The following is a 72089-nucleotide window of genomic DNA, read 5'->3' as shown; positions in this document are numbered from 1 at the left end:
AGTCTTTTAGGACTCCAAATGTCGTCCCTCCGTAGATAGTCCACAGCACGTCCGGATCCGCCTTAAGATTGACCAACTAGAATCGCCCTTAAGGTACTAGAAAATTCGGCACTTTTATGAGCAAGATGTGTTTTAATTTTCTCTCAAAAAACTCACTTTTGAATACTTTGAAACTTGTATATAAATTATGACCCCTAGGCCTTTATTTATAGAGTTATGGAAAAGGAATCGTAATCCTAGTAGGATGCGAATTAATTGGAATTAGAATCCTACATGAATTCTATTTAATTAATTTATCCAATTAGGAATAGACATTTAATCATACACTGACTCTTGCAGATTCAGGAATCACGCATGAGCACAAACTCACACACACACGGCAGCCACAAGGACTGCCCATGCGTGCGAGCTGCAGCCCACGCAGCAAGGCCCACGCATCCGTGGCCTTGGCGCGCGCTGGGCTTGTGGCGTGCGTGCTTGCTGGGCGACGGCCTGGCTTCGTGCTGGGCCTTCGTCCGGCAGGCCTCGTCCGATGCTAATTCGTACGATACGCTTCCGATTAAATTTCCATTTCCGGAATCTATTTCCGATACGAACAATATTTAATATTTCCGATTCCGGAATTAATTTCCGTTTCGAACAAATATTTAATATTTCCGTTTCCGGAATTATTTTCCGATTCCGGCAATATTTCCGATTCTGACAATATTTCCGTTTCCGGCAATATTTCCGATTCTGGTAATATTTCCATTTCCAATAATATTTTCCGATACGTACCATGTTTCCGTTTCCGGCAACATCTACGACTTGGATAATATTCATATTTCCGATACGATCCATATTTCCGTTTCCGGCAATATCATCGTTTCCGGAGTATTCATTTCTTGCCTGTGACGATCTTAGCTCCCACTGAAACCAAGATCCGTCGGTTCCGAATATTCATAGATGGAGTATTTAATGCCATTAAATACTTGATCCGTTTACGTACTATTTGTGTGACCCTACGGGTTCAGTCAAGAGTAAGCTGTGGATTAATATCATTAATTCCACTTGAACTGAAGCGGCCTCTAGCTAGGCATTCAGCTCACTTGATCTCACTGAATTATTAACTTGTTAATTAATACTGAACCGCATTTATTAGACTTAACATAGAATGCATACTTGGACCAAGGGCATTATTTCCTTCAGTCTCCCACTTGTCCTTAGGGACAAGTGTGCATTTCCTAATTCCTTTGTCGCTCGATGCTTGCTCTTGAACATAAGGTAAGAGTTGTCATCCTTATTATGTCCAGAGGTGTTCCTCGGTTTCAGAGTTCAACTGATCAAATAAACAGATAATCATAGCCTATGATTCATCCGAGCACGGCCATGCATTTCACAGTTTCTAGCTCTCCGAGTGGCCTTGTACAACTTTTAAGCATCTCATCCCGATTTATGGGAGGACAATCCCAATCTTGCGATCTTGAGATTAGACTTCGTTTGATAGGTGATTACCTGAGCGTTGCCTTTATAGCCTCCTTTTACGGTGCGACGGTTGGTCAACGTCAAAGCAACCAGTTCTCAAACAAGTAATCTCAAATCACTCAGGTATTGAGGATTTAGTGTCTAATAATTTAATGAAATTTACTTATGACAGACTTTCATCTCTTACAGTAAAGTTTCATAGGTCTTGTCCGATACTAGTCTTCCCAAAGTAAGTATCTATGCAAATGATTATGACATTGCCATGTCCACATAGTTCAAGAAACAGAACTACTAGTCATCTTGCATTCTAATCGTCTAACGTTTTCTATGCGTCCAATTTTATAGAAAACTCCGATTAGGGACCATTTTCAACCTTTGACATTCAAGTTCACTTGATAGACATTTCTTAGTCACAGGACTGGTCCTGACAGTCTATCTTGAATATATCGTCAAGTTGAAGGGACTCATCATTTAATAAACCACGAATTAAATGGAAAAATGAATTCCTTTCATTTATTGTGAATGATTAACCAATAATGTTTTACAAAGATTTAAACTCTAAAACTTTAAAACATTAAACAGAGACATCAAAGCCATTCTCCAATATGCTTGATTCCCATAGCTGCAGTGTGCGAGTTGTGCTTCGCTTGCGGCAGAGGTTTAGTTAATGGATCTGATATGTTGTCATCAGTTCCAATTTTGCTTATCTCGACTTCTTTTCTTTCAACGAACTCTCGTAGAAGGTGAAATCTACGAAGTACATGCTTGACTCTCTGGTGGTGTCTAGGCTCTTTTGCCTGTGCAATAGCTCCGTTATTATCACAATACAGGGCTATTGGTCCTTTAATGGAGGGGACTACACCAAGTTCTCCTATGAACTTCCTTAGCCATATAGCTTCCTTTGCTGCTTCATGTGCAGCAATGTACTCCGCTTCAGTTGTAGAATCCGCAATGGTGCTTTGCTTAGCACTTTTCCAGCTTACTGCTCCTCCGTTGAGGCAGAAGACAAACCCAGACTGTGATCTGAAATCATCTTTGTCGGTTTGGAAACTTGCGTCCGTATAGCCTTTAACAATTAATTCATTATCTCCACCATAGACCAGGAAGTCATCTTTGTGCCTTTTCAGGTACTTCAGAATGTTCTTGGCAGCAGTCCAATGCGCCTCTCCTGGGTCTGACTGGTATCTGCTCGTAGCACTGAGTGCGTACGCAACATCCGGGCGTGTACATATCATAGCATACATTATTGAACCAATCAATGATGCATATGGAATCCCATTCATTCGTCTACGCTCATCAAGTGTTTTTGGGCACTGAGTCTTGCTTAGAGTCATTCCATGAGACATGGGTAGGTAGCCTCGCTTGGAGTCCGCCATCTTGAACCTATCAAGCACCTTATTGATATAAGTGCTTTGACTAAGTCCAATCATCCTTTTAGATCTATCTCTGTAAATCTTGATGCCCAATATGTACTGTGCTTCTCCTAGATCCTTCATCGAAAAACATTTCCCAAGCCAAATCTTGACAGAGTTCAACATAGGAATGTCATTTCCGATAAGCAATATGTCGTCGACATATAATACTAGGAAAGCAATTTTGCTCCCACTGACCTTCTTGTATACACAAGATTCGTCTGCGTTCTTGATGAAACCAAAGTCACTGACTGCTTCATCAAAACGTATATTCCAGCTCCTGGATGCCTGCTTCAATCCGTAGATTGATTTCTTTAGCTTGCATACCTTTTTAGCATTCTTTGGATCCTCAAAACCTTCAGGCTGTGTCATAAACACAGTTTCTGTTAAAACGCCGTTTAAGAAAGCAGTTTTGACATCCATCTGCCATATTTCGTAATCGTAATATGCAGCGATTGCTAACATTATTCGAATAGACTTTAGCATTGCAACTGGTGAAAAGGTTTCATCGTAATCCACACCGTGGACTTGCCTGTAACCTTTTGCAACCAATCTAGCTTTGAAAACTTCAAGTTTCCCATCCTTGTCCTTTTTCAGTTTGAAAACCCATTTGCTTCCAATGGCTTGGTAGCCATCTGGCAAATCGACCAAATCCCATACTTGGTTTTCAGACATGGAGTCTAATTCAGATTGCATGGCTTTTTGCCATTGCTTGGAGCTAGGGCTCGTCATAGCTTGCTTGTAAGTCGCAGGTTCATCACTTTCAAGTAATAGAACGTCATAGCTCTCGTTCGTCAAAATACCTAAGTACCTTTCCGGTTGAGATCTATATCTTTGCGATCTACGCGGGGTAACATTTCTAGATTGACCATGATTCTCACCAGATTCTTCTAAAGATCTCTGAGTTTCATCCTGAATGTCATCTTGAGCATTCTCTAGAGTTTGTTGTTCGACTCGAATTTCTTCGAGGTCTACTTTTCTCCCACTTGTCATTTTGGAAATGTGATCCTTCTCCAAAAAGACACCATCTCGAGCAACAAACACTTTGTTCTCAGATGTATTGTAGAAGTAATACCCCTTTGTTTCCTTTGGATAGCCCACAAGGATACATTTGTCAGATTTTGGATGAAGTTTGTCTGAACTTAATCGTTTGACGTATACTTCACATCCCCAAATCTTAAGAAAAGACACATTTGGAGGCTTTCCAAACCATAATTCGTATGGAGTCTTTTCGACAGCTTTAGACGGAGCTCTATTTATAGTGAGTGCAGCTGTATTTAGTGCATGTCCCCAAAATTCTAATGGAAGTTCGGCCTGACCCATCATTGACCTGACCATGTCTAGCAAGGTTCTGTTCCTCCGTTCTGACACACCGTTCCATTGTGGTGTTCCAGGAGGAGTCAATTCTGATAGAATTCCACATTCTTTCAGATGGTCATCAAATTCATAGCTCAGATATTCACCGCCTCTATCAGACCGCAGTGCCTTAATCTTCTTGCCTAATTGATTCTCTACTTCACTCTGAAATTCCTTGAATTTGTCAAAGGATTCAGACTTATGCTTCATTAGGTAGACATAACCATACCTACTGAAGTCATCAGTGAAAGTGATAAAGTAGCTGAAACCACCTCTAGCATTTGTACTCATTGGTCCACATACATCTGTATGGATTAAACCCAATAGTTCATTTGCTCTTTCTCCAACTTTAGAGAAAGGTTGCTTTGTCATTTTGCCAAGTAAACATGATTCGCATTTACCATAATCCTCTAAGTCAAATGGTTCTAGAATTCCTTCCCTTTGAAGTCTTTCTAAGCGTTTCAAGTTTATATGGCCTAATCGACAATGCCACAGATAGGTGAGATCTGAATCATCCTTTTTGGCCTTTTTGGTATTTATGTTATATACTTGTTTGTCGTGATCTAATAAATAAAGTCCATTGACTAATCTAGCAGATCCATAAAACATCTCTTTAAAATAAAACGAACAACTATTGTCTTTTATTATAAAGGAAAATCCCTTAGCATCTAAGCAAGAAACTGAAATGATGTTTTTAGTAAGACTTGGAACATGGAAACATTCTTCCAGTTCCAAAACTAGCCCGGAGGGCAACGACAAATAGTAAGTTCCTACAGCTAATGCAGCAATCCGTGCTCCATTTCCCACTCGTAGGTCGACTTCACCCTTGCTTAACTTTCTACTTCTTCTTAGTCCCTGTGGATTGGAACATAAGTGTGAGCCACAACCTGTATCTAATACCCAAGAAGTTGAATTAGCAAGTATACAGTCTATAACGAAAATACCTGAAGATGGAACGACTGTTCCGTTCTTCTGATCTTCCTTTAGCTTCAAGCAATCTCTCTTCCAATGCCCCTTCTTCTTGCAGTAGAAGCATTCGGATTCAGAAGTGGGTTGACTGACCTTCCTCTTTGCAGATTTGGCGCCAGTTTTCTTAGTTGGGCTGGCCTTGTTGCCACCTTTCTTAGCATTCCTCTTCTTTCCAGATTTCTTGAACTTGCCCCCACGCACCATAAGCACATCCTGCTTATCACTTTTGAGCGTCTTTTCAGCGGTCTTCAGCATACCGTGAAGCTCAGTGAGCGTTTTGTCCAGACTATTCATACTGTAGTTCAGTTTGAACTGATCATACCCGCTATGAAGAGAATGGAGGATGGTGTCTATAGCCATTTCCTGAGAAAATTGCTGATCCAGCCGACTCATATTCTCAATGAGTCCAATCATTTTGAGAACATGTGGACTTACGGGCTCGCCTTTCTTAAGCTTGGTCTCAAGAATTTGCCTATGAGTCTCGAATCTTTCGACTCGAGCCAGATCTTGGAACATGTTCTTCAACTCACTGATGATTGTGAAAGCATCTGAGTTGATGAACGTTTTCTGCAGATCCGCACTCATGGTGGCGAGCATTAGACATTTCACATCCTTGTTGGCATCAATCCAACGATTGAGGGCAGCCTGAGTGACCCCGTCGCCAGGAGCTTCGGGCATCGCCTCATCTAGGACATACTCCTTTTCTTCCTGCATAAGAACTATTTGCAAGTTCCTTTGCCAGTCAAGGAAGTTTTTCCCGTTCAATTTCTCCTTTTCGAGAATTGATCGAATGTTGAATGAATTGTTGTTTGCCATATTAAAAACTACAATTGAAAAGAATAAACAAATAAATAACCATTCACAGTTTTTCTTAATAAACTTAAATTCTAGCATACATGCATAATTCAATGTTTATTAAGCATTTTATTCAAGTTATGTGTTCCGGCAGGTGTGAATAAAATGATTCCAAGATCCTAAAATCATTGAAGAACTAAGCACAGTTTGTCGACTTAATCCTAGAACATCTTAGGTAAGCAAAAGCCTTTTGCTAATAGTCTAGAAACTATTCTTGGTTGATAGGTACGTCTAAGAACTTATTAGGTAAACCTATCGAATTTGCCACGACATAAAAGGACTCCTTACTTATATCGTTGAGTTTCACCAAAACTAACATGTACTCACAATTATTTGTGTACCTTGCCCCTTTAGGACCAATAAGTAACACCTCGCTGAGCGAAAACTATTACTAGATTGATGTAAAGGATATCCAAGCAAGTGTATATTTTGGCATGGCACCTTTTAACTCAATTTTTAAGTTTGGAACTTAAGGCTCTTACTATGTTGGTTAGATTTTAAGTGAACTAAAATCCTTAATCATGCAACATAATCAAGCTTATGATCTCATGCATTTTAAGACATATTTAAAGCAATAAATAACTTAAAACATGCATAAGATATTTGTGATCTAGTATGGCCCGACTTCATCTTGAAGCTTTGACTTCAAAGTCCGTCTTGAAAATCTCCGTGGGAGGCACCATTTTCTTCAAATAGGATAAGCTATAACTAATTACAACTATTTGATGGTACGCAGACCATATTTGAATTGAAAAATAACTTTGGTGCTTTAGACCAATTACATTCAAATTAATGGTACGCAGACCATATTTTCTATCCTATTTGGGCCATACTAGTCACTTCATAACCTGCAAAACAGTACATATACAATATATACCATTCACCCATTCATTATCATGAATGGCCCACATAGCTGGTTAGTAAAACACATTATGCATCACGTAAACATTTGCAGCAATTAATCAAGGTCACCAATAATCTACCAATTATTCAGTCCTTATTAATTCTAATCGAGTTGTTTTAACCTTAAGGATTTGTAGACCTAATCAAGAGTTTATGACTAAAAAGCGCTCCCACTCAAACCAATAAATTCATATGCTTTACTAATTTTAAACATAAAATTGTATTTCTAGTCTAACCGGAAACATACAAATTTAATTAAAATTTAAAGCTCATATAAATTTATAATTGAATCCAAAAATTTAATTTAATTTCAGTCGCATTTAAATTAATTCATGATTTTAATTTTAGTAAAATAATTAGAATAAATTCCATTTATTATAATTATAATATTCAAAATTAAAATCCAAGAAATTAATTCAAATTATTAATTTTAAAATTAATTAAAATTACGTGAACTGAAATTTTCAAATTAAACATTCAAAACGATCTAATCGAAACGCAAACACCCTACGCGTTGCACGCCCATGGGCCGTACGCACACAGCCATTGCTGGCCATGTGCGCGCAGCCCATGCGCTCGTAGCATAGCTGCTGTTGTCCCAACGCAAGCCTCCGCATAGCGCCCATCGCACGCGAGCTATCGCTCGCAGTGCGCGCGCGAGATCGCTCGCTGGGCGCGCTGGCTCGCTCGCTGGCGCGCGAGATCGCTCGCTGCGCGCGCGCGAGCCATCGCTCGCTGGGGCGCGAGATCGCTCGCTGGCGCGCGAGATCGCTCGCTGCGCGCGCGCGAGCCATCGCTCGCTGGTGCGCGAGCCATCGCTCGCTGGTGCGCGACATCGCTCGCTGGGCGAGCGACATCGCGCGCTGCGCGCGCGAGCAGTGCTGGGCGCAGCGCTCGTGGCACGCGAGCTTGCGCTCGCTGCGCGCGAGGCTGCGCGCACTTGTGCGAGGCAGCGCGCGTTGTGGCGCAGCTCGCTTGCTGCCCACACGCGACTGCCTTGGCTCGCCCTTCGCCCATGCCCATTCGTTCATTGCTCGTGGCACACGACACAAGGCAGGGCTGCTGCCTTGTGCTCGTGCACTACGCCCTTGCTCATTGCATTCGTGCCGCACGGGCGACGAGCTCCCTTGCTCGTCGTCGCATGCCCGCATTATACAACACCCCTTAAGGGTAACACGAAGCGTCCATTGCTTCGTGCGTGCAAGTTATTTGAACGAATCGCATAAAAATTTAAAATTTATATTTAAAATTAATGACAAATTAATAAATATTATTAATTTCATAATTTTAGGGCGAAAAATCGAAAATTTATTATCCAATTGATTTCCGATTGATATGGATTCAAGTCTAGGTCATAAAAATTTAAAATTTATCGTAAATTTACAATTTTTATGGTGGTTTTTAATCATAGGTTTCTAATTAAATTACAATTAATTATGAAAATCAAATTAATTCTAAATTATTCTAATTTTCAACAAATTAATCATAATTACAAATTAGATTGCATAATTAACAAGACTAGGCATTCAAACTTGTTAAACATATGCAGTAGGTCAATCAAAAATTCAAGATTTATCAACAGGAATCGCAAATATTTAATTTAACATCTTAAATTTACGAAATTTTGCATCCGAAAAACTAAAACCTTCGAAAAGTCATAGTTAGGCTTCGAATTTGAGAATTCTGGGTTCGGCAGAAAAATACTATTTTTGTCAAAATTTTAGAATGCCTTTTACATGCGGAATTGACACAAAAATCACTCAATTCGGATGAGTAATGAAGAAACTGCCGAAAAACTGCGTACATATAATTAAATAAACGCAATTTGCAATTAATTAACAATTACGAAAATTAATCACCCCTTTTAATTCTTGCAAATTTGTAATATTTAACCATGTTCATGCAATTTAGATTATGAAAATAATAAGGGGCTCGTGATACCACTGTTAGGTTATGATACATATGACATTTACATAGATCATGCGGAAACAACCATTAACCCAGGAAACATATTATTTACACATAATCATATAGCATAATTAGATGCATACTCTTTGTTGCGTGCCCTCCCTAGCTGCGCCCGAACCGAACAAGAACAAGTCTTTTAGGACTCCAAATGTCGTCCCTCCGTAGATAGTCCACAGCACGTCCGGATCCGCCTTAAGATTGACCAACTAGAATCGCCCTTAAGGTACTAGAAAATTCGGCACTTTTATGAGCAAGATGTGTTTTAATTTTCTCTCAAAAAACTCACTTTTGAATACTTTGAAACTTGTATATAAATTATGACCCCTAGGCCTTTATTTATAGAGTTATGGAAAAGGAATCGTAATCCTAGTAGGATGCGAATTAATTGGAATTAGAATCCTACATGAATTCTATTTAATTAATTTATCCAATTAGGAATAGACATTTAATCATACACTGACTCTTGCAGATTCAGGAATCACGCATGAGCACAAACTCACACACACACGGCAGCCACAAGGACTGCCCATGCGTGCGAGCTGCAGCCCACGCAGCAAGGCCCACGCATCCGTGGCCTTGGCGCGCGCTGGGCTTGTGGCGTGCGTGCTTGCTGGGCGACGGCCTGGCTTCGTGCTGGGCCTTCGTCCGGCAGGCCTCGTCCGATGCTAATTCGTACGATACGCTTCCGATTAAATTTCCATTTCCGGAATCTATTTCCGATACGAACAATATTTAATATTTCCGATTCCGGAATTAATTTCCGTTTCGAACAAATATTTAATATTTCCGTTTCCGGAATTATTTTCCGATTCCGGCAATATTTCCGATTCTGACAATATTTCCGTTTCCGGCAATATTTCCGATTCTGGTAATATTTCCATTTCCAATAATATTTTCCGATACGTACCATGTTTCCGTTTCCGGCAACATCTACGACTTGGATAATATTCATATTTCCGATACGATCCATATTTCCGTTTCCGGCAATATCATCGTTTCCGGAGTATTCATTTCTTGCCTGTGACGATCTTAGCTCCCACTGAAACCAAGATCCGTCGGTTCCGAATATTCATAGATGGAGTATTTAATGCCATTAAATACTTGATCCGTTTACGTACTATTTGTGTGACCCTACGGGTTCAGTCAAGAGTAAGCTGTGGATTAATATCATTAATTCCACTTGAACTGAAGCGGCCTCTAGCTAGGCATTCAGCTCACTTGATCTCACTGAATTATTAACTTGTTAATTAATACTGAACCGCATTTATTAGACTTAACATAGAATGCATACTTGGACCAAGGGCATTATTTCCTTCATAAGATCCTACATTGATTAAGATATAACCTAAGAACCGGATTAGTGCCGTGGTTTTTGAATCGTATAGTCGTAGAAACGTAAGATCCTAACTCGATTAAGATATAAACTAAGAACCGGATCAGTGTCGTTTTTTTTGGATCGTATAGTCGTAGACTCATAAGATCCTAAACGGGAGTTAAACAACAATGAATTAATCGAGTTTAATAGTTTGAAAACATCCAAGAAATGTGCGTTTAAGTTCCAGTGATGTAATAAAAATCTAATAAAGTTGTGTAAGTTAAAAAATATTCATGAATAGGGCGTATATATTGTGATACTATGTTCTAATTGACCTTATCACGTATATCCAATTGTTCTAAACATATCCAATTGTTCTAAAATTATAATTAGTTAACAATATCTAATCACACCCGGATTAAGTTGGTTTTTTAAATTATTAATATATCATGCAAAACATACCAACTTCATCGTGCAACTCATTCCCAAGTTGTTACTAATACAGATTATTAGTGTCTTTGATGGAATGAAAATACTAAAGATGGAAAGGAAGCAAAAAATATTAAAGAGATTAAAGTATTGCCCTGCATTTCATTGAGCCGCACATCACTGACGGTGATTAAGACATTTGTGGGAGTAGATTTGTGCAACTGTTCACATGTGTCAGTTATGATAACAAGTCCAAAAAAGTCTACGAAAAATGGTTAAAAAAGGTCACATCAAATGTAACATTGCTTATCTCTATTATATATACCGAGAAAACCGCTTATCTGTTAAAAAAAAAATCTGGTTTTGCATATTCCACTGTGCATAACAGTGGAGTTACTATATAGAATATGCAATTTTAAATTATATTTTTTTAGACCTTTGAAAGTTAAAATAGATAATTATTTTTTAGAATAAACTTTTCCTTATTATGCATATTAATTTGTATAAATGGCCTTAATATTTTCATTCGTGATAGATACAACGTTGGAATTTAAGGCTAAAACAAATATGAACAGGTATATTTTGTATACAACTTTGTATACTTAACTAGAGCGTAACCACTTTAATTGATAACAACTCGAGTTGCATGAAACAGTACTAATCGACCATAAAGTGACATTACATAATTCGTAAATGCATTATACCATATGCAATCCTAACCAAATACTTAAAAAAGACCTTATAGTGATACACTACATAATTCGTAACTAAGTAGGGAATTAGACCAACCATCCACAGGTAGATTTGTTATCCTAGACACTACCTCAACAACAAGGCTAACACGGCAAACATAATCCACGAGATCACCAACACCGTGGACAGATTTTTCTCAGAACGGGCGCAATTCATTAACTCGATTCTCGTATGACAAAGCTCGTTCTTTATCTCTTGCAACTCTTCTTCTGCACTTTCTTTCTTCATATGGAGTTTTTTTTATTTTGTCCTCCAAGTAACGGTTCTTCATCTCCAACTCGGCTATCTCAATGTCCTGCTCCAGAATCTTAACTTCAAGATCATTATACATTGGGATTTTTTTAATGCAACCTCCTTCCATTACCCACTCAAAAAATTTGCATGCACTTGGACCCTGAAATTCATCAACATCACTTAGAATTATAAACAATTTGAAATCAAGACTAATTGTCGATTATTTGGAAACTCACAGGCCAATTCGGACACCCAAAGAATTGCTTGCCAGCATTGACCCCATTTTTAGCGGTCCGAATAACGGCAACTTCCTTGCAATAGCAAACTAGATTCGTGGTTTTTCCCCCGGATCCGGTAGACGAATTTTGAGGAAGTTTCGAACCACTAGCCATTCTGTGTAAATAAAGAACCCAAGTTTATGAACTAAGTCTAGGGATATTTGGTTACAAGATTTATGTATGTAGTGTTAATATATCTGCATCATGTTCTCCAACGGTCGAAAATCTCTTCACATTTATTATTTAAAATCAAATTTGATCCGATGGATTGATGAGCAAATCACATGTCCACTTTTTGCAATCAACTTTCTGTTTTGCTTAAAAGTTGTTTCTGTTTGTTGAACCAACTGAGAAAACATTACACAATGACCAGTTTAACAATTTACAATTGGTCACCCAAATACAACTTTTGTATTCGCGTCCAAGTTAACCGTGCAGGGTTCGATAATAAAGTCTTTGTAAACCAATAAAAAAAACTAACGGTTCATATTAGGATGGCATATATCACTCAAATTACTTAGATGATTTTGGTTAGCAAATTAATTAGGCGGCAAACTTTTTCATGAAATGGGCGGGAAATTTTAATTATTTGGCGCTAAACTAAGGGACATAGGAGTATATAAACACTCGTGCAACTAAATATTTAATTGTGTTATTGTTTTCCACCCTATATTCTCAATAACCAATCTTTGACCAACCATGTCTCTATCCCATGGTAACACTTTGCCTACGTACTCCTCGTCTGACTCGTTGGACTCCAACAATCCTTTCTTTGCAATAGCATCCAAACTACTTGGAGGGGCCTCCAAACTACTTTAAGTGTGGTCAAAACTAAAAGTACACACAACTTGATTATGCTTATTAAAAAAATGGTTGGAAGTTTCTCTAAATCTTGCACTAAAGCTTGCCAGACCCATTTTTGCACCTTTATGTCAACTTCAAAAAGAGTTTTGGTACATAGCTACAACCTCATTTGGAATTCACTAAATCAACTTAGCGTTGTTTCGATTTACACCACTAATCCCCTATGAGTATACAACAATAAATTAATAACATATCCTAATTACAGTAAAAGTATAATTTAAGCTGATCATCAATAAAACAGAGTGACTTGTCACGACATATATTTACATTCACCCCGCATAATTAAAAGTTCTCTATATCTCCAAAGGGGTGTAACGCCGAAAATAATCCTAATCAATACTATAGGCAATTTTAAATAATAAAAAAAAACATAAATGCATTAATAAAACCAAGAGAAATTTAACGTTCACTTTTCCAAATTCTTATTAAGGAATTATTCATTTTGTAGGGTATGATGTTATATGAGTTGTGGCTATAGACTAAGTATTTTATGTCATTAAATTTTAAATAAGTAGGAACAAGACGAGTTACTAATACTTGGTCTATAAAATAATATTGAGACGAGTTACTAATACTTGGTCTCTATAATAATATTGAGATGAAATTGTACATAGTGTGTATAGAGACGGGTGACAAATAAAATGTGTCTGACTAATGATCAAAATAGAAAAAAATAGTCTGATTATATTTGAAACAAGTATTAAGGGGCTATAATGGTTATCTCGTACATCATCTCGTACATTTAATAAAATATGAAACACGTATTTTGGTGTGGCATCATAATATTAACTATTTTGGTTTGTCAACATAATATTAACTAATAACCTATCTATAAATATGAGTGACTTTTGGAATTGAAATTGTGAAAACGAATCCCATTATGATTGATTGTTAATCCTAATAATTACAATACAAAAATGTTAAAGATTGATTGTTAATGTTTTCAATTACAATATAAAAAGATGTGTGCAGATAATATAAAAAGCTGATTTGACATGTCATTGGCACAAATGTCAACACTGTTAAAATTTGAAAAATACAACTCATGATGGTTTATCTCCTACTTTGAGTGTACATATTGTCTAGGGAAGGGGAACAAATCTTATGTGTTTTTTTAAAATTCTGCCTCCCTTCATAATTAGCTTGTAAAACTCAACATTGGGGAAATCATACCGAAGATAATACGGGTTTAAGAATGAACTTAAACGAATTGAAATTAAACGAAATTTTGTCCATGAACAAAATATTGAAGTACGTGAACCTAAACGATAATTTTTAATAACTAATATTGTAGATTTCAAATTAAAGTTATTCTAGTATAGAATTCAAAAGTAAGGAAAAATGAATAGTATTTTTGATCGAATAAGGTATATGTGATCAATAAACTACGTAACATAAACAACATGGACATATATGGACTTAAATGAACGACCATGAAATATTAATTGACATCAGAAATGTCTATCATCCGAGTCCAAGTTTAAATGGATCATAAATTCATGGAGTAGTTTTTTATTTTTCGTGTCCAATTTTGAATAATTCTTTATTGAACTTGTCTAGGTCCAACCCAATTTCGACCTATTGCCATATACTAAAAGAGGTTTATGAGAGTATTAGACATTTTTTTATTGGTGCCATTTATACCGTCGATTATGAGAATAGAAGTATTGTAAAAATTATAAAATTTACCATTTACATAGAAATTTTATTCATTTTTAAATGATATGTTACTATTGTTGTCCTTTTGCACCATGAAAGGCTAGTTTAGGGGCAAGGTGAAAGACATTTTAAATTGCACTCAAATTCTAATTCATTCGTGTATATGCTATCTAATCATTGTTGTTAAACTCTCGATTCTACACCTGTGATATCATGCAAATCATACCAACTTGATCGTGCAACTCATTCCCATTTAGTTACTAATACAAATTATGAGTTTCATGATGGATTGGTATTACTAATAATGGAAAGGAAGCAAAACAAAATGAAAAATATTATTGTATTGGATTGCATTTCATTGTGGCGCACATTCCTGACGGTGATTAAGACATTTGTGGGAGAAGATTTGTGAAACTATTCACCAACTGTTCACAGGTGTCAGTTATAATTACAAGTCCATAAGAGTCTACAAAAATGGTAAAAAATGTCACATCAAAGGAAAGGTTGCATTATCTCTATTATCTATACCTAGAAAACCGCTTATCAGTACAAAAAATCTGGTTTTTCATATTTCACGTTGCATCAAAGTTGAGTTATTATGTAGAATATGCAAATCTTAATTTTTTTTAAGAGTTTTGAAAATGAAAATATATAATTTTAAAAAAAAAATACAAATGTAAATGCTAAATGAGCGCCTTTTAGATGTTTGACTATGACCAAATTATGAATGTTTTCTTAGGCCATTGATTTTTAGGATCTTACGATTCGGATCTGGAAAATTGTATTTAAAACTAAAGTACGTATTAGAATTTGTAAGGCCACTGATTATTGGGATCTTACGATTCTACAACTATACTTAGGAAAATAATGCGTTTATAAACTTGCCTGATTTAGGTTTTATAATTAGTTTGATATTTGTCTATGTCCTTATAACAATTTAAAAACATGCATGATAACGTAACAACATGTTTCGATTTATCTTTCCACTAAACATAAACATAACAACTCAAGTTGCCTGAAACAGTACTAATCCACCATAAAGTAACATTACAGATTTTGTGTCAAAAGTTGTGAACATCCATCACGCATAGCTTCTTAAACTTTTAATGGATAAAAGCATACAAAATAGACTTATTTTTAATGCTAGCACTCTGGATAGTGTGAAAATCAGTTAACATTTTCCCTTGATGCATAAATTGAACGTCCTTAGTGCGCGCACCCATAGCCTCAGCGTAATCCACATACACCTTCTTAAGTCTGTCTGTTACCATAGCCTCGACTGGGAAATTTATAGGCTGATTATAAACGGGACGTACAATAAACCTCTTCAAGTAGGTGTTTAAGTTCATGTCTTCCACCTGCAAATTAAGTAATGTTAGGCCAATTGATATTATGTACGACTATGACAAATAACTCTCTAAAAAACAAATATTTTTAAAGAGAACAAAGTATTAGGACGAATAATTCCATTTTTAACATACGTGGCCTACGACGATAAACACCTCCCCGTGCTCAATATTAAGTTCCTTTACGTTTTTACTGTAAATCGGAATGTGTGTATGACGCCTTTGGATAGAAATGTTGTGGACACCATAACCTATGCGATTCGCGTAATCGTTGTACACACGCAACATATTTTCATCGGGTTGGAGGATGTATTGAACACCTAGATCGTTTTGTGAGTGGCTTCTAACCATAATAGTAACCATACCTAGGGGAAGTAAAGGCGGTGAAAATGGGATGGGTGGATATTCAGGAAACGGGCCTGGTCTAGATCTAACAAGGGCCAAAATCTCAGGGTCACGTACACCACAAAGGTCCCGAAAAGTAGACGTGGAAGAGTTGAAAGAGTTTCCATTTGAGGTTGATGCGCTAAAAGGGTTCACGGAAGATGAAATTGTCATGGAGGTGTATGTAAAGGCATTGGATGATAAGATGAATGAATCGGTGGTGTCTGACGAGTCAGACGAGGAGTATGCAGGGAAAGTGTTACCATTGGATAAAGACATAGTTGGACTAAGATTGGTTATTTCTAATATAGGCTATTAAACTATTATGAATCACACAATGTCATGCTAAGTTGAACAAGTGTTTATATACTCCTAACAAGTCCCAAAGTTTAGCGCCAAATTGGAAACTCTTCCCGCCAATTTGTCCACATCGATATGACGTTGCCACTTTATGTTATTAAAAGTCATTATAGTCCATATAATCTGCTAAACCACCATAATTTTAACATTCAAGTTGCTGTGATTTTGTAATTGAGTCATTCGTGGATTGCCCAACAAACACATCTTACGATCCTACGATTCTACGATCCAAAAACACGCCACCGATCTGGAACTTAGGTAGGATATTAATGTGTGTAGGATCTTACGATCCTATCTCGATAAGAATTTGAGTGGTGGGATCTTAATACGATCCTACGATTCTAAGATCCGATCCAACGATCCGATCTAACATACAATATTTCAAGATATTCCGTAACAAATTTTTTATTACTAAATATTTCATAATCACATATCAATAGAAATATCATACTTTTATATCAATAAATTAGTTATAAAAAGGTATCTTATTAACTTAAAAGTACATAACTTCATATAATTTCAACAACATTGCGCATTTCTTATTAATTGCTCTTGTATTTATACAAGTATTAATCTTATGTGAGCAAAAATTGATATTTAAGTACATTTCATTTTAATAATATAACCATTATTTTTACTATTTAGTAGGATCTTACGATCCTACGATCCGATTCTACCGATCTGATCCTACCCCCCTTCATCGATCCAAAGTAGGATCCCGATCCTGACAACCTTGTATCTAATCATCTTCAAAGCACTAATATAATAGAGTCCCACCACGACACCACCATTAAACCCAAAATTATCCTATATTCATAATATAATACTATTTTTATAAGATATATTCATATTGAGCTATAAGATAAATATTAAAAATATGTAAAAGAAAGGATAAATACAAATATAATATGCTAATTAAATTTATCTTTTAAATAATTAGAGTTCTTGAGATAATAAGTTCCAAGATCACGCAGTATATATAAACACACGGGGTGTATTGTGAATTTTACCCACTAGCAAAACGTTTAAGTTTTTTTCTTCAGAATTTAAGAAATTATCCCAATTTCAAATAGGCAGGTGCTACAAATATGGACCAAACAACAAAGTTTAACAACAAAAATAAAAAAAAGTTCCTCCTCTTTTTCTCCAACAAAGATGGATGGAGTTTATGATGATAGGGAGACTTTGTTGCGAGGGAAGTTGTTTAAAGCGAAGGCGACGACAAAATATGTAATATGTAAACAAAAACATCAAGATACATTGTTCTTTCGAATTCGGAGTTACTAATTTACTTTTTGTTGAGATCGCGTGAATAACTCACTTGAGTTTTCCAATTATAGAATTAACCATTATGCAAGATCCGTTTTTCTATTGATTGTCTTATGCATAAGATTTTAAATGTTAAGAAAATATTTATATCCAATTTGAATAAGTTGTTTTAACTTTCATTAGAGGCATAACCTTAAAAAAAGAAGAAGAAAAAAGACAATACTTATCCTAAAAACACCTCATTTATATAGATCGATGGTGATATAATAAGATAAAGATGTACGGAAATTAACAAACCCGTGCATCGCACGGGCTTCAAACTAGTATTATAACATAATTGACCATAAATAATGATTAATGTGAATACCAATAGGGTACGTATTATAATCCGTTTTTAATAGTAATTGGGTTAATCGAGTTAGTTTGCGCGGGATTTTGAGTAAAATCACTTCATTTTGAGCACGACTCCAACCAACTCCAAGCCCAATGTCCCAATGAGGCAATGACCCTTTCGTACCCGACAAAATGACAGATTTACCCCCACAAAAGCTTAACATGGAAGCTACCTAAAAAATCCACTTTTTTCTATCTGCAAAACTAAAAGTATTATTATTTGATGCATTTATGAGCACGTGTACCCAACCCAAAAATTCCACTTTATATTCAATCCTTTCTCACTCTTGTTTCAGTACACTTCATCTTCTCTCCTTTTTTTAATCACTCCTCTACAAATTCATACCAAAAAAATGGCCGGTAGAAACGCCGCCATGATTTCCTCCTCTGTTGGTGTGATTGGCCCGCCGAACCACCCAACCCCAACACCAAGTAACCAAGCTTTCAGCCTAGGTTTAGCCTTCGACCTTAACTTACCACCAACTATGGTTGTTCCACCCACCTACAACAACCAATTCACTCACCAAAACAACATGCATGTCCCCGATCAAGGGTCTGCCACAGTACCACCGTTGTTCCAAGGCGGTCATACAGATTTACCGCCGCTTCCTGAGTCCTTGTTGCCACCCATGCCACCATCAATCCTTCCGGCCATGCAAGCCGCCCTACCATCATCCCAGGTCCCACCCTTGCCATCATACATATGCTTCCAAGGATGATCAAACTTAGGAGTGAGGAAGTGGGAGATAATGGTGTCTTCTACATGCTTTTCCCCAATGATCTTTTTGGGCTTGTCTACGTTGAGTACAGTTCTCGTTTGGGCTGTTCCCCCAAACAACATTCAAATCCTGAGACCAAATGGGGTGTTGGTTGAAGCGCACCGGACGGCGGGTGAGGTCAACATCCAAGACGGTGAGACACTAATAGTTCGAGGCCTCGTAAGTACAATTTTTTGGACTTTTAAACTTATTTTTATTAATTGTTGACCTTTTATAAATCCCAATCCATTTGGTTGTTTTGCGTTAATTAATTACTTTAAGTTCACTATTATTTGTACATTTAAGTTTAATTATTTGTTTGCATTAATTAATTGCTTTATTTATTATTTTAATTTACGTTTAATATTTGTAACAGACTAAAAGCCATGATATATTATTTGGTATTATTGGCTTTATTGTTAAACATGCAAAGGTAAAGTGATGTTAGCAACATTGGAAATTTTGAGTTTCTTCAATTTAAATGTAGGTGATTGAAGAAATGATAGAAAATTGTACTATAATTAGTCATTGGTGGTGGTAGTTGACATTTTGTTACTTTTTTGTTCAATTTTTATATATTTTAATCACGTGATCCAAAAATCAATTGGGGTTAGATTGTAGAAATGAAGTTCAAACAAAATGTAATAAGTACATTCACATTTTAGAAATATGACGTAATACGGGAAGGTTAAGCTTACCTAGTATGAGTACCGAGCTTCGTTGGGATTTTGTTCATTATGTGCTATAGACACCAACGATGTCGAGTTTCAGGCATTACGACTTCCAAAGGACGTCTCATAGCCGGTGCCTGGTCAGTTAGAATAGCAACAGGACATCTACCCCCCCATGCATATGCGCCACTGCCTAAACAACCACGTAAAACTTTCAGCATCTTCATGGGACATCAGTGCACAACCAAGCAACAATGACTGGCCATGGTGATTCACTTCGACAAAATTAGCAAAAGGGAGATCATAAGAGTTGGTTAAGTATGTAGCATCAAAGCATACTACCTCCCCAAAGTCATTAAAGGCAACACGACTCCTTGCATCAACCCACATAATGTCCTTTAGGCGACCTTCCTTGTCAAGTCTGTGGGCATGGAAGAATTTATCGTTGTCCTTTTGCAACCCCTCAAAATAGGACATCATGGCATTCGCATCCCCACCTTCCATTTTCAACCTTCTTTCAGTGTGTACTATGTGTGACATGTCTTTTTCAGTCAGTATTACGTTTTCAAGGCCACCAAAACGTTCAGCAAGATTAGCCCTTACCTGTGAGATCGGCGCACCAGAATCATAACTTGTTATTAATCCTTCCCTGAAATGGTCTGTCACATGGGTCATTCTGTACTCTTTCACTCCCTTCCACTTGATGGGAGTTGGCTGGTGGTTAACATGTTCTAATACGACTTTTCTAACTTCCCACTCACCATCCCCATTAACACTAGCTCTCAACATTGCAAGACACTCGCACTTCTTTGACTTCCTTGTCCTCTTTGACGGTGGCTCGGGTATTGCACTACTCCCCAACTCCATATTCTTTGCTCTCTTCTTCGCCTCCCTCCTCTCTCTCATATCTGGGGCACCATAGCACTCACACCTCCATGTGGCAGCAGTCAGTTGTTTGTTTTTATTCGTCGTACCTTGTGGCCTACACACACCAAATCCCTGCTGTTTACCATATCTCTTATAGTAATCCTCAACATCCACCCAAGTCCCAAAAATTAGCCCTACTGTGGGGGGGGGGGGGGGGACAAGTTCTTCGTTTGTGGTTTTACAAAGGATACCACCGCTCTTCACATGCTCAGGAGTGAAACATATTCCGTCTTCCTCTGTAATAGTCCTATTATTCCTCCTTGGAGGAGTCACGTTGGAGGATTGTATTGAAGAACCACCAATTAACGTGGTGGAACAACTCTGAGGGCTAAGACAAAATAAATTAACGTCTAGGTTGCTATTATGTGATACACGGATTGGAGTGACAAAGGATGAATTTTGGTCTAAGTTGCCATTGTGTGTACTAAGGTTTGGGGTGACAAAGGACAGATCAGAACTACCAACACAAGATCCAAGTGGAGATTGAAGACCATAACTTTCAATAACACCCTTTCCACACCGCGATCCCTGAATAACACCAATATCCTGTGAGGCTACAACAACATCACCCGATCCAAGAGGCTTTTGTTGAAGATCATGTACATGATCATTATTATTGTTCAAATACTTATCAACCTCGTTTACAACCTGAAATAAGTGAATTTGACATGTTTTAAACAATACAATATGCTTTACTACCTCTTTATTCAGGAATTATTCAATTATTCACATCAATTTCTTAATTCAATACAAAATATCTTAATTTTTTTTATTATGAATTATACGAATTTACAATCATTTGAACTACATTCTTTTATTAATTATACATAAGAATTAATCTTATTTCAAATAAAGTGATTATATAACCCTAAGTTTGACCTTTCCTTTAATTTTAACATTAACACACAATGATATTTCTTACATTAGTCCTATTTTTAAAATTTTCATCACCGTTTCAATTTATAATAAATAATCTTCTTCACCTTTAATGTTATTATTACTTTATTTTTATTTATTCATAATATATTTTTTTAATTTTTATGGATGATTCCAAATTAATAAGGGTCCCTTTACTATTCATCATCTCCTGCTCCAACCCAACCCCACACACAGCTTTACAAGGGGCTTTACATAGGATTCCAAAGTTAATAAGGGTCCCTTTACAAATGTTAATAAAAAAACCAAACAAAACAGAATCGACCTTCAAAATCCACAAAACAAGGGTACAACACAACATAACAAACAACAATCATCAAAGAAACCATGAACACCTAATTCTCGAAATATATAACAATTTTACCTCTTCTGAAACAAGATCCGCCATTTTCATACAATCGACCTTCAAAATCCACTTCTAATTAGGAGAAATAGCAAAGGGCGGCGCAAAAATATAAATTTTCAGATGGTTTTTGCTGCTACAGGGAACCCTTAATTTTTTGGGGTTCATAATTTTAGAAGTTTCCCCAATTCAATTTTGGAATGAAGGTATAAAAAGTTTGAAATTCAAATGGGACGGTAGATGAAACTCTGACAAACGAGGATGAACAACAACAAAACGGCAGTTAATTCCCTTAACTTCCGTCTATAAACGCCCGTCAAGTCACTTTTTTCCTTTGTCTTTTATTTTTCAACATTCTCCTACCTGTCTCCCTTTTCTTTCCAATTATACCCCCGGATTAACGCTGCTGGTTAATCGGGAAGATTGATTGGGGGGGCCTCGTGTGGCAGAGTAATTTTTATATAGTTTTGCGGAGAAAGACAAAGGGCTCGTTTGTGAATAGGGTTTTTTTCCATTGACTTTTGACTTTGGCTTTCTCATGCGGTCAAACAGCTAATATATTCTGTATATGTTTGGTAAATGACTTTTTTTTTTCTTTGGTAAAAAGTCGGTTTTTTCCCTAAAACTCAAAAGCTAGTAAGAGTAGAATTTTTACATTGGTTTTTAGCTTTCAAGTTTCAACATAGGGCGCTCAGTCTAGAGCTGACAAGTGTCCCTGTGTATAAAAATTAATTATTTTAAAAAAAAAACTAAATTCTTAATATATTTACATTATACGTTAGAAAATAGTTAGCAATCTATTACAGAATATTTAGAAGGTAATACAATATAGTCTACTATATAATAATAAGATCTTATGGTTCAAAATATAGAATAAGAATAACTTATATTCTTATTGGCTTCGTTCACAATACATATGTGTAGATTACCTTATTACTCAAGCATAGGGCGGGTATTATTGGTGAAATATACAATTCCTAATTAATATAGAATTTTCTATATTGTGTTAAGTCTACTATATAATAAAGGATATATTCCTAATATATAGAATTAATGTAGAATTTTCTATATTGCGTACTATATTCCAAAGCAAGCACGGGTAGTATTGGTTATTTTAGTCTAGTATATAATATAGAATTCCTAATATATAGTCTACTTGACCCGAAGTACAACCCTTTACCCATTTCATCCCGCTACTGATTTACCTATGTTGTATTAACCTAAACCGATAAAAATCCGAACCGATATAAACTTGAACCCGATGTAACCCAGTTATACCTGTTCAATCCGACCCATTTTTGAATCGATTTTAAGTTCAACCCGACCCATTTCTATTTTTTAAAAACTGGTACTATATTAAGTAGATAAGCTTATGCAATTGTAGAGGATTTCATGAAAAATCCTTTTATTAATAATCTAAATGTTTGGTAAACTAAAAATTACCAGTATCAAATACAGGTAATATATGATTTCAATAATTGCTAACATTTTAGTAATAATCCAAACGATTTTTATACTTTATGATACTTTATGATATTTCAGTAATATATATTTCCTTTACCAGTATCAAATGAACAATATTTTAAAAAAAAATTACAGTGGAGTTTCTCGGGTACTATATGATATATAATAAATAGGTAATATATAACATTTTAAAAAATATATTGTATTTGTTTATCTTATTATACATATAAAAAAAGTATATATTATACATAAATTAATTAATAGATATATTATTCTCATATTAGGCTGACTGCATTTCATGATGACAATGACTTATCAATATGGAAAATTACATGAAATACATAAATGTTTTATGTAGTCCATCTCATGCATAATATCTTAATCATACGGTGTAGTGTCTGGCATAATCCTATCTTAGTATATTTTACTTAAATAACGTATTATTGACATTTTATTTAGAATGTTATTTTGTGTACTATTTTTATACTCCCTCCATTCCTAAATGTTCTTCCTATATGTTCTTCCCATTTCTATTTTTGGACATGACTTTTTACCATAAATTTCCCCACCATCCCTTATTTAATTCATTCACATTTTCCTATTCACCCACCCAACCCCACTTTTGATTTTTTATTACTTTATTAAAAATATCTTCTCTCTCCTTTATTTCTTTATTACTTTCCTTTACTACTTTATTACTTTCTCTTACATTCAATCATTACACTTACACCAAATCAAAGATTCCATTTTCTTAATTCCCACACCATTTCCCAAACGGGAAAAACAAAAAGGAACGGAGGCAGTACACAATAATATTATAGCACTACATTACTAATATACATACTTAATCCTTTAATCATGTATACAATCTCATGATACATTCTCAAGCATTTATACAATGGAATTATGAATATCTTTGCATATATGAAAAATAAAACATGTACGAAGCATGACTTAGAAATTTTAACTGTGAGTGTGACGTTAAATTCTTTATGGAAAAATATATAAACCGATTTGACAACTAAAACAATCAGGTGTTAGTCATATTTTTCTGTTGGCTACTTTAATTTTTATTATTAACGTTTTAAGAAATATGTAGTTATCCCGCTATTTATTAACATACTGGAAACACATCAATAAGATATTAAAAACTATCACCAAATAAATTCACTAATATCTAAAATCTTATGACTTTACGAGTGCGGAGTATTCTGAATTCCATGATATTATTATCTTCAATATCTCCATAAAATATTTTATATCACAATTAAAATAATAAAATAGGTGAAGCGCGTTGAATGAAGATTTGTCTGTCTCCACCCTGTTAGACGTACGGGAATATATAAGTAGTGATTCGACGAGTGATGACATTTATAGAGATAAAATTGTATTCTTCGTGGTGATGCGGTATGTGGGTTTTCGTTGGTTTTGCATTTTACTAAACATATATAATTTCTTTCTATTATAAATACTCCTCAAAGTATGATCAATTATTTATTTATTATTTTGACCACATATAATAAGTGAGTGGAACAAAGAAATTATGGAGATTGTGTGCGTTCTTTTCGACTTATTTGAAATAAAATTTTCGAATTTATCTGAACTTATCTAAAATTACTGAACTTAGAACTGATTAAATCTAATTAAAGTTATGGATTTGATAAAACCTGATTTCAAGAGAATAAACTTGAGATTAAGAGGGTACTTAAAATGGGTACGGGTAACACAATAAAAAACGAGATAGTATTTGAACTTAATTTTGGATCTGAAATAGGTTGGGTTGAACAGGTATAGCTGGGGTACACCGGGTTCAAGTTTATCTTGATTCAGGTTTTTATTGATAGGTTCATACAATGTGGATAAATTAGTAGCGGGATGAAATGGGTATATGGTTGTACTTCAGGTCAGGTGCCTTCGATTCCAAATTATAAAATCACAATTTTAATACATTTATAAATTCTAATATTTAAGGCCTTAATTAGGGGGGACAGAGGCAATAACTAACTTTCAAAAGTGTAAATAATTTAAGATCAGTAGCGAGATTAAATGGGTTATGGGTTATAAACGATTCGAATTAAACGGGTTACGGTTGCAAACGGTTCGGATTAAGCGTGTTACGCGTTAAAACAATTCGTATTGTAAGAGGGTTTTCCTCGGGTTCAAACGGTTTGGATTGAAACGGTTTAGGTCATTAACGACTTTCAGATCCATTCGTTTCGGGTTGAAATGGATCGGGTTGTTGCGGAAAGGGTTTGTTATCGGGTTTCGAATCTTAATCGGGTTAATATTTTTAGGTCAGTTCGAGTTGAATATAATCGGATCGGGTCTTGGTTTCCAGCTCGCGGGTTATTAACGGTTTGGATTCTAAACGATCGGATCAACCCATCGGGTTCGACGGTTCAGCTTGAGAATTGATCTCCGTTTAGTCAGTAAATTTAGTCGGAAAAACTCCATTTTCTTGTAGTGTGACATCTCTCATAATACAGGATGATAACTGATTTTTATACCTAACATGAAACTATGGGTGGTGCGTGAAAAGGAATAAAAAAATCTTCGTTTTTTTCTATGTTTCTTTTCTAAACTAATTTAACTTTGCACTTAAAGTTAAAATATATAAACCGTGCATCGCACGGGTCCTATACTAGTTTACTAATTATATTTATGAAACATCTAGGAGTTAACCGCCAACTTTATCAAACATAAATTTATAAAGTTTGCAATCAAACAACCAACATAAAAATCCAACACAAATAGACAGTCAACAAGCCAAGTAAAACAACCACCAGTCAACAATCGATTGCCAAACAGGCCCAAAATGGAAACATTAGGAGCGACTGTTTTTTGTGTGCAACATAACTGAAATTTGAGGTAAAAGTGGCACAAAGTGTATTGTGATAGATGTGATAAACGAGATTTGATCACAGGTCTTGGTACTAGCCTCTCAAAACTTTATCAACTAACCTAGTTGACATCCATTCAAATTTCAACATTTTAAGGAAATGTACGACACAATAAAGTAAGGGGATCGCTACATAAAGTATGAATATGGATTGGATGGTTTGTGTTCTCTTCGTCTAAATTTATCATATATTTCGTACTCTTTTTGTCCTCATTGTTTGCTCAATTTGTCATTTTAGTACGTCTTTAAATATTACTCCATTACTATAAATGTTAATGAGGACCACAACTTTACTCTCACATAAAATCATTTGGTCTCACATTGTTGTCCCTTCTCATTTCACTCAATCAACTCTTTATAAAACACTTTGGTTCATGGTACAAACAGTTAGGGATAATCAACCATCAAGTATGTAGTAATTTGTACCCCGTATATATTATTATCTTGTCTTATCTTATATTTAATGGTGAATCATTGCATTAGGCGGATATGAGTACTAATGTGGGAAATACCTATAGGTTGTAATCGGCCTATTGAAACACTTGATTTAGAACTTACATAGGTTCCTCGTTTATAAAATCAGTGTTTTTATTATGACATTTATGAAAATATAATTGATCGTTTTCTCACGAGGGTTGATTTCCATTCCATACAAAAGAATAAAATAAAATAAATGCATTCATCATAACATATACGTAGTACCTTTGTTCCATTCCTTAGGTTTGTTTTCGTCACTAGAAAACGTGTATATTGCATACAACGCATTATTTTGAGTTTGTATATCCTGGTGATCAATATTGTAACGTACTAATGTAATTTTTTCATGCTAAGGAGTCTACTAATACTCATTAAGTACAGAGTATATTTAAAGTTTTATTCAAAATTAAATTTAGAATTGTAAACCACGTATCAGTTTGTATATTAATTAAAAACATGATCCCCAACTCAATATATGTTCGTTTAATTCGTCTATTTCCTTTCAAGATTGAAAATACCTACAAAGATAAATTGAACACTAGTTAAAAGAAATATTGCCATTTTCTTGCACATATATAAATTGAATATAATATTTTATATTCATACACGGTTAATTGGATTGAAATATATGTTTAATTTCAAACTTAGAAATACTCATATATTATAATGATCTTGTTTTGAAGTATATCTCAACCGCTTTCTAATGTAATGTAGGCCATAATTTTTTATTTGTTGGCATTGTGGTTGTCGAGGAACAAACGATTTTTCAGGAATGACATCACCACCATTGCTTTTGTATTTGTTTTGATCAAAGAGGCCTTGAGCATCATGAGGTGTTTATAGCAAACTCTACAATTTGCAACAGTTTCTCCATCCTTCAAAAAATGAGCCACATATTCCACTAGAATTTTTCAGAGCTATAGTTAATCCTGGTGGCATTGAGGGTTCAACTGCGATGATTCAGGTGGATGGTTCTTGGCATAAGAATAACCGCAATGCGGGTATGGGTTGGGTGTGGGAGAATCACCAAAGGAATGATGGATTAGTAATTGGTGAGGCATCTTCAGGAACTGCAGAGAGTGCCTTACAAGCTGAAGCAATGACTTGTATCTATGGCATGAAGTGGGCTCGAAGGGCAAGGTTGGAGAATATTACAATTCTTATTGATTCCCAGCAGTTTGTGCAAATGCTATTGGACAAGGATTCCAATGAGATGCGGATTCATTAGACACTAGAAGAAATCAAGACCATAAATAAGGATTTCTCTTGGTGCAACGTACACAAGGTAGAGAGGGAGCGGGTGGACCGAGCTCATGATCTTGCAATCAGAGCTTCTTAGGATTTAATTTTCTTTTTTAATTTTCCGTAATGTTGTTTAGATAGCCTTTGTAAAAAAAATAAAAAATATTTGTGTTTAAAATGTTAAATTCATTACATAACTTGATGCCCGTAATAGTTTTTTTAACATCGAACTTTATTAGCACGAACTATTATCTCTATTATAAATAATTGGAAATTTTCTCAATTACTACCTAGCTTTTAAGGAACTTTATCAATCACTAACTGGATTAAAAAAGTTATTATTGCTTAGGTTTTTTAACTCGTGATGCCAGTTGCCACCTTAATTCATTTTTCGGCCAATTTTGTACTTCATACGGCAGTACAATTAGCAGCTATGAGGCATGGCTACAACATAATTTGACTTGAGGGTGATGCTTTAACTTAAGATCTCGTGAAAGGTCAACAATAACATTGAAGGTTTTTTTGGAGGCTGATTTACAATAATATTAGCAAATTATCTAATGCGAAAAGAGCATGTAATGCGTCAACTCACTTAGTGACATGTTGGGATACGCATAATCATTCGGAATCCCCAATCTATAACAACTTTGGCGGAGGTTGATCTTCTTAACTTTTCCCAAAAGAAAAAACTCCAAACTAAATATTCGTGTGGGGCGGTCCGACCCGAGACAGTCACGAGGTCGTGGGCCGAGCCACTTTTTTTGCAAAAAGCACGACACAATACGACAAACCATATTCCTAATGGCTATACAAGGGTATAGCCATCTATTGGTGTACCCCCTCCCATAGAAAATAAAGAACCTATATAGGCATGTGATTTCTTTAAAAAAATGCATATAAATTTTTCAAAAACCAGAATTCTCTCATTTTTGTTTTCTCTCTCCTTAAAGTTTCTCTCTCTCCAATTTCTCTCTCCCCAAAAGTTTCTCTCTCCTCATTTATACGTGATTTTTTTTATCTCAAGTAACAATGTCAATCGGAAAATCCGCTTGCGTTTGCGCCATCTTATCATTCACGACAACGAAGTCGTTGCCACTAGCTGTAAACTTCTTTTCTCCTTTTTTTGCTGTTAATTTTCTTATTTTTTCATGATTTTTCATTGAATTTACATGTTGATTAGAAGCATGTCTTTGATAACTCAATAGATTTTTCCTTTTATGTTCTACATTTGTGCGCACGTCAATTTTTATGTGATTTAGAAATTTTCTGGTTGAATCTCCATATTCTCTCTCCATTTTCTTGCATAATTTCTTCAAAAATCGGATCTAGAAATTTTTTATGTTCAGATCCAGATTTTTCAAAATGTTCATATTTATATATAGTTATGTTCATTTTGTAAGATTCCGATGTTCATGTCACTTTATTATGAAGATTGAATACATAACTGTTTATTAAGTTATGGAACTTTATAATGTTCATATTATGAGAATAAAATGTTCATTTTGTTGTGTATAATATTTTATTTTTCTTAAAATTTATTTTCTTAATATGTAAGTGATTTAAAATAAATCTGGTTGACATCTCAATTTTCTTGCCAACTTATTTTCCCAAAAAAGTTATAGAATGTTGTTTATTGTTTAGATCTATATTTTTTCGAGGTCATATGATCTAATGCATGATTATGTTTATTTTGCAATATTCAAATGCTTATATATATTCTTATTTATTAAGATTGAAATTGTGTTTGTTGACTAAGTAATGCAACTTAATAATGTTCATTTTCTGAGAATAAAATGTTCCATTATCAAAAAAAATTATGTTCAAATTATTAAAAAGTAAGAGGTATGATGTTCATTTTCCGAGATTATGATGTTCATATCTACTTATTATAAAGAATAAACTTATCATTGTTAACTTGATTAAGTTGTGGAACTTAAAAATGTTTATTTTCTGATAATAAAATGTTCTTTTTCGGATAATGAAATGTTTATTTTCTGGTAATAAAATGTTCATTATCATAAAGTTTTATGTTCAAATTATGAAAAATTAAGAGGTATGATGTTCAATGTATAACTATTTAAGTTCATTTTTTTTATACGTTATCTCTTTATTTTCAAAAACACATTTTCATATTGACTTTAGTAAATAATAGATATATAAATTGTGTATATTCATTTTGAGGAAGTGTTATGTTCATTTATAAAATGATTATGATGTTAATTGTGCTTGATTTATATGATAACAGTTCAACATGTTAAAATTCATTTTGAGCATGTACATTTATAAGTTGTTGAATGTTCGATCAAGTATAAGCACAGTATATATATATATATATATATATATATATATATATATATATATATATATATATATATATATATATATATATATATATATATATATTTTAATTCACATTGATTATTCTTGTATATTATCATTTAAACATTTTGCATGCTCATCATTTTCAAATCAGTAAATGTTCATTTTAAAATTAGTTGTGATCATCATATCAAATTAGTTACTATTTTCACTTTCAGCCTACAACAATGAGGAAATTGAAACCATGAAGGTCAAATATTGTGTTCAAATCACACTTCATAGACACATTCAGAAGTATGAGAACTCAAGACTACATCAAAAGCAAGATTCAAAATTGAAGATATAGAAAAATAAGAGGATGATTTGTACCAACATCTTGTAATTCAACTACAATTTTACATAGGCAATGGCTAAAATGTTCATTTTTTGGTAAAATATATTATTTGACATGATTTCATTGCACCTTATATGTAAATATAATGCTCAATGTAATAACATAGTAATACATTAACTATGTTCAATTGAAAATTAGTAAATACTCATTTCACAATCAGTAATATTCATTTCTAAATTGATTGAATAAATGAGGATTTTCAAATAATTAGATAAATGTTCATCTTTGAAAGAGTAAATAAATGTTCATTTCTAAATAAATAAATGTTCATTTCTAAAATAGTCAATGTTCATTTTTAAAATAGTAAATGCTCATTTCCAAATAAATAAATAAATATTCATTTTCAAAATAGTAAATGTTCATTTTTATACTAGCATATTAATGTTCATTTTAAACAGCACAAAACGACGTCGTTTTGGATGGAATACAAGTATACAACTAGCTCTGACTGTACTCGGGTACATCCAAAAATTTACGACGACCTACCCTACACGGCAAAACCTGCTAAAGTTTAGTAAAATTGAACGTCGACACGACTCACGAGTACGCGACCCGACACGAGTACACTGTACACATGGACCTGAGCCCCACTTTAAAAAAGTTTGACCCAGCCAGTTACAAGCAGGCTTTCTGAAACCCGACCCGCCCGCCCCACAACCATTTTTACTCCTCAGTCCACACCTGTGCTCTGCATCTTCTTCCTCCTCCTCACTTCCTCAGTCCTCCTGCAGAGCTTCATTTGCTTAACTTTTCCCTAAAAAAAAAAAAAAAAAACTCCAAACCTCTGCTCTGCATTTCCTTCCTCCTCCTCAATCCTCCCATATTCTTCTCCTCTTAAAACCCTAACAACAAAAAGCAGCGTCTTGGAGTTGTAGTTGTATCTGTAGTCGGCGCCGCCTCTGCCAACCCCCATCCCCTCCTCCTCTGCTACTGCTGCTATTCTCGGTAATTATCTACAATCAATATTTCTGTTGATTTTATTTGTAATTGTATTGATTCAAAAATGTAATGTTCTAAATTGTTAAATATATTATGTTGGGTTTTTTTGTTTTGGTGTTGTGAAATTCGTATTATACTTCTATAGTTCTATGATATGTTTCGATTTTTCTGATATGATGGGTTTCAAATGGTTAAGTATATCCTGTTGGTTTTTTTTTTGGGTGTTTTTCATGAGAAATTCTACTTGAAATTCGTATAATCCTTTTTAAAATGATTCGATATTTCTGAATTAAAGTTGTTTAAACAATAAAATGTTAGATAGAAGTTCAGATTTTAGTGTAGGCTTATCATTTATTTGGTGTTTAACAAACGAGTTGTTGTTGGTAAATTGCTGCATTTCTCGTGTGTGTGTAAATATAGGATTTTTGCCTGTTTTTGGGTGTCAATATTTTTGGGTTTTGATTAATTTTTGCTCAGGAAACTGACTGCTTCTTGTTTTTGTTTCGTTTACAGCAATGGCAGCTCGGTCTGATTTTATGGGTTCCAAACTACTTAACGCAGAATTTAAGGTATTGACACTTGTTCTGTTTTATTTTGTTATAGTGATACATCAGAGCCTATGTTACTTAGACTTCGGTATACATGTTTTGAAAATGTGACATGAGTAATAACTAATAAGTGAGGAGTCATATTAACATAGGTTAGAAATGGGGCGAACCTCTCGGGGGTTGTTGTGTTGTACTGTTGTATACTTTCTTATTTTTCTTCAATTTTGTTGAATTTTGATTTATGTTTGGGTTATTTTACAGGGTTATGCACAACGCAAATTATTTCTGTCTAGAAATTCGATTAATACTCGGAGACATTTGGGTCTCGGGCCAGGTCGATGCTTTACTGGATCACCAACGTTGCACATCGATAGTGTTAGGTTGAGAAGTTCAGTATTGGGGAAGCTGAAGGCTATTGTTTCAGACGATGTGAGTGTTGCATTAGGTGAAGAAGTAGTGCAGTCTGTGGACAGTGTTACTCATTTCTTCCGTGTTCCACTGATTCAAGACAGTGCAGCTGATGAGCTGTTGAGGAATATTCAAACAAAGATATCGAGTGAGATAGTTGGTTTGAGAACTGAACAATGTTTCAACATTGGGCTGAATAGTGAGCTTTCCGGGGATAAAGTTTTGGCGCTTAGGTGGCTTTTGGGTGAGACTTACGAACCTGAAAATTTAGGGACTGAGAGTTTTCTTGATAAGGAGGCTAGGGAAGGTTGCACTGCTGTTGTCGTTGAGGTAGGACCTAGATTATCCTTTACAACGGCATGGTCAACTAATGCTGTATCTATTTGTCGATCATGCGGTTTGACTGAGGTAAATCGTCTGGAACGTTCTAGAAGGTATATGCTGTTTTCTAAGAACCCATTGCAGGAGCAGCAGATAAATGACTTTGCTGCCATGGTTCATGATCGAATGACTGAAAGTGTGTACACTCAAAGACTTACAAGCTTCAAGACTAGTTTGGTTCCGGAAGAAGTTCTGTATGTGCCAGTAATGGAGAAGGGTAGGAAGGCCCTTGAAGAAATAAATGCGAAAATGGGTTTAGCATTTGACGAGCAAGATCTTCAATATTATACTTGGCTTTTCAAGGAAGACATTAAGCGGAACCCAACTAATGTTGAATTATTTGATATTGCGCAGTCTAACAGTGAACATAGTAGGCATTGGTTTTTTATGGGTAAATTAGTGATAGACGGGAAACCTGTTGAAAGAACTCTTATGCAGATTGTGAAGAGTACGTTGAAGGCAAACCCTAACAATTCAGTGATTGGGTTCAAGGATAATTCTAGTGCAATAAAAGGGTTTCCTGTGGAACAATTGCGCCCTCTTCTTCCAGGTTTAACCTGTCCATTAGATGTGCAGATGCGTGATCTTGACATTCTTTTTACCGCCGAGACCCACAATTTCCCATGTGCCGTGGCACCTTACCCTGGAGCCGAAACAGGTGCTGGTGGCAGGATTAGGGATACACATGCAACAGGAAGAGGGTCATTTGTCGTTGCTTCTACGGCTGGGTATTGTATTGGAAACTTAAATATGGAAGAATCTTATGCTCCCTGGGAAGATGCATCTTTTACCTATCCGTCAAACTTGGCTCCACCTTTGCAGATTCTCATTGATGCCAGTAACGGTGCTTCAGATTATGGGAACAAATTTGGGGAACCCTTGATTCAGGGTTACATCAGGACCTTTGGAATGAGGCTTCCAAATGGTGAAAGACGGGAATGGTTGAAGCCGATAATGTTTAGTGCTGGAATAGGGCAAATTGATCACACCCATATAACGAAGGGAGAGCCTGAAATTGGCATGTTAGTGGTAAAGATTGGGGGCCCTGCGTATCGCATTGGAATGGGAGGAGGTGCTGCTTCTAGTATGGTGAGTGGTCAGAATGATGCCGAGCTTGACTTTAATGCTGTACAGCGAGGAGATGCTGAGATGTCACAGAAATTGTACCGTGTTGTACGTGCTTGCATTGAAATGGGTGACAAGAACCCTATTATTAGCATCCATGATCAAGGTGCTGGTGGTAACTGCAATGTTGTCAAAGAGATAATATATCCAAAGGGTGCTCAGATTGATATCAGGGCTATAGTGGTTGGTGATCACACAATGTCAATATTGGAGATATGGGGTGCAGAGTACCAGGAGCAAGATGCTATATTGGTGAAGGCTGAGAGTCGTAGCATGTTACAATCAATTTGTGATAGAGAGAGGTTATCTATGGCTGTGATCGGAACAATCAATGGCGAAGGACGTGTTGTTTTGGTTGACAGTGCTGCTATTGAGAAAAGCCGTCTCGATGGAGTCCCTCCACCCCTTCCTGCTGTTGATCTCGAGCTTGAGAAAGTGCTTGGTGACATGCCCCAGAAAACCTTTGAGTTTCAGCGCGTGGTTCATCCTCAAGAGCCACTTGATATTGCTCCAGGAACAACCGTGATGGATTCCTTGAAGAGGGTTTTAAGACTCCCATCTGTATGCTCAAAGCGCTTCCTAACCACTAAGGTGGATAGGTGTGTCACTGGCCTTGTGGCACAGCAGCAGACTGTGGGCCCCTTGCAAATTACTCTTGCTGATGTTGCAGTTATTGCTCAGAGTTACACCAACTTCACTGGGGGTGCATGTGCTATTGGCGAGCAACCTATTAAGGGCTTGTTAGATCCTAAAGCAATGGCTAGATTAGCTGTTGGTGAAGCCCTCACAAATCTCATCTGGGCAAAAATTACATCTCTTTCTGATGTCAAAGCCAGTGGCAACTGGATGTATGCCGCCAAACTTGACGGGGAAGGTGCGGATATGTATGATGCTGCCACAGCCCTTTCCGAGGCCATGATTGAACTTGGCATTGCTATAGATGGGGGAAAGGACAGTCTTTCCATGGCTGCAAATGCAGGCGGTGAGGTCGTCAAAGCTCCGGGAAATCTTGTTATCAGTGCTTATGTAACTACTCCTGATATAACAAAGACTGTTACTCCAGATCTAAAGCTCAGAGATGAAGGAGTTTTGATTCATGTTGATTTAGCCAAGGGAAAGCGCCGCCTAGGGGGTTCTGCTCTTGCCCAGGTTTCTTTCTTAAGGCCTCTAATCAACAATTCTCTTTGCATTCCCAATATGGTTGTTTTTAGCACATGGCATATTGTTTTTCTATTTTGCTGCTTGCTTGAATATAAACCGCTGCAAAACACTTTTGCTTTCTTCACATAAAAATAAGTTGATATTGGAAATTATTATTTAGTACCTCGTTTGTTTCCGATATCTGCTTTATGTAACTAGAAAAAAGACCCCTGATTTTGTTAGGACTTTTTCATCTGCCGGTTTTCATGGATGAAGCTGCTATCCTGTAGAGGACAAGCAAATCAGTTATGATCTTTTAGAACATCAACTCTCTTATAGTGCCAAGTCCGAACCCATGGGGGCCGCAGTAGTAAAATATAATTGCATCTCTAGATTTGGCCACAAAGAATAGGTTGATCTTTTTTCCTAATTCTCCTTTTCTGGCCTCTGTTTTTTTGTAGGCTTTTGATCAAATTGGTAGTGTATCTCCTGATCTTGACGATGTCTCCTACTTCAAGAAAGCATTCAATGCAGTTCAAGAGCTTATTGCAGAGGATCTCGTTTCTGCTGGTCATGATATTAGTGATGGTGGGATACTTGTCAGCATCTTGGAGATGGCTTTTGCAGGCAACTGTGGGCTTTCCTTAGAACTAAAATCTGAAGGGCATAGCCTGTTTGAGACTCTTTTTGCCGAGGAGCTAGGTTTGGTTCTTGAAGTTGACAAGAAAACATTGCAATCTGTAATGGGGAAACTGAGTAGTGCTGGCGTCTCTTCAGAGATCATTGGACAAATCACTTCAGGGAAAACTATTGATGTGAAGGTTGACGGGGTCAGTCATTTGAATGAAGATATGGTGTACTTAAGGGATCTATGGGAGGAAACCAGTTTTAACCTAGAGAAATTACAGAGGTTGGCCTCTTGTGTAGATTTGGAGAAAGAAGGTTTAAAGCACAGACAAGAACCTTCTTGGTCATTGTCCTTTACCCCTGCCTCTACAGATGATAAATACATGCTTGCTACCTCAAAACCAAAGGTGGCCATCCTCCGAGAGGAAGGTAGCAATGGTGATAGAGAAATGTCAGCAGCATTCTATGCTGCTGGTTTTGAGCCGTGGGATGTTGCTATGTCAGACCTCCTCAGTGGAGCCATCTCTTTGAAAGAGTTTCGTGGGATTGCATTTGTTGGAGGCTTTAGTTATGCTGATGTTCTAGATTCAGCAAAGGGTTGGTCTGCTTCAATAAGATTTAACCAACCTCTTCTAGATCAATTTCAAGAATTCTATCATCGACCTGACACTTTCAGTCTCGGGGTTTGTAACGGATGCCAGCTCATGGCTTTACTTGGCTGGATCCCGGGCCCCGAAGTTGGCGGTGTGCACGGGAATGGTGGTGACACTGCACAACCTAGGTTCGTCCACAACGAATCAGGGCGATTTGAATGTCGTTTCACAAGCGTGACTATTGGAGACTCTCCTGCTATAATGCTCAAAGGAATGGCGGGTAGTTCACTTGGTGTATGGGCAGCTCATGGTGAGGGAAGGGCCTATTTCCCAAATGCCGATGTTCTCAACAGCGTCTTGGGTTCTGATTTAGCCCCATTGAGGTATTGTGATGATAACGGGAAAACAACGGAGACCTACCCATTTAACCTGAATGGGTCACCTCTTGGGATCGCGGCTATTTGCTCCCCTGATGGAAGACATCTTGCTATGATGCCTCACCCTGAGCGTTGCTTCTTAATGTGGCAGTATCCTTGGTACCCGAAGCATTGGGATGTAAACGAGAAGGGGCCGAGCCCATGGCTACGCTTGTTCCAAAATGCCAGGGAGTGGTGTTCTTGATTAGCAATCCTAGCTGTTGTCTTAGATTTTATACTTCTAGCAGTCTTCAGCTTTCTCGAATTAGAGTGGTGGAGCTTTTTTGTGGTTGGAAATGAAGCATGCAGTTTAGGCTGTATTTATAAAATTCGGACTTGTTCTGATGATTAAACGTCCATTGAAATTTGAGTTACCTTTAAGACTTCAATAATTTTGCAAGATAACGGTCACCGGGAGAGGTAAGGCAGTGTGTAGATGTTTCGTTTTTGATACGATAACCCACAGTAATACCGAACTACAAAGTTGAGATGGTGTTTTTTGTGTACTGGGTGTTTCAGACTTCTGCATAACTTTTATAATAGTGTGACATTGGTATACTTCATTCAAATACATATTCTTTGATACTTGCAGTTTGTCCAGTTCTGATGTTACATGCAGGTATATAGAACGGATATGAGCCTGTGGCAACTGGCAAGCATGGTATATTTTTACTCTTATAATTTGTGATACAACAATGGAAATAAAGAAGCTTTTTTTGTTGCTATTGCTGTCGTTGTTGCTGCTGCTGCTGCAGATTTTGTAACGTGTTCCCTTTTTCCGACGGAGAACAAGAGTAAGAAGAAAGTTCTGAAATGTATTTATCAGCGTTTATCTAATTCTGCAAAAACATTATCAAGTGGCTAGAGATTTCATTACGCATTAATTTCTATTTTCGCAGATTGACATTGGACGACATAGGAGCTCTGACTTTGATGTGGACTTAAACGATCTTGATGATCTGGTGTACCATTGGTAAAGAGTGGATCATTGGGTTCTCGGGACAGGTAAATTTCCTCTCAACTTGCAAAACTTTTATGAAAATAAAGCTAGACATCCATTTTATCCCTCTGAAGTCTCAAACTACAATCTTGGTTGCCAGACTTAATTTGGCATGAAACTTGTTTCGTAGCAGACTAGCAGCCTTGTTCCCTTGACTGGAGTAGCCTATGTATCACAGACCAAGGAAATGGAAATTTGGGACTTAGAAACGATGATCTCAGGACTTGGCGGTGTTATAGAAAATTACGTTTCTCCTGAGTCCCCTTGGTTTTAAGGTAACGTTTGGTTGACCATAAGAAGTAATAGTTCCTAGCTAGAAGAAGATTTTCCCATGTATTAACATTTCCTAGGAAATAGGAATGTTGTTTGGTTGAACATGAGAAGTTCCACTTACCTAGGGGGACCTGGGTAAACAACTTCCTTCATTTCGTGGGAAGTAGAAGTTCCTATGAAGTGTGACATTTGCAAACCAAACAATACTACAACCTTCCTCTTCCTAGGAAGTTACACTTTCCATGGTTTTTCATGTCATCCAAACACCACCTAAGTTTCCAAGTTTTGCAAATGGAATGCGTTGACTTCATGAGAATTTGTGTGCCTGGTTGTGGTTTTGATAATCGACAAAAAACAGCGTGCATAGAGCAGGTACTCATACTGCGGAAATATCATGCCTATTTAGGTTGGTTTCCTCTACCCTGTTTTACGAAGCTGCGCCCCATTATTTGTTTATGCTGGTGCCCATGAGTGAGTGAGTGACCGTGTGAGGGTTCATGTAAAAAATTCATTATTCTATAAGACTGCGTTCTATGCAACTAATTTTCACTTATCTATTGTACTTGGGTTGCCCTTATTTTTCCTGAACTTATTTGAACTTAACTGAACTTATCTGATAAGGTGAACAAAACATAACCCAAGTATTGTTTTTTGTGCATAGAGCAGCTACTCATACTGCGGAAATATATGTCTATTCAGGTGGCTGTGCATTCAAAGGACATTACTGAATGCTACAAATGCTATCCTAAGCCTGCTCCGATCCATATCCAGTTTCTTTCTACTATGTGCAAGTATTTGACAAGCCTGAGATTTTGACTGGCTTTCTGAAATTAATTTGTGTTTTTGGCTTGAACAGGAAATTGGGAGCCTGGAGCCTGACTTTAGCCGATTTTAACTTTGGCCGAACTTCCCCTATCCTTTCCGGTGTACTTTCCCTGACGACGGGAGTATTTGCGCTGTTAGGTAGGTAGATGTAGGACATATAAGGTGCACCCAGGTATACCGTGTACCCTCTCACATTTTCACCTTAAAATGTGAGAGGGAACACCAAGGGTATTTTTTTTATGCGAGAGGGACCACCAATGGGCGTAAAAATACCATTGGATGGTGCACTCAGGTGAACCTAGTAATTTTCAAGGTAGACGAGGCAAACATATCATGTGGATCAAGTTCGGTTTTGGGGGATTCGGTGTGCGTCTTGTTGTCAATTTTATTTATTTATTTAGGCTTCGTTCGATTTGGCGTAAAACATTTTCAGTGTAAAATGGTTTTCAATGGAAAACATTTTTCAAGGGAACACACAATTCGAAAATAGTTTTCCTTTGTTTGGTACTTTAAAAGAAAATGGGAGAACATGGTGAAGATTGAGGGAAGAAAGGAGAGGGAGGTAAGGAGGAAATGTGGAAAAGGGGTTTCCCTCCCTTTCAAATGGAAAAGGTTTTCAACATTTGAGGGAGTTATGAAAAATTGTTTCCATCCATTGCCAAACCAAATAACGTAAAATGATTGAAAAGGGAAAAATTGTTTTCCATGAAAACAATTCACCCTACCAAACAGAGCCTTACTGTTTGTCAATTTCAGTCGTATAAGTTTTGGGACGATTTGATTATGTTCTAGTAAAAAACAGGTAATGCAGTTTCAGGTACAGTTTGGGTCGCCTTCTTTAGGGTCAGCTCTGTTTTCCTCAAATGTATGGGTTAGTTCTATGTTGTGGGTGATGGTGGATTTCCGGGTGGGTGGGTTGAGATTTTGTGTGTGATGGTGGCTTTTTGGGTAGGTGGGGTAGGATTATTTCGGTGGCTTGGGTTGGTTTTTGGAGGTTGGGATAACAATTTTGGTGGCTACTGTGGTTTCTTTGTGGTTGGTGATGAGGTGTTTGGTGGATGGTGAGTAGTGTTTGTGGTGGTGGTAGGGCGTAGATGTTGGTCCCGACGAGGGTGGTATTGGTGAATCGGTGTCGGTGAGGATGCCATTGGTGGATAGTGCGAGTGATACTGGCATCGGGGGTGGGATTTAGATATGAGGTATGCGTTTGGAATGAACATATTTACCTTAAATTTTTTTATTTTCTAAACGTATACCTTAAATTCACAAGTTACTAGGTTTAGAAACCCAAGAAAAAGTGAATATGGTTCATACCAAACCTTTGGGTATCAAATAAAAGAAAAATATTTATTTTTCGGATACTGCCAAAGACATGGTATTAGGAATTACTCCCTCCGTCCCTTGATACTCGACCCGGTTTGACCGGCACAGAGTTTAAGGGACTTGAATTGACTTATTAGTTTAATGAATAGTGGGGTATTATTTTAATGTAGTTAGTGGGAAATGTGTAAATTGGTAGAGTATGTGTTGAATTTTTTATTATTTTTTGTATGGAGTAGGGGGTAGGTGGGTTAATATGGGGGGAGTGAGAAATAATATAATATTGTTAAATATTTCCATTTTTAAAAACATGTCAAGTATTAAGGGACGGCCCGATAAGGAAAACTTGTCAAGTATTAAGGGACGGAGGGAGTAGGAATTAAGGTCATACCATCATACCATTATTTCATTTATATTTCTAAACTTATACCAGTATTGCGAACCAAACACCCCTCAATGAATGATAAGGGGCCAATTATCTCCACAACCTCAAATTAGGCAAAGCTAAATTGATGAATTTGACACTTGATCTTGACCATTATGCTAATCTTGTAATTTATTTGATGTCGTATTCAAGTAACAATCATAAACGCCCTTTATTATTCGCTTTCCAAGCTTTTCATAATGTCCAATAAATTGGAAGTTTCAATTTAATAATTATTGTGATTTTAGACGACAATTTCCTAGCCATTGGGTCCAACGTGACAGTGATACATAGTAACATAGGTCATAAATACATGTTTGGGTCGCATCTGTAATTCTGCGAGGATACGAAAGAGTTCATTGACTTCACAAGTTTAATGAAGTTTCACGTTAAAAGCATATGACAATAAGATAGTAGCCTTATAACGTTTCTCTATCTCTTTCTTTTCTTTTCTTTTTTTATTTTATTTTTATTTTTATTTTTTTATTTATTTATTAATATGGGATATGCACATGTGTTGTTTAGGGATAACACTTCAACACTCTCCCACTATTTTACATGCTTCATCCATCTTTTAAATAATTGCATTATTTGGATTTTCACGTTTATCAATGCATGATTTTAAATCTTAATTAATATTTGTACTTTTATTTTAGTAAAAGTATAAGAATTTGATTTCTGAAAATATGTCGGATGGATTTAACAAGATTACTGTTTTTTTAAATAGGAAGAGCACATATTTACTAAGTAAATAACACTACAACAGAACTGAACAACAATATCAACTTAGGAATCCTCTTAAGAAGGTTTTGGCACACTATTTGAAGTTTGACGGTGTAAATAAAGTCATATCAACAATTGAGGGTTCAACAAAGAAGAGCTTGCTCCTCTTTTAGATTTTAGTAGTTTCGTCATAGTTTGTTTTGTAATCTTATAGTCGTAGATTTGTACTACAGTTGTTAAGGTTGTTTTGTTTTGCAATGTTAAGCATATGTTCAAAAAAAAAAAAACAATATTAAACTCTTTAGTAGTAATTTGTTAGTAAATGATCCCTTTTAAAGTAAAGAGTCTCTTTTACTTTCATGAGTTGCATCAATGTTGAGGGTTGCATTTGATTCTTATGTCACAAACATGTGTACTATGGAATACTAAGATGACCAAAACACGTACTTCATCAAAGAAAAATGAAATAGATCACATTGCAAGTAAGAAAGTTTAAATGATGCAATATGTAGATAGAGAGATAGACAGATCATTTATACGACGTAGTAAATTTGTTACCTTTACGGATTTAATTCTTTCGATTTTGACAAAAGAACGTGTACAAGAAAAGGTATTAGGAGACTAATGGGGTGTTATGTTTGTAGATTTTTGGTATGAGATGAGTAGGGTGGATGGTCTCTGATACGATAATACAATAAGATCGAAACTGACATGACACGAACACAAAGATGACACGACGACATGAAACCAACCCGAACACAGCGTGTTAAGATTAAGTTGTCATATTATGCAACTATATTACTTTTTAGATAGTTTTGTTAAATTTGTGAACAATGCGAAATCGACACGAGATCAAATACGAATACAACCCGACACAAGACGTTTGTCAGCTATAGAGATGAGATATGGGTTTAAAATGAATAAAACTCATAGATAGCAATTGTTTCAATTTCAACCCCATACTTCATACTCAAAGCCTTGTAAATCCTTGAAATTAAAATACAAATTCATTAAATGTGAAGTCATGTCATGTCTACAATAATCTTCAAAATCAAAACTTACATATCAAATCAAATTAAATGAAGTTTTATTTTTGCAAAACCACAATCCATGTCATGTCTACAATAATCTACAAAATCAACAGTTATATATCAAATCAAATTAAATAAAATTCTAATCGAGCAAAACCAAAATCATTAATAGTTAGAGCTGATATTTACCTACAATCTCCTGTATAACGCAAACAAACATGATTTGTTATAAATATTTGCAACCTATAGAACTTAAAATTTTACTCCAGTAATCTGTGTACTTTTTTCATTCTGTATAACAATTAGTGGTTAGCTATTTTAATTAATTATTAGTTGTTTGTATTAGTTGTTTAGTAAATAAACTATTAGTTGTTTAACGTAGAAATGATCATATAAGGACAATTGAGTAATTGACATGAAGTGATATATGTTCAAAAGGTTGTAATTTTAGACAATATTATGACAAAAGTTGTAATTTTACACCTATTTATTTATACCTCTAATGCAAAAAACTCATAAATTGAATTTTTATTTTCAAAATTAACTTTTTTTTATCTCGAAACTCTCTTCCAAACCTCTCCTGAAATGATCAAACCTTTAATTCACCTCAAAATAATTTTTTTTTTATTTTTTATTTTTTATCTCCAAACCTTTCTTAACCATATATCTCCATTATAAATTACAAACACAAAATGACAATCCAAACATGTAACATAATGTTTAATGTTTACCACTAAATCAAGACCTCCATATATCGGTTTATGTAATACTTGTACTTGTTCATAGTGAAGTTGATATATTATGTGGCCGGTGTAGGTGAGTGGTGACAAATAGTTGAACAACTGTTACTTTGTCCCACCTCAAAGCACACCTGCACAAATATACGTTCCCCTATATAAAAGGGCAAAATGTGTTTGTTGGCCTCAAATGTATGATGCTCACAATTTTCCAAAATCTAAAAATGGCAATTCATCAAAAAATGCTATGTAACAAACCACAAGCAATTACAACAACTATTATCCTCTTTATCATTATCCTTCCTAATTACAATTATGCTCACCCTAATTACTCTCTTAATCTTCCTAAGAGAGAAGATAATGATAATAATGGTGGTTCGTCTTCTTTACTTGCTACACTTCCCTATAACTTCCTCTTTGCCACTGCTTCCTCTGCGTATCAGGTAAATTCATTTTTTTCGATTTTGAATAAGGGTTCGATTCTCAGTAAATTCACTTATAGATTCATCTTCCCTTCTCCGCTCACAGGGTAACTTTTTTTTTCTACCTTTAACTAGAAAGGAGGGTAAAAATAAGGTACCTTCAAGCTCGAGCTCAAACTCGAACTTGGTTGTGCCTATTGTAATTGACAATAGACTAATAAAGCAATAGATTTTTTTTGTAACTTGACATTATATTCATGCCATTTTAATGCTATACTTAACATTAACATGCATGTTTTTTTTTAATAGGAAAAATACAAAAGTTAGGAAAGTCTCCTCTCTAAACTGTAACCTAACTTATGTAAAGAAAGAAATAAGAAAATTTACTATCGAAGAAGGAATCAATATTCTTATGTGTCTGAATAAGGTGATCTAAACCTGCAACATAGTCTATTGCTCGATTGACTTCTCAGTAAACATGTCGTGAATTTATAGTGTCGAAATGTGTCGATCAACAACCGTTTGATGTCATCTAAAAGTAATTGAATCTTCCATGGAAACCATGCTTTACCTGCAAAATATTAATAACCAAATTAACATGCATGGTTGCATGCTATTGTAAATGCATGAATTTGTCACCTTATTTTTTATTACGATTAATTGCATGATAATTAATTTTCTGAGAACTGCAAATGTAAACATTATTATATATATTTTTTTTTTCAGTATGAAGGTGCCTATTTAGTTGATGGAAAAGGGCTCAACAATTGGGATACTTTCACCCACAAGTCAGGTGAATAGTGAATACAATATCTTATCTTTAGATGCATAGGAAAAATTTGAAATGTATTTTAATTTTCCTTTTTCTTTTGTCTGGTACATAATGGGCCCAATCTGGGCCACCTATGACAGGTATAGGAGGGGCTGGCCCAACCAGTGAGCTCAATAATTAGAGTTAGCTTGTGACATGAAAATAATTTGATAAGTATTTTTAGTTTTGATTAAGACATTGTACTATTGATGAGCCCACGAATGCGTTATAAATTTAGAAACGAATGCGTTATAAATTTAGAAGCGAAGAGGATTCGAACCTATGACCTATTAATCTGTTATACATTGACCCGTAAATTTTACTACTAGACCGATATTACTGATGGTGACATGGAAAATAAATTGTAGCGAATCATGTGATATAAATTATTTTTTCCTGAAAATTGAATCATGTGATACTTTGACAAACACATTTGGAGATTTTTTTTAAGGGAGATTTGGAGAATATTATACTGTTTTTTCTTCCATATTTTCCTTTCATGTTTGCACTATCATGAAAGTGACTTGATTGGCCTTTTTCCATGGGCAATTTCAGACATAACTTATCAATAATATGCAAAAAGCCCTTAGATTATGATATTTTAGGTGGAAACAATATATTTTATCATTTATGTGACCCAAATGTCAACTAAGAAAATATGGCAGAAGTGCAAAACTAAGATGAGTCACCTAACTCTAATTTCTTCATTTTACGAAAACAAAAGTTTATGTGAATATAAAAATACGTCTTATTCTAATATAAGTATATGAGAGTCTGAGACTCGTATAGAATAATTGATACAATAGTACAATGTAATAATTGATACATTAGTATCTTCTAAACATCTGAATTTGTTTTGTTTCTTGTATAGGAGGGATACTAGACAATAGCAATGGAGACGTTGCAACCGATCACTACCACCGATATCTGGTACTTTCTCTGTCCCAAATTACTTGTCCTAGTTTGACTGGACTGGACATACTGCCAATATCTATAACTACATATTAGGAAAACTTATAAAATGTTAGTAATATGTTGAAAATATATATTAAGATGAATCCAACAATATATTACATATTAGCCTTTGTGTTTATTTACTAGAAATAAAATCTAGTCAAAGTGAATTGTGTGAATAGTGCAAAAAGACAAAACGGTGCAATTAATTTGGAACGAAACTCACGGAAGGAGTAAATCACTATTGAATCCGTATAAAATAATTTCATTTTAATAAAAATTCAATCAAAGACACGACTGATAAGTAAAGATGGATGTGGACCGGGCTGACTTCGGGTCATGGCCCTAAACGGGTCGGACCCATGTCAAGCCCCTTTGCAACGGGCCGGGTCGAAAAGGTCAAAAAAGGGTCCAGTTACGAATGCTTATGCCGGTTGGCGTATAGGGACCAGACCCAAGCTGTCATGCCTAACCCAATTTTACTAAATGTAGCGTGCTTTGTTGTGCCGTGCCTTGTCGTGTTTTTTCCGAAAAAATGTGGTATAGGCCCGGTCCGCCCCACGACTTTGTGCTCATGCGTGGTCGGGCCTCGGACCGACCCGGCCCACATCCATCTTTACCGATAAGGCCTAGGATGAGATTATAACAAGCAAAAACTGAAATTGTAGGGAGATGTTTCTCGACCAGTTAATGCTTGGTCTTTTGGTAAAATGATCTTCAAGTTAGAGAAACCTAACTAATAAATTATGTTACTTGGTGAAACAGGAAGATGTTGAGCTTATGGTTGATCTCGGACTTAACAGCTATCGTTTCTCGATTTCATGGGCGAGAATTTTACCAAGTAAGCTCGTTAATCATTTGCAATGCTCGTGTTTCCAGTATCATTGAACTGAACTGAACTAAACTGCTCACAGTATGTTACTGTGTCTCTCTATCTATGTAACAACAGAAGGAAGATACGGGGAGATCAATTTAGCAGGCATCAGTTTTTACAACAAGCTCATTGACACTCTACTTGCTAAAGGTTTGTTTCCTTTCCTTGATCTGAAAAATGCGCTTGCTTTCGAGTACAACTAGATCTATCAAACGTGTCGGTCGGGTCGGGTTGTGAAAAATTATTTTCGAGTTCAGTGTAATTCGAATCGGTCACTTTCGGGTTCAGATTTACAAATGGTTGTTCAAGACCTGAAACTTTTGGGTTCGGGTCGCCCAGCGGGTTGAGAGATTTTAAAAACGCATATTATATTTTCATTAATTTAGATAATAATACGAAGTATACAAAATATGGGCACAAAGTAACAAAATTTCTTACACAAGTTTGTATTTATTCAAATTCAACCATAAAATGACGTATAAATCAAATTAAAATCATATTACACCCAACCATAGTAACAACAACGTGTTTACTATGCTTAAAATTCCTCATAATCTCAGTTATTTATATCAATATAATTATTTTCAATCAGTCGAGTTAAAAACAGGTCTAATCAGATTTTGACCCATTACTTTTCGGGTTGTTTGGGTTCGGATAAAATCGGGTTACGGGTCACCCCATTTTGTTCAAGACCCAATATTTTCGGGCCGGGTTCGGATCGGGTCAATTTTTGACATTTTTCCTTGGCTTGTGCTGAGCAGGGATTCAGCCTTTTGTGACACTGAGCCACTTCGACATCCCTCAAGAACTCGAGGACAGATACAATGGTTTTCTTAGCACTGAATTACAGTAAGTACATATGAACCATATAAGAATACTTTATGCATAAGAATATCTAAGAATATCGAATAAGAATATCTGAGTACAGTAAAAAAACAGTAAATATTTTATTTCTTAGAACTGAATCACAGTAAATATTCTTATGCATAAAAGAAATACTCCGTACTTCTTAAGAACTGAAGTATATATTTGCAGGAAGGATTTCGAATATTATGCAGATGTTTGCTTCAGATATTTTGGGGACAGGGTAAAATACTGGGTTACCTTCAATGAGCCAAATGTGAACATTATTCAAGGTTACAGAAATGGTAAATACCCACCAAACCGATGCTCGGGATTATTCGGAAATTGTTCAGAAGGAGATTCCGAAAAGGAACCCTTCATCGCCGCTCACAATCTTATCCTTGCTCATGCAGCTGCTGTAAATACTTACAGAACCAAATACCAGGTAATTACAGGAATCTGAAACTTTGTTTATGGGGTACATGAAACTTTCTCTGATTAAGATTTCGATAAAATAAGGCATGTTCGGTAAAGATGATCGTGGGTCGGCTCGGGTCGGGTCATGGCCCTAAACGGACCGGCCCATGCCAGACCCCACTCTGTATCGGGCCGGGCTGAGCCGAAAAGTCCAAAACAGGGCCATGGACTGTCGGGGCGGGACTGGCCGTCGTGCCTAAGACTAATTTTACTAAATTTAGCGTGCTTTGTCGTGCCGAGTCGAGTCGTGGCAGGCCTTGTCGTGCTTTTTCCAAAAAAATGTGATCCAGGCCCGACCTACGACTTCGTGCTCGTGTTGAGCCATGCCTTTTTACGTACCAGGTCGGGACTCAGCCTGCCTGGCCCACAGCCATCTTTAAATTGTACGGTATCACTATTAGTTTTCAGATTTGTGTAATGAACTTAAAACCAGTAATACATATATACAATATACTAGTCATATTAATTATTAAAACTGACAGCAAAATACAGGAAATTAGTTTTTCCTGCTTCCAGAAAATTGTTTCTAGTTTTAAAAAACTTATCTGACTGTTTTAGTTTGGAAAAAACTGTTTGTGAAAATGTGATTAACATGGTAAAACAAGCAGGAAAAACAAGGAGGTAAAATAGGGATTGTTCTGAATGCCATCTGGTTTGAACCTATCAGCAACTCAGAATTCGACAAATTTGCTGCAGAAAGAGCTCAGTCGTTCTACACGAATTGGTTAGTCTAATCACCCTCCCCTGTCACAAGTCAGATTACTCTTTGAGAAAAAAAGAAAAGAAAAATGGGTATGCAAATGAAATCTGTATTACTTTTGTGCAGGTTTTTAGATCCAATTATGTTTGGAGAATACCCAGCAGAAATGAGAAAGATTCTGGGAAAGAATTTACCGAGATTTTCAAAGAACGAACAGAGGATTCTAAATAAAGCACTCGATTTCATTGGTATCAACCACTACAGTAGTTTTTATGCACAGGACTGTATGTTCACAAGCTGCAAAACTGGACCTGGAGTTACATGGACAGAAGGTGTATACCTAAGAACTCCATATAGAAAAGGCATCCCCATTGGCGAACCAGTAAGCACTCTTCCTAAATCAAATACAGTAACTTTTTTTTCATTGCAACTTGATAGATTACGTAAATAGTCTAGGCTTGTTATTCTCTTGTATATTTGCTAGGATAGTTACCCTAATTGTAATGTGTATAAATACATTAGCGTAAGCAATAATAGACTATAGGAAATATACAAGAGAATACAACTAGTAAGCACTCTTCCTAAATCAAATACAGCTAGTAACTTCTTTTTTCATTACAACTTGATAGATTTTGTAAATTATGAAGTAAATATTCTCTTGTATATCTTCTAGGATAGTTTCCGTAGTTGTAGTGTGTATAAATACATTAACGTAAGCAATAATAGACTACAGGAAATATACAAGAGAATGTATAATATTGTACGTTAATGTATTTTTATACACATTACAATTAGGGTAACTATCCTAGCAAATATACAAGAGAATAATCACTTAATAATTTACATAATCTATCACAAGATTCACAACTCAGAATTCACTACTTTTCATGTTGAAAATATAGTTTCGGGAAAAAACAAGTTCAGATAAGAGCCAATAGATTATAATAAGCTCGGATAAAGGGAAACTAAGTTCAATTTTCAACTTAGTCAAAAGAAAGGTAAATAAATTATTGTACGTTAATGTATTTATACACATTACAACTAGGGAAACTATCCGAGCAAATATACAAGAGAATATTTACATGATAAACCTAGATTATTTAGATAATCTACCAAAACTCTAATTCACTACTATTCAAGTTAAAAATATAGTTTCGGAGAAAAACAAGTTCAGATAAGAGCCAATAGATTATAATAAGCTTAGATAACAGGAAACTAAGTTCAAAGAAAGGTAAATAAATTCTAACAAGCAGATAAGTTTAAGTAGAGAATAAATTCAGATACTTTCATACCAAGTACATCTATACAAGGGATTTTCAAGTAAATGAACAAGGCTGAATTAGGGTTAAAGTTGTACTCTATCTTAATACATCTTTTTTGCTAATAAATATATAATATTGGGTGACTGAATCACCTTTATCTTTGATTTCAATATGATACAGACAGCAATGGATTGGCTGTACATCCACCCGCAAGGAATGGAAAAAACGATTACCTATATGAAGGACCGATACAATAATACACCTATGATCGTAACAGAAAACGGTAAGCTGTTAAAGATCCTAGTATTTTGAGGAGCTATTACAGTCCATTTTCGTGTCTTATATACAACTCCTGACATGGAAGCTTATATCTGACAGGGTATGTTCAAGAAAGCAATTCAAATTCCAGTGTCACAGAACTACTCAATGATTCCAAAAGAGTCGAATACATGGCTAGTTACCTAGATTCACTCCTAAGATCCATCAAGTAAGTTCTCTAGGGATATTGAAAGTATTAATCTTCTTTAAGGCCCCGTTTGTTTTGACGGAAAACACTTTTTCGAAAAATGATTTTCCCATTTTCCTTTGATTTGTTAAGGGTGTAAATCGATTTTAATAAAGGTGGAAAACAACTTTCTCTACGGAAAAACCAACTTTCTTTTTGAGAAGAAGGAAATGCCAACATTTTCCACTATAATCCCTTACATTTCCTTTTCTCTCCTCTCATTTCCACTTTTATGGTTCTTTTTATTTATAATTTTTCTGGTAAGGAAACAAACAAAGGAAAACTATTTTCCCTTGATTTTTCCCTTGAAAATTGTTTTCCATGGAAAATCGTTTTCCTTTGAAACAAACGGAGCCTAATACTTCTCACTGCTTGGAATTATATGTCACATTCTCTTAATCCTATGATTTCCCTAAAATCCCCTTCATAGAAGTTAGCTCTTTCCCATAGTCTCTCCACTATTTTGTTTGTTGGAGTAGGTTCGGAAATATAACCGTTATTTGTTCTATTTTAGGAAATGTGACAAAATTTTCCTGACATTTCCACAATGAACAGGAAAGGAGCAGACGTTAGAGGATACTTCGCTTGGTCATTGCTTGACAACTTTGAGTGGTTATACGGATACACAAAACGATTTGGGTTATACCATGTTGATTACAACACATTGAAGCGAAGCCCAAAATCATCAGTTGTTTGGTACAAAAACTTCATTGCCAAGCATAAAAGGCAGCAAATACTGAAGCAGACTGGAACTGAACAAGCATTACAGTCATCTTAAAGACTTCTAACACAGAGGAATACAGAAGAGCATCAGTAAGAGACTAAGAGTAAGCTAGGTAGTTAAACCCGTGTTGTACCAGTTAACTGTCATACGACATATCTGTATCCATATAGAATGTTTCTAGTGAGTCAATGTTTCTCTAGAGTCCAGGTAATAAATGATAAGGAGAATCAGGATGAGGAAGGGTGATAATTTGTAAGCCTTTCCATCTTCCCACCCACGAGGTCATGGGTATGGTTCTCATCCAAGAGATAGAACGGTTTGCAATAAGTTGTATTTAGGAACCAGACACACTTGCAGACACACCAAAGAGGCATCAACATGAACACAGTATTGTCATATACTGTTTTAAAAATCTAGCAGTCTGGGTGATATTTTCTTCAGTTTTCGTCATCTCTCTTTTAAACCAAAAGTCTTTTATATCAATATGGTTTAGTATGATTAATGAATCATGGATCAACTATTATATTGTGGTGCTGATAAATCAGCTGTGTAAAGTTTACATAATTCTAAGCTATAACTATATATTTGGTAGGTTTGACAAGAAAATATGATGTTTTGTCCACCCAGCATTACTAAAACGTTTATCATGGATTCTTCACCTTAATGATAGTTGGAAAATGACATATAAATGTCACAATTTAGTGAAAAAGAAGCACTATTTTATGGGCTCTGGCAGCATTACAACTGATGAGATATCGGTGGGGCTCTTGTTCATTTCACTTTCATTTTTTTGTTTTCTTTTGTCAAGTGTGAGGTTGAGGTATGGTGAGAAGGAGCTCCCGAGTAGGGATGGCAATGGTCGGACTGTGTGTTACTACCCCTTCCTGAATTCGAAGTATTTCTTCTGTTCTTATTTACATGACACAATTATTTAGTCACGTTTTCCATTGTACGATTTCAAACATTAATATCTTCAATTATGGATAAGAAAAAATTATAAAAAGTTGATATTTAATAAATATTTATTGAGACGAATCTAACAAGACCCCACACGACTATGTTTTTTTCTTAAGTATAAATCACAAAAGGAAGTCAAACGAGCTTGTGTGGTGTCCAAAACCCAATTGTTTCATGTAAACAAGAATGGAGGAAGTATTTTATATCCACCACCTAGGGCACCTATCCACCACTCATCGCGGGTTCAAATTTAACACCCTTACCGTACACCTAAAAACTGTAAAAACACTATTGCAGTTTATGGAGCTACTGAAATATTTATCTTTTACAAGATTTAGTAGCCTAGCAAACAGCCTTCCACATTATCTACAGATGCACAAGAACATGGATCTAATCATCACAAGCAAGTATATAAGATGGTAAATGCTGCAATTATCAGTCACTCTTATTATCAACAATAATTCAATTTCATCATGTGACTCATGTATATAGCTTTTACAAGCTTACTAGTACTAATGATCTTCTAACGAAAAATTTGCTCAGAAATGTACAGAGGGAAATAGTCTTTCATCTGAAAATGCAATAATCAGAGAAATCATTCTCAATCCCTTGGCTAAACAGAACACTAAAAAAGTTTTAAGTTTCGAAAACAGACCTTAATCCAGAAGCGTTCTTGAATAAAGATCTTAAGAAAATTGCTGAATTGTGCTTCACATTCTTCACAGAACAGATGAAGAACTTGGTCCCATCTATAAGCAAAATATCTTGGCTGTTGATGGACACTTCAGTTGTAAATTCCTGCATCACGATGCTCTAGTTCTTTCTAAAAGTGTCCGAAATGCCATATGAAACGGAGCCCTTTCTTGTGGCACACAATATAATTATCCACTCATGAAGCAGCTGTAAATCTGTACAGAAGAAAATATCTGGTATCAGTAATGAAGCACCTAAAGTCAGGCATCTTTTGGTTTATAAAGTACCCTTGAGCTTGAATGTTACAGTAGTAACATTACTCAGCTAAAAGTTACTTAAGAATGGTTGAAATAATTTGGGGATTTTAGCTCCAAAATCAGTTATAGTTTGTTTCCTACTTTTAAGGAAAGTTAGTTGTTTGTTACTTAGCTAATAGCTGACATTTTACAGATCAATAACCTGTATAAATAGTTGGTTCTAGAGTTGTAATTGGCATTCTGAAAATTAATACAACTATATCCCATTCTCTCTCTTCTCTAATCTTCTCTTATTCTCTCAATCTCCCTCCTACTTTCTATATCCGTTCTTAGTTACAGTTAGCAGTTGAGCAAGGCTCCTGCAACATTGAATTTGACCAAGATTTAGTGCCTCACATATTCAGGCTAATAAACAGACTAGATCTAAGTGAAAAAACTTCACAGACTCGTTAAGGTTTTGAAATTAATAGATCTTGAAATTTATGCAAGAATCATGAAAACCGTAAAACAAATAGGGGAGTCACAGTGGTCTCCTAATTGTTTTACTTTTAGTTTATCACTGTTCTTTTGACAAAATATACATCTAGTTATGAACCATGAATATCAGGTTGCAGAAAATGAAAAAGTTTCAGCAAGGACAGTGTACCCCCAATCCCCTCTACCTTGCAATCGGATATGTCGGTTTCTAAGTATGTCAACAAGGATAAATTTGTGATTAAATGGGATTATAATGACCTTTATCCTTCGAGTGACACGGTTGTTAAAACATGCATTTAATCTGGAAATGCACCTCTCTCCCTAAGATAAAATTCTTCCTTTGGCAAGTATGGTATGATTATCTCCCTCACCAAGTCTCTCCTTGCTCACAGGGGGTTGGGTTTCTCACAGTTTTTCCCCTTTTGTCCCCACTGTGGAAAATGCCTCCCACATTCTTAAAGACTGTGTGCGTGCTCGCGAGGTATGGGATTTGATTCTAAATTTCGACACCCACAACAACCACCTTCCCATCCAACCATGGCTAAACCAAAATCTTCAAAACACATCCACTTGGAAATCTGGTCCCTGGAATTGTGCCTTTCCCTTCATCATTCGGTTTTTGTGGAAAGGAAGAAACATTTGGGTAATTTTGAAGGACAAACATGAAACCAACCGAGTGTGTGCTTAGAGCTACCCTTGTCTTTGAAGAATATATTTCCCATAACCCAATCCCCACCGCTAACCAGCCTACAGATCGGCATTCAGCAAGGATGTCGGGGCTTATCTTATCCTCTGACGGCAAAGAGGTGGTGGACCATATTTTTTGCATATCAGGTGTCAGGTCGTTACAATAACCTTAATTTGGATTGCAGGGAACTCAAGAGTCCGCTCTCAAAGTCGCAGCTTCGGTTCGAGGGTAGGAGAACAAATGGGTTGGTAGACCTGATGGCGAGCAAGGCTAGAGAAGAGGTAGGACAGATTGGGAATTTTGAGCTGTTGTATCAGCCAGATCAGTCATATAACCAATTATATTTGTCAGAAGTCCAGCCTGTTTTGGATGTTAATTCGCACAATTTCCATGAACATGTACCCTATAACTTTGTATGCCTCTTTTATTTTACGGATTTTTCATGAAATACCCTTGAGTTTTTGCGAAATTCACCAAATGCCCCTCGACTTTCAGAAATTCACCAAATGCCCTCCATTTTTTAACAAATACACTATATACCCTTAATGAGCATTTTCTGTCAACTCCGTTAGATTTCCGTCAACTTTACCCTTAATTAACTCTATTAATGCGTACTTATCTAATTATCCTAACTAAATTAAAAAATAGAAAATAAAATTAAAAACTTTATTTTCCTTTATTTTTCCCCTTGTGCTTTTCTCTCTTCATCTTTCTTTCTACCATGGCAGCCATGGTCATCCCCTTTCTCTCTCCTCCCCTTCACTACCCCTATCCCTCTCTCCTCTTATCTTTCTCTAACATTAGCTCGTTAAGTAAACATCTCATTTTTTGGCCCAAAGGTCTGGTGTCTTGAAACCACCGCCTTGCATAATCCATGACCACTTCCGACAAGGGCACCCGAACCGACTCTCTGTGCTTGTGTTGTCCATCATCGACCCGATTTGCGCCGAGTCCACTCGGGGTTGCGTAGCTGCTGACTGTACAACTGAGACAGAAGCTTTGTTGTTTGATGACGTGGGTTTGAATTTGTTTTGAGGGGTGATTCTTTCTGATGAGATGATTCGAGCAAAGTTCTTTACACTTGGTGTTGAAGGCAGTGATTTACCCATTTTGAGGAGAGAGAAAATGATAAATTAGGGGGCAGATTAATGGTGGGCTTAATTAATGTTTTTGTGGTTGAATTATTGAAGCCTTTGTCATCTGGTTTTCAAGTCAGAAAGATTGGAGCTCTATTAGTTGAAGCAGCCCAACTGCACTCCTCCTCTCCAATTGCAATTATGGTTGATTTAATTTCCATAACTTTGGTTCTTTCTCCGTATTATGAGGGTTTTATTTAATTTTGATTTTCGAATTGGTAATGGAGAGAGGAGAGGAAGCTAGGGAAATCTGAGAAGTAGCAGAGGCCGACACATACGAGGTAGGAGACGGCAGTAAGCATATGGATCGATGGTGTGGTAGAGATTAGGCATCCATGGAAGAAGGAGAAAGGGAAGATGAAAGGTGCGAGATAGGAGGAAGGTCAGTGGTGGGTTGGCAATTGATTTTTTTTTAAATAGTAATTTAGGTTAATTAGGAGTTAATTAGTTTAGTTAAAAAAAAGTTAACGGAAAAGTTAACAGAGCTAACGGAAAACCGTCATTAAGGGCATCTTGTGTATTAAGTTTATAAATAAGGGTATCTAGTGTATTTGTTAAAAAGCGGAGGGCATTTGGTGAATTTCTGAAAGTCGAGGGGCATTTGGTGAATTTTTCAAAAACTCAAGGGTATTTCATGAAAAATCCGTTTATTTTAATTAAGTTTCGCCCAGGTTTTACCAAAAAAAAAAAAAGAACAAATACAGCAGACCAAGTAGGTAATTCTTTGAAATGTGGGTTATGTATGAACAAGGCCTTGGGAAAAGTTAGAGTCAGTAAATTTTGAAAAAAGGAAAAAAAAAAGATGATGAAGTAAGAAAATTTGGAACAAACAAAAGAGAAGGTGCAGATTTCTATTTCTTTTCATTCATTAAGGATCGAGAACCCTTTCATGAATCTCTGCTGCAACTCAAGCCTAAGTTTTTATCCAAGGACTCGAGGAGTCTCCGTTAGTCACTGAGAGGCTTCTCCTTAATTTTCCCTCGGCTCAAGAACTCCATAAGAACCACCAGAAAACACGCTTTACAACTCTTGGAAAGTAAAACAAAATAGTTTGTGCTTATAGTTGCACCAATATTAAAGAACTAAGCTAAGAAATACGCATACATCTTTAGAACAAATTAAAGATTCTACTCCGGACACACAAATACAAGGAGAAAGTTAAAGAATGAAAATAAGAAATACACCAACCTTGATTCAGCTTTGTAGTTGACTTTCATCCTCTTGATTGCAAAGGACTCATGAGCCATGAAAAATATCTCATCTCCACCAAGGTGACCCAGCGTTGTAGATATGCTCACCGTTGTCCCAAGAAATTTGACAAGCTTGAAGACCAATAGCAACCATGGGTTCTTTTCCATGCAAGGCAATCCAATTATCAATAGCAATTCTTTTTTCATCCTCACTTGTATATCCTCCTTTACATTTTCCAAAAGGATTAATGTTTGGGGTGGCTATTTCTGCAACAGAAGCTGGCATGTACATGGAATCACCCACTATAGGCGCTCCACAAGCAGCAAGTTGCGCTCGAATCTGCTCAGGCAAATAATTGAAGATTTAATTTTCTGGTTTCTTGCTACTATAACCACTCATCTAATTAACTTATCCAGAAATTGATGACCTTCATATACCGTATGGCGATCTATGATTACGTAACTGTTTTACATAAGATGAAAAAATATACTTCATCCTTTTTTAGTTGACACGTTTCTTTTATGACGTTTTCCAATGCACAATTTCGACCATAAAAGTATTGTTGATAATCAAAAAATAAAATTTTAAAAAAGTTGATATTTTCATAATTACAATGAGACGAATCTAACAAGGCGCCACGTGGCCATAATTTTTCTGAAGTATAAATCACAAAACATATTCAAAGCAGAGTATGTGAACAGTGTCAAAAGTCAAAAGGTGTCAACTAAAAAAGAACGGAGGAAGTATAAAGATACAAGTATAAGATTCTGTTATATTAAACAATATTTTAACTGAGTTAGCATATGAAGCTGAGAGGCAGATCCAAACTCAAACTCGAGCTCAGTTTACTTGATATAATCTTGAATATTAGAAAACTATTTCTACATCAAATTTGATGTCAATTACACAAGTGCTGACTGTAACAAAACAGCTTCCATCATCTTCCATAAATTTCACACACATGTATCACTTGAAGATCGATAAAATGTAATAAAATGTAAATAATGATATAAATGGTACCTGGTGAGTCCGGCCAGTCAAAAGATTAACAGTACACTCATAAGCTAAATTCTCTACTGGCCAACCACAGTCTTCAACTCGATACCTTTCTCTGGTGACAGAATTTGGCCAAGGAACCTCCTTACAATCCAGAACTTCCAGCTGGCACAACAGCCATCTATCAATATGTTCTGCAATGGAAAATACCCTTTTATTCTCAGGAAAGCTACTATGACAAGTGCAGCTGGTCCTCACTTCAGTTTAATACAAAGAATAAAGAGCGCAGTGATGCAAAGAATTCCCATTACAAAATATCTTTCATCTAAAATATGATAGTAGGACATTTCAAACAACTATCGTATGCAATGAAAGGTAGCAGTTGCTGCTTTGCAAATTTGCAATGAAAGGTAGCAGTTGATGTTTTGTAGCTATACCATGGATTATTCAACATGGATCACTTCTATTTAATACTCCCTCCGTCCCACAATATATTGAACATATACATTTTTTTGCAGAGAATAAGAAGAGTGGAAAAGTAGAGAAAAAAGTGAGTGGTTTAAAGAAAATTAAGAGAAAGGACATGCTAATTAAAAGAAGTTCACTTAATTGTAGGATATAAAACATCGCAACATGGAAGATGTGAACTTAATTAGTGAGAAAAAGAAAGTAATATAATCCCCCTACCATCCTCAACCTCAAAAATAATCAAAAGAATTTTGTTGTTATAACTCCTCTACCACACTGGCTATTGTTCAGAACCTAGCATCCATCCCAACCTTACTATGTGATCAAAGAGAAATCCAAAGTTATAACAACAAAATTATGACACTAATAGCCCATTTGGTAGGTGGAAATGGTAATGAGTTTATATGTAAGTCCGCAAGGAAAGTCCCAGGGAGGCAGGTAATGATTATCCACCTTTATGCATAAGTTTTTATTCATAATTCCATGATTATCATTTAATACCACCTCTCTAAATGGTAATCTGTGGTGACATAAACATACAGAGAAAAACCACATTCATGGGTATGTAATTGAATTATTGCGGACATGGCCATGAGACTTTCCTTGCAAAAATACACACAATATCATAACCATTACAACCATTTATTACTGTCTACCAAACAAGTCGTAAATCCAGGCTGGTTACCTTCTGATACGAGTCGTGGAGCAAGATTAGCAGGACGCATGTAATGGGTATATATTCCACGAGGAACTGGAGCTGCAGCAAGTGCAAGGTAGAGCTTCTTAACCATTTTATCCTGATACCCATCACAGAGAGCTATATTAATACATGTAGATATCAATATGGTAACACTTTCTTGTTACTAAAACGTGTGACATTCAGGAATTATTTCTATAAACTCATCAGCTCGAGGATTTCATAGACTTACTCTAATCTTTTTGTGAAATTTGGAGCAGTACTCCTTATCTCTGGCCAGCACAAGACTGCAGACAACCCATAATTATTAGTTTATTACAGGACTACATTAACACAAACAAGTTTCAGAAATAATGCAGACATTAGTCCCATTACCATCCTTCAGTACAGTTATCAATTTGATGTGTAGTATAGAGTGGAGAAGTCAATCCCAGGGCACGTGTGGTAAAATTTGCACAGCTTTCTTCAATATTGTCTGAACTCCCTCCAACCTAAACAATGGAAAATTAGAACTTTAGTAGACATTGATGCAAGGCAAGTGGCATGCATGCACCTCGATTATATGAGCACATATTCAACAAATTCAAATTTTTAAACAAATGCAGATAACAAGATAAAAACGAGGAGATACATTGTAAAAGTTTGAAAAACTATAAGAAGTCATTTAGAAGCTTTAATTAAGAATCAAAAGTTATTAAGCAAGATACCACTTATTCACTTACAATGAAAGACACGATAATAGATTCAAAATCAAATGTTTCAAGTATCAATACCAACAAAATATAACCACACTGTTGGCAAGGTGTCAAGAAGTTAAGATATTTGCAGTCTTATCCCAATCTATGACTCAGTGGAGACTAGTAGAAGTTTACATGTTTCAAGTAAACCCATAGATGAAAAAAGATTGTTTATGCAAGGATGAAAGAGAAATGCAGCCATTTGAAGCTCTTGAGTATTTGCTTACAGAGGTGCCAGCAGGTTTGTTAAGAACCACATAGGATTCAGTAACAGCTATAACTCGTGACATCCAATCAACTTCATAGCACCTGATAAGAATTTGAGGCTCAATAGAATATATTGATGATAAATAAAGTAAACAAAAATACAGTAATCACACCTCAATCACCTTGGGAAGCGTTTTGGGTGTACATGAACACGCAAGTAAGTTCCTACTTCAAAGTTTTCCTCTATACGGGTTACACGGAAGGTTTTTTGAGCTTCTCGAAAAGTTTTACCCTTAGTTGAACGCCGTTGTTTCAGAAGTTCAGGTGATGTAAATTGTTTATACAGTACAACTTGCTCAGGGGTAGCTGTTACAGGAGGGTCTGGACATATAAGCGCGTAGTATACAGCTCCAAAATGGATGAGATCTGCAACATACCTAAACAAGCAGTTCCTTTTCTTAGTAAAGTTACCCAACTAATTTTTTTTTTGGCAAATAAGTTACCCAACTATTCATTGCAACTTGAGATAGCTCATTAATAGTAAATAAAAATCAGAAAACAGTGGCATCACTCACAAAGGTGGGAGATCCAAACTTTTGCTGATGTATTCACAAACAGGGCTTTCCTCCAACACAACCAAGTGCTCTACTCTAGGTGGAGCATTTGTTGACGGACAAGGAAGCAAACGACTATATTCTGGATAGCTGGAAAAACATCAAAATAGATAGTTACATAATTAGATAACAGAAAGAGAGAAGTGCAAAGGAGAATATAAACACAAGGGAATGCTAAGCAGCAAGACTACGTCATTGTTGAACATGTAGCCTGCACCTTTCAAAAGCTTATCAGATGCAACAATACTCGATATTAAGTCAAAGATAACTACAAAGTAGTTTCTTATAAAGCTCGAGTATGAATGAGGACCTATGACTTATCTCATTGGCCCTTTAGGTATGGGATGTGGGAAGTGGAGTTTTCAGCTAGGAAATGGGCAGATAATGAGAAGTTAAGAAGAACTACTGCTTACTATATGAAGGAATCAATATTTCTGATAAGAAGGATGGATAATGTCCAAGGTCACTGAAAGATGGAATTCAAAACCTCTCTTGTCGCAAACCAATTTCTCCGAAAAATACCTCACTTCCCTTGTTAACCAAACAACATCCAAGTAAAATTTTACGAAAGAACAACACATTACAAATATTTACAGAACTACAACTTTCTTTCACTTTATCAAGGATTGGCCCCAAAAAACTTTATGTATAATTCATTAGACTACTCTGCAACAGTCTTCCCCATTTTCATCATATAGACAAGAGAAATTTTATCAATGGACAAAGAAATTATGGCAGCAACATCCATCATAATGCTTCTATTCACTTATCAAAGGTATTCCTGAACTTTTTAACCTCGTACTCGGATACTATCTCCCTTAAGAGGACACGAGAAATGTTTATGCCAATGAATGCCAACTAGTTTAGTGAGTTGGTTGAAGTTTCTTTTTGAAACCAGTAATCAAGGTTCCGTCTTTTATGCTGTCATACACCAGTTTCCTTAATTTTAACCTCAATTACTATTTCCACTTCTCGAGTACAAATTTTTTATCAACCAATGTTACTATTAATGCCAACAGGTGGTACTCATTAGCTCAATCAAATTTCGTCTAACATCACTACCCTTGTAGCTCCCTAAACATCCAAAGTTCATGCTAACATGAAATTGGCAAATTGAACACATTGCATCTCCTACCAAATTATGCCAGCAATCGAGAATCCATCTTAATGCTTCTATTCACCACTCACAGGTATTCCTAAATTTTAACGTCAACTTCGGATGATATTTCGATTACTCGGACACAAGAAATGTTCATACCAGTGAACGCTAACTAGTTTAGTTGGTCAAAGTCTTTATTTTAACCAGTAATCAAGATTCCAACTTTATGCTGCTATTCACCAGTCTGCCTTAATTATAACCTGAAATACTATTTCAATTACTAGGATACAAGAAACTCTATCAATCAGTTTTACAAATGAATGCCAACTAGCTTAGGTTAGAGTATTGTGGGGGTGGTACTCATGACCTCGATCGAATCCCGTCTACATCACTACCCTTGTAACTCCTTAAACACCCAAAATTAAGTTCATGCTAAAATGGAATTAACAAATAGAACACACTGCAATATTGCATATCCTACCAATTCAAACTCAGAACTAGTAATTCAAAAAATTAATCAACAAAATTAAACACCGAAATTGAATATTAGCAATAATAATGAAAACCCCAACAACACAAAGATTGAACATTTTGCAAATTACCCATTATTAACAGAGGAAGTAGAAGAAGTGATAGAAGAAGCCTCGTTGTTAAAGACTGAAACTGAGCAATTGATTTTCTCCCTCTTGACCTTGTTCTTGCTAATAGGGCGGTTGGTCGCTAAAGTGCGCCAGAGGGTTGTCGGAGCTCCGGCTAACCGGAAATGGGTTCTCCGGAGAGATGAGAACAATGCATTGATAAAGTTTGACCCGGAATTTGAAGCCCCGAGTGACATTGGGTTCCCGGGTATTTTTTGTAGGTTTGCTTTGCTCGTTTTCTTTCAACACAAGAGAAAGGAGACGAGGTTAAAGAAGTAATCAACTCCAATTTGCTAAAAATAACTTTTTATAATCCGTTTTTTGCGAGGAATAACCTTTTAAAAATCACAAATTCTTATTTACAATGGGTGTACAATAAATATTGTACACCGAAGTAAAAGTTAACTCAAAATGCTTAAAAGTTAAGCTTATGTAAAAGTTATCTATTTTTAAGTGATTAATTTTTTCATTTTAGTAAAACTTATTTCTTCAAAATCACTAATAATGTATAAAATTAATCATTTAATCATTTATATCAACTTTTTTTTTACTAATATAAAAGTTAATCAAAACTAGGTTAAAGTTACGAAAAAAATGGGTAAAAGTTATCTTGGTGTACAATAAATTTATTGTACACCTTGTGCGCGCAAGACCTTTTGTTTAAAAATTATTTTGTGAAAAAAGACTTTAAAGTAAACAAAAAATGTGAGAGATAACCTCTTCCTTTTTCCGATGTTGACTACTCATTTCCGGCATTTGACTCGCCCGTTTTGCTAACTGCACTCCTTTTCACTCCAATTTTCACCCTTAAAACAAAAAACGAGCAAAAAAAACCCAAAAAACCCCTCAAACTTCCTTTTCTCTCTCCTCCAAACACCACAACGCCGTCGTCTCCAGCGATCCCACCATTGTCGACGATGACCCACTTGCTGCTTCAAGCGGTCAGGTGATTGTGGGTGTTAGAATCTCGTTACCGCGTTGTTTATCGTTTGGTGAATTCAATTTATGTTTTGGGTGTTATAACTGTTGATGATGATGATGATGATGATGATGATGATGATAACAGTCTACTACGAATAATGTTTTTGAGTGTATTAGTATTGTTAATCAAGCTGTAAGTGTTGTGGTTACTGCTTGTAGAGGGCTTGATGTGACCCCTGGGAAATTAGGGAAGAAATATGCTGAAATTTATATGGCAATGAATATTAGATAAGGAAGTTTGAGGGTTTTTTTTGCTCTTTTTTGTTTTTAGGGAAAAAAATTGAGGGAAAGGGGGTGAAGTTAGCAAAATCGGTGAGTCAAAGATCGGAAATGAGTAGTCAACGCCGGAAAAGGTTAAAAGGTTGTCTCTCGCAATTTTTTTTTACTTTAAGGTCTTTCTTCGCAAAATTATTTTTAAATGGTTGTTTCTCGCAAAAAAGGGTTATAAAGGGTTGTTTTTGGAAAATTTGCCTAAATTTAATTTAATTTATTTTTCTTAGCCAATTTAGGGTTTAAAAGGAAAAATCGGGAAAAAGTAGGCTCAAAAAAGTAAATAGCAATAGTGTTGTAAAAAGAAGATTGAACAATTTCCCTAGATATTGTTAAAAGAAAAATAAATTCCCAATTTACATCAGTTTTAAAACTAATTTATGTGATACCGTCCATGTAGGATCGGATACTAGCTCCGATTGTTTTATATTTTTTAACAAAATAATTATTCTTCAGATAAGATAACTGATCGAGGGGAAAACTAGGTCGTTACTAGTCTCTCCTAATCAAACAAATTACCTAAACTAACCACTAAACACAAGTAAAGCGGTAAGCAAGGGTCGGAATCCACAAGGATTAAGGTGCGCTAATCTATGCTAATCGAACAACAAGCTAGGTCGAAACGAGGTTTTGGGAAATCACTAATCGAATAAAACTAATTAAACTAAACTAAGAAATCAAAAGTAAACGAGATTAGGGAATGGGTCAAACAACAAAAAATCATGGAATGGACATAAAAGAGCTAAAAACGGGGAAGATTCACAAGCACTACATGAATAGGCGTTGAATTCACAAATAGCTCCAACTATCTCCCGACGTGCGAGCAATTTCTCTAAGAATCAAACATGAACTCCCGTTCTACACTATCCTCCAGGGGTAAGTTAAAGTCCAATTCAACCAAATAGTCAAGTTTAGGTCTTTAATCCCTTTCCAACCCAACTAGCTAGACTACTCCAATCAATCATGGAACACTTAATTGATCAAGTTAAATGCAACATGTATCGAAAATGCTTAAACATGTAATAATTTAATCATGAAAATCCCTAATTTCTAATCACAAACACCCAAACCAATCAATGTTGAGTTTTCACCAAACCCTAATCAATAAACTACTCCATAATCCTAAAAATATGAAATTTAACGAAATTAACAACAACTATTCCAAACATGAATCATTAAGCTAAACCAAAAAAATTAAACTAATTAAAACAATAAATAAATAAAGCAATAAATTGAGAAATAAATAAAGAGAGAGATAGAAGTGCTCATTGATTGATTGTCGGTTGCTCAATATAAATTGTCACACTTGCATATCAAAATCCCCAATTTTTCATTGATTTTCCTCACTTTATCTCCCTAAAAAAAACTAAGTATAAACCCAAAAAAATGAGAGAACTAAAACTAAAATATGTACATTCTTATGAGTTGGTTCTTACCTTAAGTATTTATACTCCAACTTGATAAAAAGAAATAAAAGAGAAAACAAAAACTAAAAGAAAAAAGAATACGCTAAAACAAATAAAAAGAAATAAATAAAAGAAGAAAAGAAAAAGGAAAAAGGAAAAAGGAAAAAGAATAAAAAGAATCTAATATACATATATAAATGATATACATATATAAATGAGGCATATTTGCTGAAATATTAGAGCGCCACGTAGGATTAGTAATGCTTTCGGCCAATGAAAAAGAAGATTTCTAATTTATTTTTGAATTAAAAAATTCAAGTACCGTGTAGATAATTAAGTAGATGTCATGTGGATATATATCTAAGTTTTAATTAAAAAAAAAAATTAATTTGATGGACCTTTGTTAGTAACGTAATGTGTTGCACCAATAAAATAAAAACTATCCTAAAATTAATGTACAATGCAATATAAACAAATTGGATAGTGTTAATTATTCATGGTTGCTAAACAAAGAGAGGGAAATTCACGTGCACCTCCTTTTTGGTCTCATAAAGGTTAGGTTATCATTAAAAGAAATTATAGTAATATAAATTTGGTGTATAATGTTTTTGAATTAATATCATACGCCAATCCTAAACTACTACTACTCCTAATACGTGTAAGCTTATACTATTAGATAAATTAGAATTCTAATCAAATAATGATTCCACTTTAAATACTAATACTAATGCACTACAACTATTCAAGATATGAATTGAAAGTTCTAATCATATTCAAATTTATAATTGATTAAATCCTATAAATTGGTCGTATTGTTCAATTCATAACTCATACAATCACATCTTTCAGTTATAACTTTGTCACATCTTTCACTTTTAAGTTTGGTTATCAAGTTTGGTTATCAATTGCGGCTACTTCTTTGATCCATGATTTAAATTACAGTAGGAACGACTGGAAAATAAAAGTTCGTGTTTCGCGCTTGATTGATGTGGTGAACTTCCGCAAACAAAATAGTTTAATTAGTTTCCAATATTAGAGCGCCACGTAGGAAATCTAATGGTTTCGGCCAATGAAAAATAAGATTTTAAAATTAATTTTGAATTAAAAAAGTCGAGTGTCACGTAGATAAATAATTAAGTTCCACGTTGATATTTTTATTAATTAGTTATTAATATTACGCATATACAATTTCATCCAAAAACAAACACTCTCATAATTAAAAAAAAAAAATCTAAAATGAAATTCAATGCAAAATAAAAAAACTATTCTAATCTAATACGAAGTATATAAAATTGGTATATACATAGGAGTTTTATTTAAACATAACAATTTAATAGAATCCGTGCATCGCACGGGCTAAAATTAACAAGATTAGGCCTTAAAATTGTATAATTAACAAGATTAGGCCTTAAAATTGTTAAAACGTATACAGCAGGTCAATCATAGATTCAAGATTTACATACAAGATTCGCAAATATTTAATTTTGTTAGGTTATGACACATATGAACAACATACCTCATGCGGAAAAACCTATATGCCAGGATTCATATTAATTGCACATAATCAAATAATTAGTCTAGGATGCATACACTTTGTAGCGTGCCCTCCCTAGCTGCGCCCGAACCGAGCAAGAACAAGTTTTTAGGACTCCAAGTGTCGTCCCTCCGTAGAATGTCCACAGCACGTCCGGATCCGCCTTAAGATTGACCAAGTAGAATCGCCCTTAAGGTACTTAAGATTTTCGGCTAATATGGGCAATATGATGACTGAATTTTGCTCTCAAAATGTCACTCTGAATACTTGAAGAACTCTTTCATAAATTGTGTACTTAGGCACATATTTATAGGGCTATGGAAAGGGTTTTGGAATCCTATTAGGATACTAATTAGTTAAGTTAGAATTTTATTAAAACTCTTTTAAACTAATTCTATCTATTAGGATTAGGAATTAATCAATGAACGAATCCCATTAGCTTTAGGATTCGTATCGAACACAAACGCACACGAGCACGAGCATGCCGCACAGCCCACACAAGCCTTGCGGCCCACGCGAGCAGCGCAGCTCGCAGCCCATGTGCGCGCGCCTTGGCCTGTTGGGCCTGGCTTTGCGCTGAGCCTGGCGTGGCCTTGGCTGCGTTGTATTGGCGCGCGGGCTTGCTGGACGCGGGCCTGGCTTCGTGCTGGACCTTCGTCTAGCAAGTCCAATAAAATAGAACTTCTGCTGGGAAGTTACTACCCAAGTAAATCAAACAAGCACTAAATATCTTAATTACCCTTTCTTATATACGAACTTATAGAGTAAGTATTTACTTTTCTTTCACCATTTTATGTTTCACATCACCACACAACAACAACTAACCAACATAAGTTGGTGGAGTTGGTGGGGAACTCACCTTGTGACTTGGAAGTCACAAGTTCGAACCCCATCAACTGCGAAATGCTTGGGAGTGGCTCAAGCGATGACCTGCGGAGCTGGGCTGGTAACCTGTGCTAGGTGCTGGTTCAGTTAGGGTCCCTTCTTCTTACCTATTAAAAAAAATAAAAAATCACCACACAACTTTTCTTGTCGTTCAAAATACGGGTGGTTATATTACTTACATTTACCTTTAAATTCCACTTCTATTTAAATCATATTCTCCCACTAAAATCACAAGTATTCAATAAAATTAGAACTTTTAAAGCTAAACAATCACTATATAACCGCCGATTATTTAGACGGGCTCAAAAGCTAGTTTAATTGAAATACTTACTACATTCTTTTTGTTTGACAGGTTTTGAATTTTGATGTTTTTCCTTAAAAAATATTTTCCATGAAAGAGGTATATAATTCTTCTAATATTTACTTTATGATTGTAAAATAAACTTCCTAAATTAACTTATACTGTTATCATTTATCTGCAGGGTGATTATGTGCATGCCTCAATTAAATCAAATTTTGTCCAGCACTTTCGTCCAAAATTAACTGAGGGAAAAATCTATACAATTAGATACTTTTCGGTCCAACCCAATAAGGAACAATACCGTATTGTTGGCGACTATGATACAATTTTTTCAAAATACCGTTGTTAGGGCAGTTGGGAATATAGATAAGATCCCAATGCATCGATTTGATTGTGTACAATTACAACACTTGAATAAGTTTGTTAAAAACTACTCACTTCCTGGTATATATGATTTTGTTATTTATTCCGTATTAAAGTTTATTTGAGTTATTGTGAAACAATTTTGCTAAATACTTTGTCTTTTTTCCTTTGTTTTTTTTTTTTTCTCTTTTTAGATATCGTTGGTATGGTTGTGAATGAAGTTGGAGATTCTATGGAAATAGAAGACCAATGGTACATATTTTTTTCTTCTTCTGTAGAGTTAATTAAATATATTATTTATGATGTTATTATTTATTTAGTTTTCTTATCGATCTAAATTATTGCAGGGGACAACGAGCCCAATTAAAAATTTGGAGCAACTGTTTTGCTGAATATTCCCAACAAAGAACCCAAGTTGGTGATTCTACTAAGCCTTTTGCTATAGTTGTTACGTCTACCATGGTAAAAGAATTTTTAGGTAAGTATTGGTATCACACATTATTTCTTAAAAATTGTTTTACGAACTATTTATATTTTTTTAATTTTATACAGGTAAAATTAATCTAACCACTTCACCATCAACCAAGATATATATAAATCTTGATGTTCCGGAGGTTCGTAAATTGAAAGATATGGAGGTATAGTTCATATATATATATGATACTCTTAATAAGCAAACGAATTTCGAAATTAAACGTATTCATTCGGTTATATTGATGGTTTGGATATAATTGCTACGAAACTTTTTTAATGTATTCGTTAAAAGTTAGTCATTGAATATGATATGAAGTTAATCATATGTGACTCATATGTGACTCATCGTATGTATTCGTGAAAAGTTAATTATATGTGATTTATATGTATTCGTTAAAAGTTAATCATATGTGACTCATCGTATAATCTAATAACAAAATAGATATGAAAATCACATATAGAACGAGAACCTGTTTATAATGAGAACCTCTAAAAAACCGTTAGATTGGGATGAAATGAACGGTCAAGATTCAATCTAATCTAACTCCTCTCAAACAGGCTGACTTCTTTCTCTCTCAAAAAAAAAAAAAATGAGATTTTCCCCCTTCTCTCTTCAAATCTACGCTTTCTATTTTTCTTCGAATTTCCGAAAAAATTGTCGCAAATTTAGGTATAATTTGTCAAATAATAGCTACATTACACTTGATTTCTTCGCAAAATCAAAATTTCTTACGTTTTACATTGATTTCCAGCTTCAGGTCGTGTTGATTTTTCTGCAATTCTGGGCTCCATAGAGATGATGCGAGCAACAATTTGAGAGTTTTTAAGCTTGAATTCATCAGTTGTATTATTTGGATTCCTTCTAAAGGTTCTCAATGACAGGTAAATTTTGCTAATATAGTTCAATTGGATTTCTAGGTTTTTTATTTCTCTAATTTTCATTGCTAATTTGCTTTGATCTTCGCATATTGATTCGGCTTGAATTTGCAAGTGCTTCAACAATTTTCTGCAAAAATCTCGTAGATAGAGGTAAGAGTTGTGAATTCATTCCAAATCAATTTCTCGATTTTTCAATCTTTGTACGTTTCGTTGCAAAGTTATTTCAAGCTTCGCATATTACTTGAATTCAATGTATGTTTCTAATACAATAATCTGGAATTTTTGATCGATTTTAATTCTAAGTGAACAAATTAGCTAGATTAAAATGTGTTGAAGTAAACGAAAATTGTGCTAAAGTAAACTTCATATCACTAAAAGTAATGAATTTGTACGAGTTTATCAAGTAGGACGGTAATGCAACTTAATAAAGCATAGTAGTTGCTCTTGCTAGTAAACCAAAGAAGCTGATCTGCGTATATTTTTAGCAGGATGGCATTGTTCATTATTGACTTAAGATATCAAGTATTACTGAATTTTGGAGCAAATTCAGTTGAAATCAATTTCTAGGTACAAGGCTTGATCGAGTTTATGCTTCATCGAGTTTTAGGTATGTTTATTCATCTTTAAATTATCCAAATTTGTTGCTTATGCTGAAGTTGAACAATTATTCCTTCTACAGTTATATCATTGTTTAAAAGTAGATAGAAATCTAGTAGAAATAAATCAATTAGACTCCTAAGATTGATATTGATATTTGACATTGGTAGGTGTGATCAAGCTTTATTATTCCTTGTTTATATTGGGCTTTATTATGTCTACTTTATGTGGTCTAATTAGTGATTAAGAGTCTGATACATTTCAGACCCTATATGTTCGTATTGTCTCGTATGGAATTGTTCTTATTTCATTTTCTGAAGTATTTTTTTTTTATTGTAGCAGTAGGAGGAGCAACAGCAGCTCCATCATTTGGTCGAAATCCATTATAATCACCCTCAGTAAGGTTGAACCTATTGATCCACCTGTAAGTGTAAAATACACTCAGCTTCTTATCAATGGAAAAGTTGTGGCTTCTGCATCAGGTGTGTTCTTATTAAGCTACTATGTAATGTGTAATCAGAAGAAAGATATTGTCGAGGTTTCTGAGGGCGTTGTTGATTAATAAATACCCACCTGAATACAGATGAAAGTACTTGAGAAGAGACATAATCCTTCTCAGTTTTCTCAGGGATAGTGCACAGGCTACATAGGCACTGGTGGACTGGTAGTGGTTGCTAAGGTCTGATTTTTTTTTTTTTTTTTTTTTTTTTTTTTGTGTTGGATGTTTTGTTTTTATTGCCACTGAAGAGATGACTTGTAAATGATTATGTTTTATTGATAGAATGAACACTCTCATGCTAATTTGGCAGAACAATTCAAATCTGAATAAATAAACTAACATCTCTTAAAGGTAACTAAATCCCTCTTAAAAGTAAACTAAATCTATAAGGATGACTTGTTGAGGTGGTTGTTTAGGCAACTTAAAGTTTACGATGTTTGATTAAGGTCTTGAAGTCTTGAGTTCTTGAGTTGACTTGGGTGACTGAAAATTTCCCATTGTATTAGGAACTGGAACTTTTCCTTGCTTCTGTCAGTGGAGCAATAGCTAGCCGAAAAAGTATGGAAGTCACTAGCAAGTATATGGGCTTGAGCGTGTTATATGGTCTGCTAGGGTCTGTTTCCAGCATAGTTTTTCTATGCTTTGACTGTTAGGTATAATATTTCATCCTCAATTTCGGATAGATGACTAGTAAAAAGTTGCATATTTTCTCCCCCGAGCTCTCCTGTTTTTAAAATTAGATTGAAACTTATTAGAACTGAATCAACTAGCTAGACTAAAAATGTGTTAAAGTAAATAAAAATTGAAAAAAAGTAAACTTAATATCTCTTAAAGTAAACTTACATTTATAGATGATTAAGCCTTTTGTCAGTGTTTGCTACAAAAGGCTTAAAGTAAATAATAAAAGGCTAACCGAAATGTAATTTTTTTATCCTTGAACTAGTAAACTAAATCTCTTTGAAAGTAAACGATATCTCTCTAAAAGTTAACTAAAATTGTAATCGTGAAATTGGGCGTTGCTGAGCAGCTGTCAGTAGTGTTAGTTCAAAGCTTGTTTTGATTCTTCTGTTCTGCCTGCAGTTTGGTTAAATAAGGGACTGCACGTGCATCTTGTTTCCTTGTGTTCTACGAGGAGTTATTGCAGTTTGTGTTCTACGAGGAGTTATTGCAGATCAACCGCTGTAATTAATCTTCTCCCATTCTAATTTTTTTACGTCAACTTTCTCTCTCTACCTCCTTCTCACTCAACTTCCCAGAAAAGCTAACCAACCAACTTCTCTCCCTACGAAACATTTTTCAGATTCCTCACCTTAATTTTCATCAATTTTTCTTCGAATTTGTGTGTTCACTAAGAATTATCTACAAATTCGAACGCTTCTTGCATAAGTTGATGAATTTTCTGCAAAATTTATCAAAGATAGAGGTAAAATATATGAATTTAGTTGATTTAAATTTCTAGATTTTGATTTGATCTAATTATGGTGTATATTTTACAATTTCACTCGATTTTTAGCAAAATTAATTTTACTGACATTTTATTGAAATTTCTTACTGCACTTTTAGGGTTCCAAACTTTTGACTACAATTTCATTTGCGATGTTCAATTCCTCCCACGCAGCTGCATATTCAAGCTCGAAGTCAGGTATTAATCGAATTTTCTACGTTTCATTGAGTTTTTAGCAAAAAATTCGAAGCTGTTGAACAATTAGTTGCGAAAGAATTGGCTATTTTTTATTTTAATTATTTTACCTGATATTTTTATAAGTTTTGGAGCTCGATTTTGTTCTAATTTTGAGGGTTGATACGAACATTTTTTGAGTGAATGTTTCTGTGATTTTTCACACTTGGATTCGTCAAGATTGTTGTATAATTTCGCGACTCCATTCCAAATTTCTCAAATATAGAGAGGTAAAGGCTGCCAATATAGAAAGTAAACAATTCTCTATGAAAGTAAACAAAACCTCTCTAAAAGTAAATCAATGATAACAAACTGTTGCCAGTGTTGCCTTGTGTTTCTTGGTGGATAGTTGATCTGTTCTTGTGGTGGCCTAATGTTGTTTGGACTGGAGTTCTTCTGCAACCTGTTTTCTTGTGTTGTACGAACCTTTTTGCTTGTTGCTGCTTGATCATCAAGGATCTTTGTGTATTTGTTTTGATTGCTTTTAGCTTATAGTCAGGGAGATGTGTTCTCTTTGTTAGGTGTTGCAGCTTGTTTGCTCTATCCTGAAGGAGTTCAGGTGTTGGGTTGGTGTGGGTGGAAGATGGTTGGTTGGTTCTGATCTGCTTTTGGTTTGGTTACTGAATGTTGTTTGGTGGTGTAGC

At 35.4% G+C, this 72089-nt stretch overlaps 3 protein-coding genes across 4 annotated transcripts; 2 read left to right on the top strand and 1 right to left on the bottom strand.

Annotated features, from left to right (window-relative positions):
- Positions 1 to 31328: 31328 nt before the first annotated feature.
- On the top strand, positions 31329 to 37210 carry LOC110806119 (probable phosphoribosylformylglycinamidine synthase, chloroplastic/mitochondrial). The gene is made up of 4 exons (XM_022011758.2): positions 31329 to 31586; positions 32094 to 32149; positions 32390 to 35191; positions 35644 to 37210. Exons 2-4 carry the CDS (start codon positions 32096 to 32098, stop codon positions 37021 to 37023), a joined length of 4236 nt encoding a protein of 1411 aa, XP_021867450.1. The 5' UTR covers positions 31329 to 31586; positions 32094 to 32095; the 3' UTR covers positions 37024 to 37210.
- A 6007-nt stretch (positions 37211 to 43217) lies between these two features.
- Positions 43218 to 51246, top strand: LOC110806118 (beta-glucosidase 46). The gene is made up of 12 exons (XM_022011757.2): positions 43218 to 43594; positions 44300 to 44366; positions 45256 to 45314; positions 46104 to 46179; positions 46288 to 46362; positions 46974 to 47061; positions 47248 to 47500; positions 48141 to 48256; positions 48359 to 48614; positions 49675 to 49777; positions 49873 to 49981; positions 50555 to 51246. The coding sequence occupies exons 1-12, from the start codon at positions 43346 to 43348 to the stop codon at positions 50775 to 50777; spliced, it is 1674 nt and encodes a 557-aa protein (XP_021867449.1). The 5' UTR covers positions 43218 to 43345; the 3' UTR covers positions 50778 to 51246.
- Positions 51247 to 52104: 858 nt separating this feature from the next.
- LOC110806122 (RNA pseudouridine synthase 6, chloroplastic) lies at positions 52105 to 61855 on the bottom strand. Of its 2 annotated transcripts, XM_056830603.1 has the most exons (11): positions 61543 to 61855; positions 59803 to 59931; positions 59410 to 59664; positions 59248 to 59329; positions 58659 to 58774; positions 58516 to 58570; positions 58272 to 58383; positions 57143 to 57312; positions 56120 to 56461; positions 52336 to 52588; positions 52105 to 52251 (listed from the first exon to the last, which is right to left on the bottom strand). In XM_056830603.1, exons 1-9 carry the CDS (start codon positions 61773 to 61775, stop codon positions 56189 to 56191), a joined length of 1425 nt encoding a protein of 474 aa, XP_056686581.1. In that variant the 5' UTR covers positions 61776 to 61855; the 3' UTR covers positions 52105 to 52251; positions 52336 to 52588; positions 56120 to 56188. The 2 variants fall into 2 exon arrangements, with proteins under 2 accessions (XP_056686581.1, XP_021867453.1); XM_022011761.2 differs by having other exon boundaries at positions 52105 to 52588.
- Positions 61856 to 72089: the final 10234 nt, after the last annotated feature.

This window comes from Spinacia oleracea, chromosome 6, assembly GCF_020520425.1.
Source record: "Spinacia oleracea cultivar Varoflay chromosome 6, BTI_SOV_V1, whole genome shotgun sequence".
NCBI lineage: Eukaryota > Viridiplantae > Streptophyta > Magnoliopsida > Caryophyllales > Amaranthaceae > Spinacia > Spinacia oleracea.
Note: the sequence above shows the minus strand (reverse complement) of the source record. Positions and strands in the feature narration are given on the sequence as shown.

Excerpts from the sequence above, each read along its gene's own strand:
- LOC110806119 (XM_022011758.2), top strand. The coding sequence starts at position 32,096 with ATGGCAGCTCGGTCTGATTTTATGGGTTCCAAACTACTTAACGCAGAA. Across the intron at positions 32,150-32,389 it reads TACTTAACGCAGAATTTAAG|GGTTATGCACAACGCAAATT; the intron begins GTATTGACACTT and ends GTTATTTTACAG. Across the intron at positions 35,192-35,643 it reads GGGGTTCTGCTCTTGCCCAG|GCTTTTGATCAAATTGGTAG; the intron begins GTTTCTTTCTTA and ends GTTTTTTTGTAG.
- LOC110806118 (XM_022011757.2), top strand. The coding sequence starts at position 43,346 with ATGATGCTCACAATTTTCCAAAATCTAAAAATGGCAATTCATCAAAAA. Across the intron at positions 46,180-46,287 it reads ATGGGCGAGAATTTTACCAA|AAGGAAGATACGGGGAGATC; the intron begins GTAAGCTCGTTA and ends ATGTAACAACAG. Across the intron at positions 49,778-49,872 it reads TATGATCGTAACAGAAAACG|GGTATGTTCAAGAAAGCAAT; the intron begins GTAAGCTGTTAA and ends TATATCTGACAG.
- LOC110806122 (XM_022011761.2), bottom strand. The coding sequence starts at position 61,775 with ATGTCACTCGGGGCTTCAAATTCCGGGTCAAACTTTATCAATGCATTG. Across the intron at positions 59,932-61,542 it reads ACTTCCTCTGTTAATAATGG|CTATCCAGAATATAGTCGTT; the intron begins GTAATTTGCAAA and ends ATGTTTTTCCAG. Across the intron at positions 58,571-58,658 it reads GATAACTGTACTGAAGGATG|TCTTGTGCTGGCCAGAGATA; the intron begins GTAATGGGACTA and ends GGTTGTCTGCAG.